Genomic DNA, 68,722 nt, shown 5'->3' with positions numbered 1-68,722 from the left:
TCTGGAGATATTTAAGAGTAGGTTAGATAAATGTCTATCAGGGATGGTCTAGACAGTATTTGGTCCTGCCATGCGGGCAGGGGACTGGACTCGATGACCTCTCGAGGTCCCTTCCAGTCCTAGAATCTATAAATCTATGAGGGATGGGGCCCCACTTCCCATATTTACTAATGAAATGGGGCCAGATGATGCCATAGGCCAATGATTGGCACAAATTTGTCCTGCTTTGTGCTCCTACACCCGGGCATCAACTGTTTGAGCATAGGGTTGACCGTTGCTTCCTGAACCTTAATCTAAGCTAAAGTTTTTAGAGGGTGAGCTGCTCCTAAACCAATTCCAGTACAAAAGAAGTCTTTGCCTATATGGGGTTGGGTCATTTATGTGATTGATCCAGTATATACAGCTAATTGTGCACTCTTCCTGTCAAGAACCTACTGGTCTTGCAAACTAAACTTGTTTTCTGGAAAATGGTGGGAAGGAAAGCTTTCAAGTAAGACTCTGGTAAAATCAGAAGGCAACTCCCTTGTGATCTGTTTGAGACTAGGGGATGTCTGTGTGGGTGTAATTGACTTCAGTGATGGGAGGTTTAAGTTTCTCAGGCCTCCCCAATCATAACTAATGTTATTTCAGGTTGTTTGCAAGCTGCAAGTCATCACTGTTGCAGTGAACTTGCTCCCCCCAAAAAGTCAATTGATCAACAAAGGCTTGATGCTGATCTTAGGGACTGTTGAAGGAGAATGTATAGAACTCCCACTCGTTACTAAAATGCAATAGCTGTTCAGACTCAATCGAGTTGTTGCTGCTCGTGGAAGAAAAAACTACCTCCCTTCCTGAAGAGAAGCAGATGCATGCCATTGTCATTCTAGGAATCAGTCTGACAGGAAAGAGATACGCAGTGGGAAGGGAGTCAGGTTCCCTGCTCTGGTATGGATTTCCTGTCTGACTTTGGCCAAGTCATTGAGGCAAAGAGCCTCAAAGGCATTTAGGGGCCTAACTCCCATCGACTACAGAAGCCAGCAAACCAACCTAGTTAGTTAAGAAATACTGAGGGAAAGAGAGGGACCTAAGCCTTGCCCCTCAAAGAGAGTTAGGCGCTGCTTTTGCACTGTTTTTTCTCAGTAGGTAGGCTAAATCAATTAGAAAGGGGATTTCAAACCTAGGTCCTCCATATCCCAGGTGCTTTCCCTAAGCAGTAGGCTATTGGGTGTTCTGGGGCAGACAGCCTCCCCAAATTCCCAACCTGCTTGGCCCAAGCTACCACCATTTAGGCATGTTCTCTGAATGCCTCCTGGTGCTCAGATGCCACTGCAGAGATAGGGGGCTGAATAGCTACCTTGAGGCTCCCATTTGGGTTGAGGTGTGAGTGAGGCCATTCGCTCTGGGAGAGCATCAGGATTGAGGTGGCTTCATCTGTACCCACAGCTGTGTGGGTGGGTGGGGGGAGCTGTGAAAGGCAGTTAAGTCTAAAGCGGGGAGTTAGGTGGCTAGCTCTGTTTGTGACTCTAGTCCCAAGGCTCTGCCTAGGCAGTAGTGCTTCATTCAAATTCCCTATGTAGGTTTGCAACAGGGAAGGGATGGCATTTATGCCCCCATTGGTGGTGTTTTTTTTTTTTTTTTTTTTTTTTTTTTCAAACCATCTCAGTGTATGTGCTTGTGGGATTAACACCCCCTGCGGTCAAGCAATAGCACTGCTTTGGGCAAGATGCTGGGAGAGGGGGCACTATTATGTTAAATAGTCCATTTTCTTGCCCTGCAAGCACCCACAGTCCTCTACTGTGACTGTGTTGAGGCCTGAGCCCCTTCCCATGAGACTGCTGCAGCTGGGAGTGAATCACCTAGACCAGGTAGACAGACTCATGGGTGCAGGGCTTGAGCTAGTATGCTACAACTAGCAGTGATGTCATTGCATGAGAATGCTTGAGAGCCCATGCTTCAATGTCCATACTGCTAGCTCAAGCCGGTTAGTACAAGTCTATCAAGCTGAGGTGGGAAGCTTGCTCCCAGCTGCAGTGTAGACAAACCCATGATTATGTTGGTATCTGATACCCACAGCTGATGCTGTTTGGGTGAAGCCTACTCAGCTCCTCTGCTGCACCCTTACTCCTCAGGTGAGCAGGGAGAGAGACTTGAGGTCCCAGGCTCATCTGGCCTTAAAATGCACACAGGTCATGTGCAGCCTCAGGGCTGAATCCTCCCCTGTGGGGTGGCAGATACACCCTGCTACTTTGGCTTCAGCACACCCTTCCGCCAAAGATGGGAATGGGAGTTTATCAGTACCACTCATGGAGTGAATCAGCCAACGCCTCTTTGCCCCCGTGATAGCACAGCACTGTTTCACAAGGCTCCAAAAGCTCTGGTGCAGATTCGGGTGTCTGTTATTATCTCTTCAACCAGCACCACTGTTATCTGCACCAGCTCTGAGTCCTGTACTGGTCCTGTCCTCCAGCACTGATAACTGCTCCACAGGACCCATCAGAGTACCCTCTGGAAAGAGAAAAAGGAAGGTCAGCTCCCCACAAGGGGCAATAAATAAAAGATCAATATAAGAGTGGTATGGTGCCTCTCAAATGGCAGTTGTCACTTCTTTGCCACACATCTCATACACTGGACATCTCAGCATGGATGAACCTGAACACTGCACCATTACAAATTCTGAGGACACCATCTGAGTACAGTGCCTGGTGAGTCGAGTGGCCGTTTTGCCAGCTGCCTTTTGATGATGCCCCCACACTTAGCTCTTCAGTGCTAATCTGATATAATCCTGAGCCCCTTCCACATCATCCGAGATGGTCTTGAAGGATCCAAGGACTTTATCTCAGAATACTATTTTCTCTCCTCAGCTCAGGCATCATAGAAAGACCATAATACAGCATCCACTCTAGCTTCTCCTGTGTCCTTAGCTTCAGTAAAAGCCTTCATAGATTAATCTATGAACAGACCAGTTCCTTCCCCAGGATATTCCATCTGCCCCAGCATAGACACCAATACCTCTGTCCACACATGCCTACCTTCAGCACCATTATCTTCACTGGCACCAATATGACAACCTGAGCCAACACCAATCCTTTAGATTCTTTCTCAGGACCATTGACAGGAATAGCTTGAAATGGATCTTTGGGCAGAATGCCTGGGCTTCTGGCTCAGTAGACTGTTGAATGGCCAATTATCAAGTTTGCCTGGCTCTTTATTACCAGCTTGTGGGGCACCATGAGGGCAGGTAAGTGAATAAAGGACAGTTACCTGTTCCGTAACTGGCGTTCTTCGAGATGTGTTGCTCCTGTCTATTCCACAGTAGGTGCGCGTGCTCGCCATGTGCACCGGTGCCGGAAGTTTTTCCCTTAGCAGCATCTGTAGTGGGGGAGCACCGCTGCGACCCCTGAAGTGGCACTGACATATTGCGCTATAAAGGGGGCTGCGTGCTCCCCCCACCCTCAGTTCCTTCTTGCCAGACAACTCCGACAGAGGGGTAGGAGGGTGGGATGTGGAATAGACAGGAGCAACACATCTCGAAGAACGCCAGTTACGGAACAGGTAACTGTCCTTTCTTCTTTGAGTGATTGCTCCTGGGTATTCCACAGTAGGTGACTCCAAGCTATACCTGACGGAGGTGGGTAGGAGTTCTAAATGATAAAGGTTAAGGGTTACCCGGGCAGAGCACCGCCCTGCCAAACCCGTCGTCGTCCCTTGCTTGGGAGACGATTGCATAGTGCGATGCAAAAGTATGGACAGAGGACCACGTAGCAGCCCTGCAGATGTCCTGAATAGGGACATGAGCAACATAGGCCGCTGTCGAGGCCTGGGCTCTAGTCGAATGCGCCTTAACAATAGGAGGTGGGGGAACCCCAGCCAGGTCATAACACATGCATATGCACTGGGAAATCCGCTGGGTGGAAACCAGTTGCCCTCTCATGCGCTCGGGCGTAGCAATGAAAAGCTGAGGGGATTTTCGGAATGGCCTTGTTTGATCTAAGTAAAAGGCCAGCGCCCTACGCACATCGAGCATGTGTAGGCATTGTTCCTCATTGGAGGAATAGGGCTTAGGACACAGGACAGGTAGGAAGATGTCCTGGTCCATATGAAACGCCGAGACCACCTTCGGTAGGAAGGCTGGGTGCAGGCGAAGCTGGACCTTCCCCTTATGGAAGACCGTGTACAGGGGTTCCGAGGTCAGTGCCCTAAGCTCCGAAACCCTGCGGGCTGAGGTGATAGCCACCAAAAACGCCACTTTCTCAGGTAAGTGGGACCAGGAACAAGTGGCCAAGGGCTCAAAGGGGGGTACCGTGACAGTACCAGGTTCAGGTCCCAAGGGGGAACCGGGGGTCTAGCATAAGGGAACGCTCTGTCCCAACCCTTTAGAAACCTGGAAGTCATGTGGTGGGAGAACACTGACTGTCCCGCCACCGGAGGGTGGAAGGCCGAAATGGCCGCCAGGTGCACCCTAATCAAGGAGGGAGCTAGCCCTTGGGTTCTAAGGGACAGGAGATAGTCAAGGACCAGCTGGAGCAGAGCGGAACCTCTCTCCCTCCCCCATGAGAACCGATACCACTTAGCCAGGCAGGCCCTCCGTGTGGACGGCTTCCTGCTTTCAAGCAGGACCCGTCTAACAGCCTCGGTACACCTCCGCATCTAGCCACGGAGCAGCCACGCAGTCAGGTGGAGCGGGGCCAGGTTAGGATGGAGGAGACGACCTCCCTCCTTGGAGAAGAGGTCCCGGCGAAGCGGCAGCCTGTGAGGGGGGGCCGCCAGGAGTTGCAGTAAGGTCCCATACCAATGTTGACAGGCCCAATCCGGGGCTATCAGGATAATTCTCGCCCCATCTGACTTCACCTTCTGTAGGACCCTGCCTATGAGGGGGAAGGGCGGGAAGGCGTACATCAGGGGCCCCGACCAATCGAACAGGAACGCGTCCGTCGTGGCCCCATCGCCTTCTATCACCCTGGAGCAGAACCTGGGACACAGGCAGTTCTGGGCGGTGGCGAATAGGTCTACCTGGGGAGTGACCCACTGAAGGAAAATCCATTCTGCCACCTCCCTGTGCAGGGACCACTCGTGTTGTTGTGAGAACACCCTGCTCAGGTGATCTGCAAGCATGTTGCTCTTGCCGGGTAGATGGAACGCTCGGCGGAGGATGTTGTGGGCTATACAGAACTCCCACAGGAGTTGGGCTTCCTGGCATAAGGCCTTGGAGTGCGCGCCCCCTTGCCTGTTGATGTAATACATTGCGGTGGTGTTGTCCATGAGGACCCTGACCACCCTCCCTTGTAAGCGCTGGCGAAAGGCCAGGCACACCAGGCGCACTGCCCTGAGTTCCCTGACATTTATGTGTAGGGTCAGTTCCTCGGGTGACCACATACCCTGGGTCCTGATGTCCCCGACGTGGGCTCCCCAGCCCAGGTCCGAGGCATCCGAAACTAGATCTAGTGAGGGAGAGGGGTCTCGGAAGGGGATACCCCATCAGAGGTCTGCAACCACCGTTGGCGGCATTGTGACAACCTTGTTCAGGCTATCCCTGGCCTGCAAATAGCGGGAGGCCAACCAGAGTTGGAGGGGCCTCATCCAGAGCCTGGCGTGTTGCACCACCGTGGTGCATGCCGCCATGTGGCCGAGGATTTGAAGGCATATCTGAGCCGTGGTTAGGGGGAAGGCCGTGACCGAGGCGATGAGGCCTTTGAGCGCCTCGAAACTGTCCCGTGGAAGGGAGGCCGTGGCCGCCTGGGAATCCAGCAGCGCTCCTATAAATTCTATGCGCTGAACAGGAACTAACGTGGATTTCTCCTCATTTACCACTAGGCCCAAAGCTACCGTGAACTGGTAGTGGTCCTGACCCACCAGGAAACAGAGGAAGCGCCTGTGACCCTCGAAAATGTGGATGTGGAAGTAGGCATCCTGGAGGTCCAGCACTGCAAACCAATCCCCCGCGGTCTAGGGAGGGAATAATAGAGGCTAGGGACACCATGCGGAATTTGCAGCGTACCAAGAACTGGTTGAGCTTCCGCAGATCGAGGATTGGCCGAAGCCCGCCCTTCGCCTTCAGGAGGAGGAAATACCTAGAATAAAACCCCTTGCCCCGGAATTCCCAAGGTACTCTCTCCACGGCTCCCAGGGAGAGGAAGCGCTGTACCTCCTGACGTAGGAGGAGCGCATGTTCCGGGTCCTCCGCTGACTCCCTGGCCGGAGGGCAATTGGGAGGGGGCGAAACAAACTGCAACCTGTACCCCAGGGATATAGTGTTGAGGACTCAGCGGTCCGTAGTGATACGGAACCATTGCAAACGGAAGGCAGGTAAACGATTTGCAAACCTGAACTTTATTAACTGCGGGGGAGGGGCGGTTAACCCAGCAACAGGCCCGGTGACCCCCTGCAAGCAGTCAAAAACGCCGCTTCCCTGGCCTCCTGGCCTTAGAGGGCCCCAGACGAGGGGCCGAACAGGATTGGCGTTGTGACCGGCGCCTCTGCTTCCGCTGTTTCTTAGGCGGGGGCTCATATCCGCTCCACAGGCTCGGGGCAGAGGTGTGAGGCCTGGGCTTGTCCTTGGCCGGCAGGACGTACAGGCCCAGCGTCTGCAGGGTAGTATGGGAGTCTTTCATCCCATGCAAATGCGTGTCTGTTTGATCTGCAAACAGGGCCCGACCATCGAACGGCAGGTCCTGCATGATCGACTGGGACTCAGCCGATAGAGCAAAAGCCAGGGCGCCCTTCTCATGGAAATTGCCGCGGCCATCGAACGAGCAGCCGTGTCCGCCACATCGGAGGCCGCCTAGAGCGCCGCTTTAGCCGCCACCGCACCCTCATCAACCAGAGCCCAGAACTCCTTCCTGTCCTTCTCGTGGAGGGAGGGCTCAAACTTGGGAAGGGACCCCCACAGGTTAAAATCATATCTGCTCAAGAGTGCCTGATGGTTGGTTACTCTGAGCTGAAAGTTCACAGACGAAGAAACCTTTCTCCCAAAGGAATCCAGCCTGCGAGTGTCTTTGTCCTTAGGGGTAGGAGCGGGTTGGCTGCGTCTCTCTCGGTGGTTCACAGATTCCACCACTAGAGAGTTCGCAGTTGGGTGGGAGAATAAGTACTCATGTCCCTTCGTGGGCACAAAGTACTTCCGCTCGGCCTTCTTGGAGATTGGACAAAGAGATCCAGGGGTTTGCCAGAGGCCAGTAGTGATATTGGCCACCCCCTGATGGAGTGGGAGGGCCACGCGCCCCGGCGTCGAGGAGGTCAGGACATTAAACAATGTGTCCAATGGCTCCTCCATCTCCTCGGGCTGGAGCTGGAGGTTTGATGCCACCCTCCTGAGTAGCTCCTGGTGGGCCTTGAAATCCTCCTGAGAGATCGGAGGGGGTGGCGCCACGGAGTCATCTGGTGCCAAGGAGGTCGGTGCCGCGGTGTCGTCTGCACCCGGCTGTACCGAAAGCTCGACGTCCTGACCCGGAGCTCGAGTCGGTGCCGGAGGGTCGGTGCCCACTGCCTCATCGCGGTGCCGAGGTGGTGATGTCGGCTGGGCGTAGGACGCTCCCGCCACGGAGCGGGGTCCCAGCGGTGCCGGTGCCTGGTGCCACGGTGCCCACTGGCACCTCTGTGCCTGCCAGGGAACGGCCTGGCCCTGGGACGCGAGGTGGCCCGGAAGGGCCGGCTGGTCTTGCGGCACCGAGCGGCTTGACGAGGGGCGGCTGCGTGCTGAAGCGAAGTTCGGGACGAGTGGACGGTGCCGTACGAACAGCTGGAGCGGTCCCGTACATGACGTCTCCGGCCCCTGGAGGAGGACAGGTAGGAGTCGGGAGTGCTGTCCCCGTAGTGCCTCCGGCGCCCAAGACTACGACGCCTCGGTGCCTGGGACTCCTGTGACGAGCTCCAGGCGTAGAGCCTTCCATGGCGGGTGCCGGAGCGTGAACGGTGGTGCCTATGACGACGAGACCTGTCCCTGTGGTCAAGGCTCGAAGAGGAGCAGCGCCGTCTCTTAGTGCCTCCCCTACCGTCTCCCAGAGTGGAGGTGGAAAGCTCGCTCGTAGACTATTCTGCTCGCGGCGTGGAGGTGCACCGAGGTCCGCGGCTCAGCCCTTCAACTCGGGACGGTACCTTGACCTCAGAGACATCCGGAGAGGGTCGATGGGCACCGAGCGATGGCTTCCCACGGGATCGGGGGTCCGACTGAAGCGGCGGCTCCCGGTACCGGAAGTGTCATGATGTTGCACGCAGCCTGAGCTACCTCCGGCGTCGAAGGCATTCTCACCTCTGGCGAGGCGCGCGTGGACGGCACCGGACTACTCCGCTCTACCCGAGTTAGAGGTCTCGGTCCCGATGGGGATCGTGGGCTGCCCAACGTGGGTCTAGCCTCACCCCGATCTTTCTCCCGGTGCCGCTGAGTCTTCCCTTGCTTCTTAGAAGGGGAGCGGTGCCGGCTCGTCGACGGGGCCTCGCTGCGCACCGATGACGCGGTACTGGGCGCGGAATCAGGACGGCACGCCTGGGGCGCATCGCTGCGCACCGAGGATGAGGTGCCCAGCGCGGGGTTGGCTTGACGCGCCGGTGCCGGGGTCAACGCCAACTCCATTAGGAGAGCTCCGAGTCGGATCTCACGCTCCTTCTTTGTTCGCGGCTTGAAGGAGCGGCAGATTTTACACTTCTCACTAATGTGAGCCTCGTCCAGACAGCGAAGACACTGAGTGTGTGGATTGCTTCTGGGCACAGAATTGCGACAAGAGTTGCACGTGTTGAAGCCTGGGCCACGGGCATGCCCCGAGCCCAGCACTAACAGAGAGAAGTTCAACAAGTAACTTCAGGGAAAGCTGGATACCACTAAGGCTAGAAATGCTGCAGCAAAGCTGGAGCACAAGTTCCGACTACCTTCACTGGCGGCAAGAAGGAACTGAGGGTGGGGGTAGCACGCAGCCCCCTTTATAGCACGATATGTCGGCGCCACTCCAGGGGTCGCAGCGGTGCTCCCCCACTACGGATGCTGCTAAGGGAAAACCTTCCAGCACCGGTGCACGTGGCGAGCACGCACACCTACTGTGGAATACACAGGAGCAATCACTCGAAGAAGAACCAACTTTTCAGTTTGCTGGCAATTCCAAGAAAAAAAACAAAATTAATTTTGGGTCAAACCAAAATTGAATTTAAAAAAATCAAATGTTTGTTTCACTTTTGAGCATTTAACATTAATTTTGCTTAAAAAAATGAAAATTTCCAAGTCATTTTGCATGGAAAAATCAAAATATTTCCAGTGTCAAAACACTTCAATTTCTTCTTTTTTTTTTTTTTTTTTTTTTTTTTTTTTTTAAAAAGTCCCTCCCATCCCCATCCTCCTCTCCCCCTCTCCCCAACCAAAAAACAATTTGGCAAAACTTTTAGTGTAACAATGTGTTTTTTTGCTGGAAGTTTTTTCCCCAGTTTTAATCATGGTGTCCCTTACTAGACTGCCAGTGGAACAGGACTCAATTGTGAGCTTGGTAACCCAGGGGTCAGCTCTAACTTGACCCTCCTTGGAAGGATACTAAGATGTATAGAGTGAGGTGACACTTTAGCTACAACCACAATGCTTCCGGGATTAAAATACATTCCTGCCAGAGCTGCTGCCGCATCTGGGGCTTTTTTCAGGCACATTCCTGTTCAAAGAGCAGCACCAGACATACAAGCAGCAAGCACTATTCATCAGACTTCACATTCATGCTCAGATGCCCAGTTGAGAGAGCAGTGCTAGTCCATATTCTTCTATGGACCTCCTTGTTCACTGTCCATCAAGGGGCACTGCTCACTAATCTCCCCCTGCTGAGGATACACAGGGGCCCCAAATAAGATGAGGTTACTATTCTCAGTCACTTCTGCAATCACACTACTTGCCCACCTTCCCCTCTGCATTGTTCTACAAAACATCAGAACTCTAGTTTGGGAGGATGAATGTAGGAGTAGGGTGCTGATATCACTTTCCCATTTGAATGCACATGTCCACCCCCATCCCCCCACAACACCTATGGTGGCTCTGCAGCTCAACCCCAGGAGGTACCAATTCCACCACTGTGAATATACAAAGGCAACTCGAAGAACAAGTTATTGGTAAGTAATCTCTTTCTCACAATCCCCAATTCTGCTCCCTTTGTGCAGGAGAAACATTTGTTCTGCTCCAAGTGGGACCTACTGTAGCTATCCTGTAGGTGATTGAAGTATGACAGCTGCCTCAGGTATAGACTCACTTTCTGTTCATGAGTAAGGATTCCTCCTTTACCCCCTGTTAAAACACAAGAAGTTGGCAGTTCTACTTACTAGGAAGAAGGTAGGTGTGATAGAGGGGAGAGACTCTTTAGAGTGGTAGGGCTAAGTGAAGATCATGGTGTTTCCTTCTAATAAATTTGTAAAGAGCACAGAGGTTGATGAAAGCGCTTTTGCTTAGAAGCCTCCAATTAAAAAAAAATGATGCACCAGATGGTACAAACGTGGTCCTTGCGGAAATGAGAGGCTTGCTTTATTAATTCAAACATACACTACCCTATTTGATGCAGTTCAAGTAGATCACACAGTGATTGCAAGTTAAAATCTCTTTAATTACAGAAAAATAAGTCTTTCATCTCAAATTAAGACAAGCATTTTCAAGTTGAGACAATATATGACAGCCATAATGAAATACAAACAAAAATATTACAGTATGGAAATTACAGTACAAGAGCTTTAAATGAAGTCACCATAAGCTAGAAAGTATTAGATAAACCAAGCTTTCTATTTGGTTGACCTTCCGCAGCCATCATTGCACATGGGTAAGTTCCTTTACGAAGTTTGGTTTAAAATACATTGAGTTCATTTAAATATCTGGAGGGAAAAGGCACTTAATATTGCAGTTTCCAGAACATGATTTGTTTATCTTCCCCTCCTGTGATGATACTGCTGCATTGCTCATTCATCCACATACAAGTTACAGCACCTGAGAAAAACAGATAATTGAATTGTGTGTTAGATACAAATACAGTGGGAATATTTGAGAAGTGTACTATTTTAAAAACAAGTTTGCAGGAAGTATTTGATGGGTAGTTTTGATCAAATTAATAGCACTGAACAGCACAGGCTTAAATGTCTCTTGCTTGAGCATGCTCAGTGAGGATCAGTGATCTCATTTACAGTACGTATACTTAACTCCAGCACACTGCATATCCTTAGCAGTCTTTTGAATTGAATGAATCAATTTAGCCACAGCCATTTCCACTCTAATCAACTGGTAGAAGGCTACAAGAATTTTCCTTTAGCCCAACTTTCAGAGGACCCTTCACAGCATTCTTAACCCCTGCCACTTGACCCATTTCTCACATGTTAAAATCAGAGTTGGCATCCTACACAATCCTACAATACACTTCAGTGGGAGCATATGGCCAGAACCCTTGTTTTCTGAGATTCTACCCCTCCACGTAGAGCTGAATTTCACACACAAGCTTTTATTACATTGCTGTTTCCAGCCCTCATAAGATCAAGGGAAACCTTAAAAGCAAACTGATGCTAGATGGTATTATCTTCAAGCCCTTAGTCGCTCTGAAACAGCTTTGTGTCAGACTAACGCACTGAAACAAAGTGTGGAGACTGTAAAATTGAATTTGATATCAAAATAAATATATGGACTTTGGACAGATTTTTTCAAAATTATGTTTTATTAAATGTGGAAAATACAAACTCTGACTTTTCCAAAATTTCACATCTGCTGCAGAAACCTGGGTATTTTGCCATAGCTGGAGTATACTAGACCTTGAATGCTATTAGAGCATCCTGTTTCCATCAGCACCACTGAAACACCCAAATCAGTAGAATTCAACATTTCTCCTGTTAATCTTTTCTCTTCCTCCCTCATGCCACCCAAGGGGCAGATCATCTCCCTTTATAATGCTGCTGGCCCAGGAATAATGGCTTAAGGGTCCTCTGCATCTTCCACTAAAGCCAATGGGAGACTTTCTATGGTCTTAAATTTAGCACCTGATCCAATTGTCATTGGATTCTAAATTCCAGTTCACCTCAACTGGTGACTATGTCAGAAATTGTAACTGTTGTATGACGCATGTCAGAGTACAGTGCTCCTTTGGAAAAAGTAACCTTGCACAGAACTGGGACTCAGATTCACAAAGGCATGTAGGGTGTTGAAATGCTTAACTTTTAGGTGCATAGAAAAATCACTGGAACAATGGAGTCCACAAAGCCTGAATTAGATGCCTGGGCTCAATATACACAACATGGGGAGAGTCCGAACGGGATCCACAAAAGCCAACACGCTAGGTGAGGAGCTGCGTAAGCCAGCCCAGGGAAGATGCCAATAAGAGGGGTGTATCCTCAGTCCCGCCCTTCTCATGGAGTGAGTTGCCTTTCTCTGCCTATGACCCACAGCCAGGAACCTCTCTCCTGAAGTCAGGCAGCTTAGGTGCCTAAGCCCCTTTTTGCAGCAATAAGTTAGGTGCCTGCCTCATTCCACACAAAACAAGAGAAGGAGGAGGATCTCCCTTATAACCGTTAGCCCAATGGTTAGAGCACTCACCTGGGATGCAGAAGATCACAGACCAATTCCCCCTCTGCCTGATGAGGGAAAGGATTTGAACAGGGGGTTCTCCCCACTCAGTTGAGTGCTGAAGCCAATGGACTATATAGTCACTCTGAGACCTGGTCTACACTTAAAATTTAGATTCACCGAGCTACAGCACGCAAAGGTGTGAAAAATTCATACCCCGAGCACAATAGTGAAGCCAACCGAACCCCTGGCATAGCATTTTGCTGCATGGAGAGGTGGATAATCAATAATGAAGGAAAAACCCCTTCCACTGCAGTAGGAAATATCTACACTACAGAGCTACAACAGTATAGCTACAGCACGGTAGCGCCCATAGTGTAGACATGACCTCACTCCCTCTGGCCCAATTCATATTTAACTATTCAAACACTGAATTAAAGTGGAACAGATTCAATAGGAGAGACTCGCCTGGGTCTCCTACCGTCTTGGGGAATACCCTAGGCATTGTGCTGAAGGTTAAAAGAGAGAGACCTCCTCCCCACCACCCTCTGGTTGCTGTGTGTGTAGTTAGACTGCTCTAAGCATGTCTACCAGATCAGGCTCTGCAGACAAGATAGGCAGAGTAGCACCTATCGTCCCCCCATTTGTGGATGGTGCTAAGGTCTAGACAGGAGATAGTTGTCCAGATACCTAGAGGGAGGCAGCAGTCTGCACGTGCAGAGGCAGAAACATAGGTGCTGAGGGAACATTTACAGCAAAAATTTAGGGATTGAGTGAGTTTAGACACCACAGGAGTAGGCGGGATCACAGGGGAGCCTAAATCTGGGACTTAGACCCCTAAAACTGGGGTTTAGGCACCTAAGTCCCTTTGTGGATCTGGCCCTAGGAGATTACACAGTACTGCACACACACACACACACACACACACACACACACACACACACACACACCTGTATGTCCTTTGATTCTTTCAATAACTTTTCCTGCAAGAAGGTCCCAAACCAATAATTCACCAGACTGGCTTCCTGATAACACAGTATGTCCATCCCATTTGAAACATCTGCAAAATAATTCAGTAATCATTTAGCCCATTTGCATTAAGAAGTGGCATTATTTATTTAAGACTCTTCTACCTGTTAATTTAGTCCATCACCTATGCATAAAAGAAACTGTTCTACTTAGCACTGAGGCCAGTGCTGCTCTATGAATTAAGCAATGAGAGTTAGGTGCAAGGGTAAAGGGAAAGTTTTAAAAATGAAGAAAACTCTGTCGCTAGTGTAAATCGCATATCATATTGCTCTATATTCTGAAACATTAGATCAGTCTGAGTAGAGATAGGTGGGGAAGAGAGCCCTTCAAGTTAAAACTGATACTTTCTTTAGTGTAAGGTAACAAGGCTGACACTTCTATAGTTTTTGGTATAGTACAAACTAACAAGTTTTGAATCCAAGATCTTTTACAGCTGCTGAACTACACACAAAATTGCATCTATTAACTGTAATAATTTTCAGTGTTTGCTCTCACTAATTTCAGTGAAAACTGCAGCTGCATAGCACATCTGACAGGCAGGCCATTTATACAAGTGCCTAGCTTTAGCATCCAAGTTGAGAAACTTTGGCTGCAGCAGACAATGCACACAGAATCCCAGCCTTTGCACTTCCCTCTGTTGATACATGCCTCTCTTGTTAAGATGACCCCATTTCTCTTGTTAAGATGACATATACCTTAGACGTGTTTAATATTTGTGGCATTTCCACATTCCCTTTGGGCATTTGATGCAAACACAGATATCCACTTCCTGCCCCGACTATAATTCAGAGACATAACTCTAGCAATTACAGCCACTGTAGCTAGAAGGGATTGGGCTTCACACACAGCTTTCTCTCCACATTACCTTTGTGGCTGCTCTGAGGCCATAGAAGAGATGAGCATTCCAGTTTGCACATCTATTACTTTAAAACAGCCATCTTCTCCTGTGCTGAGCAGATGTCTGCTGTCTATACAAAAATTAAATGTATTAAACACATACAATAATGCATATCTAATACACCTCTTCCCCAATACAACGCTGTCCTCGGGAGCCAAAAAATCTTACCGCGTTATAGGTGAAACCGCGTTATATTGAACTTGCTTTGATCCGCCGGAGCGCGCAGCCCCGCCCCCCTGGAGCGCTGCTTTACCGTGTTATATCCGAATTCGTGTTATATCGGGTCGTGTTATATCGGGGTAGAGGTGTATTTCCAGTGGTCAAAGAAAGGAATCATGACTAATATTGCACATTAGTTAGGTATGTCAGAAAACATCATGTTTTAATTAAAAGCAGTTATTCCAGTTACATCTCAGCTAATGAGGAGTAAATAAATCTTCAAGCAAAAAAAACTGAAGCAATTTATCACTAGCCCAGAAAACAGTATTCTAACATCAAGTATGGTACTGCAAAACACTGATCAAACCTGGACACTGGAGATTTGTGTCTGACTATAGCTGAACATTTAAAATCTACAATTATGTTAAAAATCCAGATATCAATGTATAATAGAGCTATACAAAGACGGAGATTCCTCTAGCAATTCTCATCTCTCTCAACATCTGCATATTAGAAGAAACTTAAACACAACATACCAGGACTAAAAGCAGCATCATACACGGTCCCTGAATGACATGAAAGTTGGTGCAACATAGTGGCAGTAGTAACATCCCAAATACTAATGGTACCTTCTTTGGTTCCGGACACCAGCATTGCATTTGCAGCATTTAGGTTGATAGTATTTACCTAGACAATTAAGTACCACATTATTCCTTTACTCAGCTCTCACATGGGCATTCTTGATAGATCTTTAAGTGTTCACAAAGCAAGCCTGTCTTCCATAAGTATCCAATTTTATTACATCATTGATTACATATTTTTATATAAAATCCTGACTTTTTTAAAATATAAAATCCTTGCCAACTATATGTGAGCAGGAAATGGAGGAGAAGCGTGTCATAAATGGAGTCTTAAGCAGATTTATAAGCGTTCTTTTTCCTTGCAGAATCAGACATTTGAATTGATGTTTAAGATCTTATCCAAGAGAAGATGACTGATTACAGCCTACATTTCTAATTAGTTAATGAAATGTTTAACCATAGCAAGCAAGTCTAGAAAACCACTAGCCTGTGCTTTGCCCAACCCATCTGTTTTTGATATCCTTGGATGCTGTTGGTAAATTTTACCAGGCATTGTTGCCTCCTTGTGATCTATAAATAAATCCACTGAGATGTTTAAGAAATTTAAATGAAAGAGTTCTAAATATTCTGCAGGAATGATGTTAGAAGTTACTGAGATATAAATGTACACAAATCCTGTATCTGCCCATATTTATTTTTAATTGAATGTTTGAGCCAAACACCTACAATGTATTTAGATAGTCACAGTGGTCTTTATGATAACATAGATCATAGCAAAGTACAAAATATGGAAAACAAGTCAGACTTTTACCTAAAAACTCTAAACAGGTAAATTTGGTATTTGTACAGAAGGCATGAGGATGCAAATACTTCAGACAAATTTATTTTGATTTACTGAAAGAGCCCATGAACCCTTTGCACACACCACAAGCAGTGCCTGACCAATAATAAGAAAACCCATTTCTTTATACAAGCTTTCCACTCTCCAGAAGTGGACACTTGAACCAATTCTTGTAAGAAAAGAGAAAAATATTTGGAGTTACTTTCACTTTGCCCTTAGTCTATTCTATTCCCTCCTAGTCTTGGCATTCTTGCAATATCTAGCAACTGTCAGCCTTTGATGAATGGTAGTCTTAATTCAGAATTTTCGCTTTTGCTGGTTTATGCCACATCTTTTAAAAGCTTGATTGAGATATTGTCAAGTAACTCCAGACTATAGTCTTTGATTGATTAGAAGTTATATATGTACATTTCCATACTCACACTAACATCATGTTCTAACTCAGCAAGCAATTCAAAATGATGTCTTTTGGTGCCCAGGACCTCTGCAGGAACACAGTGCCACACCTAGAATACCAACATTGCAGTTTGTTTAAACAAGCATTAGGACAACTTGTCATGTTAACTATTTTTTATTACCTAGCTCTGTCATTGCAAGGTCAGTTGTTTGTGCTAACTAAAAGCTGTACAAAGGTCAGTTACAGAAACTTCCTCCTTGTCTCTAAGTTCAGTAAAAGGAAAAATAATTCTGGTTTTGGATTAAACATCAAACCTGCCTGTCAAAAGTTCTAAGCTCTCTTGACAAATCATGAAGAATTTAGTCTATAACAATTAAAAACAGTTAGTAGCAGCAGCATACTCCACTCTACCAAACAGAAGCATCCTCAACCCATTAAGAAAACATGACAAAACATTCCTGCCCCTCAATCCACCAAACAGGCAGGCTTTGCAGAATGCCCTTAAGGGCAGTGACGAATTTCAAAGTTGGGCGGGCACCCAAATGATGCCAGCAGCCTCCCCCACCTTAAAACAAATGTGTTGGGGGGAGGTCTCCGATTCTAACTATGGCAGTATTAGACCGGGAGAGGGGATATTTTAATTAGGCAGATCTTTTCCCATTTAATGGTCATAAGGCAAAGCCAACACCTTAATTTCCACTCAAAACCCAATAGGTAGTCAATAAAGATCATAGAGCACTGGCATCACTGCAAGATATTCCATTTAAGTAGTGCATTACCTTTAACTTTTGATTGGATTTAAGGTACAGTGGTTTTTACAGTGGTTTTCAACCTGTGGTCTGTGGACTCTGGGGGTTTGCAGACTATGTCTAAGGGGTCCGCAAAAAGTTGTCATTACCATAGAATAGTGATTTTCAACCTGTGGAATATGTCTAAGATTTCCAAAAACACCTCCAATCGAAATGTTTTAGGGGTCCACAAATGAAAAAAAGGTTGAAAACCACTGGGCTTTTATAAATAAGGCTACGTTTTAGTCACAGGTATTTTTAGTAAAAGTCACAGACAGTAAACAAAAATTCACGGCCTGTGACCTGTCCATGACTTGTACTATAGACCCCTAACTAAATCTCGGAGAGGGGGGTGGCCCGGGGGTGCTGCGGGTGCTCGGGGGAGGGAGGGCAGCCTGGGACCCCAGTTGGTGCGGGGGGCGGGAGGGGGGAGTGCGGCCACGCAGCTCTGCATGCTGACTCCTCCCCAAGCGCCAGCTCCGCAGCTCCCATTAGCTGGGAACCGCAGCCAATGGGAGCTGAGGAGGCAGTGCCTACAGCTGGAGGCAGAACCCAGAGCCCCCTGGCTGCACCTTCCCCTAGAAGCCGAGGGATGTTGCTGCTTCCGGGGAGCCCCCGAGGTAAGCGCCACCCAGAGCCCTCACCCCCTCCTGTTCCCCAACCCCGCACCCAAACTCCTGCTGCTGCTGGGGGGAGGAGACGGTGGCACAAGACTTCCCCAGCAGCGGCCAGTGCAGCTGGCCCAGGGGCCGCCTGAGCAGCTCGAGTGGCCCCTGGGCCAGCTGCACCGGCCACTGCAGAAGTCATGGAGGTCATGGAAAGTCATAGAATCCGTGACCTCCGTGACAAACTCGCAGCCTTAATTATAAAGGAGATAAAGACACAATTTCGGCAATCTTTGTTAATAACAGGACAGCTACTATCACAAACTCTGGAGTATTCCACTATCACCTTAATGAAAACCATGAGTACAAGTAGTAAAGTGGCTGACATACAAACCTTTACAGTGGAGTCCCAAGATGCAGAATACAAGCGATTATCATGCCAGCAGATCTTGCTGACGGCATCATCGTGTCCCATTAGGGTATCCTGCCGTCTTCCAAATGCAACTGAATAAAAATAGCTATCAGGAAAAAAGTATTCGTTATGAAAGTATAGCTTCAGAGAGCAAACTTTTATAGATTTTAAATATGTTAAAATAATTTGGCTTCTATAATTTCTAAATAACAGATAGAAATCTGTCAAAAAATGTAGAAAAAGAGTAAATGCTTCCTGATAGCGACTTACTTCCATGTTCTCAAAAGAAGTTTCATAAATCATAGTTACCCAAAAACAGTATAATTAAATATAATCCACAAATAAATACACACATATGATTGTCCCACGAAGAGCTTATGACAGTGGTATCTCCTGGTAAGATTAAACAAGATGACAAAGCCTATAACGAAAAGGAAAATAAAGCAGTGTTCAATTTAGTGCCAGATAGCATAGAAGTCAATTAAACTGCATTAGCACATATTGGGAAAAAACACAAACAGTATCTACATCTTATGCATTTCATGTTCTCCAAAAAAAAAAAAAAAAATTGTGACTGGTGTCAGAGATTAACTCTTACTGCCTTAAAGGATGGTGGATTCTCTATGGCCAACATAAAAGAGTTACCAGCTTTGCATGAGAGCTGCAACTGCAGTATTTATGGAGGATACAGTAAATCTTAGCTCATGCTTCAAGAATACAGTGCGTTGCTGCATCCTGGTTCCTCCTATTTGCATGAGCAAGCTTTCCAATTTTGCAGCTACCTATCAACTTGAGGCACAGCAAATACTGAACAAACTTGAAACCACCAAAGTAAATGGAAGCTTTTGTTCTATATTTACGCTGCCAAAGAACCATCTCGTGATAACTACTAGTCAGAGAATGGTATTTTCATGGAAAGGGTTGCATGAAGATTATATTTTTCTGATTGTGAAAGGGTATTCTCTCCGCAGTGCATAAGTAAAAAAGCAGCCCTGTTAACTCTGAACAAGTGAAGAATAGCTATCAATTTAAGGAAGGACAGTGCTGTTACTGCTAAGGCCTTTGTCTACACTAGCTTGTCTATTGAAATTTGCTGTAGTTACATTACCAGCAACACTACCAGCAACAGTGGGAGAATTTGTGCAGTTCTGTTGCTGGTGTTTTTATTGCCTTGCGTGCTACACCTGCTCTAAGCAGGGTTAGGTGTAACAGTGGCAGAAAGGCAGCTGCAAGTCTCTACTAGGTCTTTCACCATTTCTGCAATGTAGCTGCACTGCACCTATAGGAGACTAAGAGAAATGTCAGTGTAGACAAGGCCCATTAATGAGAGAAACTGGCTCCCTGGCCAAGGATTAGGAAAAAAGTACTAATGAAAAGAAAACAGCGGTCACAGTCAGAAGTAGCAGCAGCCTAGTCAATGCCACAGGTGAGATTCTCACCCTGTCTCCAGACCCTTTATGCTAACTAAAATGGCAGGAGCTATGTAAAGAGGCTCTAAAAGCCTCAGCTCCCTCTGGTGGATAACTCCCCTGGCACAGAGGAAGATAGACAAGAGATGTTCTTCCAAGGATCCCCTTACAAGTCTTAGTACAGGGGACATGTCAGGGGCATGAGAGAGCATGTAGTGCTGCAGATTCTGGGCAGCATGGCTGGCCTTAGGCAGCCAGTGATGAATTTATGTAATGTAGGCAGACCCCCTGGAGGTGTCAGTTACATCACAAGGTTTACACTGGGCCTCAGAGCAGCCCAAACTTGGGAAGGCGCAAGCTGTGCTATGCTTCTTCGGAGGCACAGTGCTGAACCTCACCCCACGTCGGTAAATTACTCGTGCAAGAGAGACTGCAGAAGGAAGGAAACAAAGGCAAACCTGGCATTTCACTGATATACTGCTGATAAGGGACATCTTTCTGTGGGTAGCTTTCAGGACGACTTCCCTTAATGCCAATAACTACTCACCATGTTTGAAAAGGACACACTTCTTTGGAGCATTTTTGATTCTTTAGAAAACATCTTCAAGGTTGAATCTAATGCAAACATTAGGGAAGTAATTACGAAGACAGAACAGGACTGTACTGCAATACTCTAATCTAAACGAATAATTTTTGCTCCTGTGTGAATATTCAAATATTTAGGTCTAACAGCAGGCAAGGGATGCATACATCACTTCTAAAAAGCCACTGTAAGAGCCACATTGTAGGCTACTGTTAAATACAGAAACTACAGAGCATTTTTCTTTCTTAATTCTGAAGAACTGAATGAGGGAGGAGAACAGGGAAAGGCAGTCCTGGTGTTTTATATTCAAATGTAACCCAAGATAACTCAGGTATGTTGCAGGTGTAACCGTTAAACATTCTGAGTTGTTGTTCATCACTGATATTTTAATGTGCAAGATAGTCAGGAAGTTTAAGAGGTATAGCTCCCACAGGACTCTCACTTCTGCATGCTTGTAACACAGATCTAGTATCCAAAAGAAGTTGCAGAGCCCTGCAATTTAACTTAATCCAGCATGCATCCTTTTCCCACTTAATTTGCACTCTACCCACTAATACATCAGTTGACACTTACTCCTTGGAATAGATTTTTTTTAAAATAATCCCCTACACCAAATTTTACACTGATCTGAGGTTCAGGAGTAGCAATAATCTACTTTGCATCATTGACAGGTTTAGATGTCAGATATCTTGTGAGCCAATAAGCTAGCAAATGGGATCTTTGTAACATTAGAAAAGAGAAGTTTACAAGCATTATCAGTTTCTCAGTTACTTGGCACCTAGAAATTTTCAATATGCAACTTCAACAGCATGACAATTATGTATATGAAAAGTGACCTAAAATTGGTTTTATAGGTGTTTTAAGTGTGTTAAATATATGGCAGAATACACGTTGTAATGCAGTATACAGTTTTATTAACATTTGTTTGGCATGAGCTGGATAACCTGACTAGCCCAAACTCATTCAGATAAGAAGCCTTCACATCACATTAGACTATTGTTGAAGATTTTTAAGACTGTATCTATGCACATGTTTTTTTGAGAGAAACAGACACATAATGGAAATGCTGATGGTGGCTCCATAGTACAGGCTGACACAGATTTTGCATTCGACAGGTCATGAAAGCCTGTCTAGAGGTCAAACAGTGGATTACTTTATTGAAAAAAGTCCAAGAAACAACCTAAGGGTGGGATTTTCAAAATCACTGCATTGGCCTAACTCTGTTCTCAGTGAAGTTACTCCCATGAATTCAAGAACAGCAGAGCTAGGCCAATGCTAAGTACTTTTGCAAATCCCATCCAAAAAGCAAAAAGTACACTTTGAGTGGTCTGAATTTTTGATGGTTCATGCAACTTCATTAAGCCAAGACATTATAATAGATAGATAAGGATAGACAGCATACGGTAAGATGTTTATACACCAATGCAAGAAGCCTAGGTAACAAAATGGAGGAATTGGAGCTCCTGGTCCAAGAAATGAAACCTGATATCGTAGGAATAACCGAAACGTGGTGGAATGGTAGTCATGACTGGAGTACAGGTATGGAAGGGTATGTGCTGTTTAGGAATGACCGGAAAAAAGGTAAAGGTGGGGGTGTGGCATTGTATGTCAATAATGAGCTAAAATGTAAAGAAATAATAAGTGATGGAATGGATAAGACGGAGTCTGTCTGGGCAACAATTACACTGGGTAAAAGAACTACTAGAGCCTCCCCTGAGATACTGCTTGGGGTGTGCTATAGACCGCCGGGATCTAGCCTGGATGCGGACAGAGAACTATTTAATGTTTTTAAGGAAGTAAAAACTAATAAGAGCTGTGTGATCATGGGGGACTTTAACTTCCCAGACATAGATTGGGGAACAAATGCTAGTAACAATAATAGGGCTCAGATGTTTCTAGACGTGCTAGCAGATGAATTCCTTCATCAAGTAGTAGCTGAACCGACGAGGGGGGATGCCATTTTAGATTTGGTGCTGGTGAGTAGTGAGGACCTCGTTGAGGAAATGGTTGTAGGGGACAACCTTGGCTCGAGTGACCATGAGCTAATTTGGTTTAAACTAAATGGAAGGGTTAACAGAAATAAAACTATGACTGTGACTAAGGTTTACGATTTCAAAAAGGCCAACTTTAATAAATTAAGGCAACTACTTAGGGAAGTGGATTGGGCTAACATACTTAGAGAGCTAAAGGCAGATGAGGCCTGGGATTATTTCAAGCTGAAGTTGCACGAGCTGTCCGAGGCCTGTATCCCGAGAAAGGGGAAACGGTCAGTAGGCAGGGGAATTAGACCCAGCTGGATGAGCGGGCGTCTCAAAGGGGCGATTAAGAAAAAACAGAAAGCATACAAAGAATGGAAGAGAGGAGAGATCGGCAAAGAAACCTACCTTATGGAGGTCAGAGCATGTAGGGATGCGGTGAGAAAGGCCAAAAGCCGTGTAGAGTTGGACCTCGCGAGGGGAATTAAATCCAATAGTAAGAGGTTTTATAGCCATATAAATAGGAAGAAAACAAAGAAAGAGGAAGTGGGGCCACTGAAGCTTGCAGATGGAGTGGAGATTAAGGACAATCTAAGCATGGCACAATATCTAAATGAATATTTTGCATCGGTGTTTAATAAGGCTAATGAAGGGCTTAGGAATAGAGGGAGCGGGACAGAGGGGAATAAAGGAGGGGCAATTGACATTAAAGTATCAGAGGTGGAAGCCAAACTTGACCAGCTAAATGGGACTAAATCGGGTGGACCGGATGATCTTCATCCTAGAATATTGAAGGAGCTGGCGCGAGAAATTGCAAGCCCCTTGGCAATAATTTTTAATAAATCTGTAAACTCGGGGGAGGTACCGATGGACTGGAAAATAGCTAATGTGGTCCCTATTTTCAAGAAGGGGATAAAAAGTGACCCGGGTAACTACAGGCCTGTTAGTTTAACTTCTGTAGTATGCAAGGTCTTGGAAAAAATTTTGAAGGAAAAAGTAGTTAAGGACCTTGAGGTGAATGGCAATTGGGACAAATTACAACATGGGTTTACGAAAGGAAGATCGTGCCAAACCAACTTGATCTCCTTTTTTGAGAAAGTAACAGACCTTCTAGATAAAGGAAATGCGGTGGATCTAATTTACCTAGATTTTAGTAAAGCGTTCGATACTGTGCCGCACGAGGAATTACTGGTTAAATTAGAAAAGATGGGGATCGATATGAAAATCCAGAGGTGGATAAAGAACTGGTTAAAGGGGAGACTGCAGCGGGTAGTACTGAAAGGGGAACTGTCGGGTTGGAGGGAGGTCACCAGTGGGGTTCCTCAAGGTTCGGTTTTGGGTCCGATTTTATTTAATCTATTCGTTACTGACCTCGGAACCGAATGTAGGAGTGGGCTGATAAAGTTTGCGGATGACACAAAGTTGGGAGGTATTGCCAATTCGGAGAAGGATCGGGATATTTTGCAGGGAGACTTGGATGACCTTGTAAATTGGAGTAACAATAATAGGATGAGATTTAATAGTGGGAAGTGTAAGGTGATGCATTTAGGGATGACTAACAAGAATTTTAGTTATAAGTTAGGGACACATAGGTTGGAAGTGACGGAGGAGGAGAAGGACCTCGGAGTCCTGGTTGATCGCAGGATGACTATGAGTCGGCAATGTGACGTGGCTGTGAAAAAAGCTAATGCGATCTTGGGATGCGTTAGGCGAGGTATTTCTAGTAGGGACAGGGAGGTGCTGCTTCCGTTATACAAGGCGCTGGTGAGACCTCATTTGGAGTACTGTGTGCAGTTCTGGTCTCCTATGTTTAAAAAGGATGAACTCAAACTGGAACGGGTACAGAGAAGGGCCACTAGGATGATCCGAGGAATGGAAAACCTTTCCTATGAAAGGAGACTCGAGGAGCTCGGTTTGTTTAGCCTAACCAAAAGAAGGCTGAGGGGGGATATGATTGCTCTCTTTAAATATATCAGAGGGATTAATACCAAGGAGGGAGAGGAATTATTTCAGCTTAGTAGTAATGTGGATACGAGAACGAATGGATATAAACTGGCCGTGGGGAAGTTTAGGCTTGAAATTAGACGAAGGTTTCTAACCGTCAGAGGGGTAAAATTTTGGAACAGCCTTCCGAGGGAAACGGTGGGGGCGAAGGACCTCTCTGGCTTCAAGATTAGGCTTGATAAGTTTATGGAGGGAATGGTTTGATGGGATAATGTGATTTTAGTCAATTAGGCATTAACGGGCCATCACGGGTAAAATGAGGGTCCGGCTGTAGAAACTTGCCTGTATGCTCGGGGTTCTGCTGATCGCCATATTTGGGGTCGGGAAGGAATTTTCCTCCAGGGTAGATTGGCAGAGGCCCTGGAGGTTTTTCGCCTTCCTCCGCAGCATAGGGCAGGGGTCGCAGGCTGGAAGATTCTGTTGTGGGTGGGTCAGCTTTTGTGGCCTGCATCATGCGGGAGGTCAGACTAGATGACCATATTGGTCCCTTCTGACCTTAAAGTCTATGAGTCTATGAGTCTATAACACAGTGATGCTATGTTTGCATCACAGTGTCTTACAAGAAGATACTTGTACGAGAATACCCACCTTGAGATGTTGTGAAAACTGAAGATCCATTGCAAGAGACTGCTATTCCAGTAATTTCCCTATTCAAGGCAAATAAGTTTGGAAGTGAATTCAAAGGGTATTTAATTCTAACAATCATACCATACAGTGACTTTTTTACAGCAGCAATTCAGTATTTGATCTTCACAAGGGTTAATTTAGACACTCAAGCAAATTACTACTACAAAAATTGTAGAGTGCAACACAATTTTACAGACAAAAATATTCCTTGCCAAAGAACTGGAAGGAGCAGTGCACATTGTTCTGCCAGCATGCTTCAATCCTAACAAAAAGGACCTGCTTAAGGTGGTGAAAGCCTAAATTAGCCCACACCCACTTAAATCATTTAGCTTCTATTGGGACAGCCAATAATAAGATGACTGTTAAAATATCAGGCCAATTCATAGTATACAACTCATTTTTCACTACCAAACCACCAGATAATCTCATGAAGGAATGCACCTTCTAGAACAGGGGTGGGCAAACTACGGCCCACAAGCCGTTTTAAGCTGGGGCACTGGGTCGGGGGCCGCACCACGCAGCTCCCGGAAGCCACGGCATGGCCCCTCTCCGGCTCCTATGCACTCCAATGGGAGCTGCAGGGGCGGTGCCTGCAGATGGGGCAGCGCACAGAGCCTCCTGGCCGCGCCTCCGTGTAGGAGAAGGGACATGCCACTGCTTCCGGGAGCCGCTTGAAGTAAGCCTGCATCTCGAGCCTCTCCCCACGCCCCAACCCCCTCCCGCTCTCCAAACCCCTCGATCCCAGCCTGGAGCACCCTCCTGCACCCAAACCTCTCATCCTCAGCCCCACCCCAGATCCCGCACCCCAACCCCAATTTTGTGAGCATTCATGGCCTGCTATACAATTTCTATTCCCTGATGTGGCCTTCGGGCCAAAAAATTTGCCCACCCCTGTTCTAGAAGCTTTCCTTCACATGATGCATCCAGATAAACACGTAATCCAATAACTAGCAGGATGACTACAGGAGATTATTGGATTTTGAGATAATTATACCACAGACAAGGACATTACAAAGACTTACTCTTTATGAATTTTATGTTGCTCATCTAACTTTAGTTTGGCAATGTTGTTCCATGCAAGCGTTATACTTTCTTCTGTCAAATCTTCAAAAGATTCTTCACTTGGAGAAACTAAAATATAATACCACCATAAAATGAGAAGTCACAAATTGAAAATTAAAAAAAGATAGACTTCAGATAAAAACTGAGTTGAAGTTATACCAAATATGACTATATTAAATGATACAAAAAGGCATATGCAGCATCTCTATTATTTCCAGTTCTATTATAGAGAGGAGAGAATTTATGAGAGAATGTTTAACTACCCCACAATATTTATTGACAGAAGTTCAAGAACATAAATAGCCAGAAATCTTCAGGTTAATTCCTAAATGGATCAGAAGTTTTTAGACAGTATATGTTCTTCTGTTATGACTGGCTGCCACTTTTATGTTCATGTATTTAAGAGTCAGATTCTGTAAAGCTGTAGGTTTAAAATTATGGCTTATGTTTTTCAAAGGTTATGGGGGTTTAAAGAAATTAAATGAGCTTACTATGTGGCAACTGCTACCAAGAATACCACCAACTCAATAAGAATTGCCAAGCTGTGAGAATACATAGCATGATTTAGAGATGTTTAAAATTTCTGGAATTTTTTTTAATAGAATCCTATTTTGGCAAACCACCCAACATAATTTTAGAATTAATTCTACGTGAGTCATTTGGAAGAGACATTCTACTTAAAACAGCAACCTGTATTGTCACTCCTGTACTTCAAAGTTAAAGATCACCCAATAGGAGAATGAGGAAAATGATATAAATCTAAGGTGGGGGTCAAAAGCATATCATATTTGCTGATAACTGATAGGGTATAAGAACATAATGGTCATACTGGGCTAGACCAATTGTCCATCTAGCCCCAGTATCCTTTCTTCCGATAGCGGTCAATGCCAGTTGCTTCAGAGCAGGGGTTCCCAAACTTGGTTCACGGCCTGCGCCGCTTCCCGCAGCTCCCATTGACCGGGAACTGCAAACCATGGCCATTGGGATCTGCAAGTGGCCACACCTGAGGACGCTCAGGTAAACAAAGTGTCTCACGGCCTGCCAGGGACTTATCTTGAACAAGCCGCGAACCAAGTTTGGGAACCCCTGCTTCAGAGGGAATGAACAGAAGTTAATTTCGAGTGAACATCACTTGTCATCCAGCTCATTTCAGGCAGCTAGATGTTTAGGGAAACCCAGAACATGGGGCTGCATCCCTAAGCATCTTGGCTAATAGCCATTGACGGACCTATTCTCTATGAACTTGTCTAATTCTTTTTTTAACCCAGTATTACTCTTGGCCTTCACAACATCCCATGGCAATAAGTTCCATATGTTGACTGCATATTGTGTAAAGAAGCACTTCTTTTTATTTGTTTTAAACCTGCTGCCTATTATTTTCACTGGCTGATCCTTAGTTCTTGGGTTACGTGAGAGGTAAACAACACTTCCCTATTCACTTTCTCCACACTGTTCATGATTTTATAGACCTCTTTCATATCCACCCTTGTTTCTTTTCAAAGCTGAACAGTCCCAGTCTTTTGAATCTCTCCTCATGTACAATCTGTTCCATACCACTAATTATTTTTATTGCCCTTCTATAGGATAAATATGAAATTAAAGAATTAGGGTTATCTTAAGTTTGGTTAACAAAATATGTGTGTTGTAAAGAAAGGCCCTGGCTAGCAAGCAAAAGGAAAGCCTTGAAAATAATAAGTTATAAGTAAGGCTACGATTTAGTCATGGAGGTCACAGCAGTCATGGATTCCGTGACTTTACCGGACCTCCGTGACTTCTTCAGCTTCTGTCAGCAGTTGGAGCCGTGGCTGGGGCTATGTTCCCCACGTAGTCCCGCGGTGGGAGCCGCCACCGGGGTCGTGCACCCCTCCCCCATGGCTTGCGTTGGGGGCTGCCACCGGGGGCCACACGCCCCTGCCCTGCGGTTTCTGCTGTGGGCCGGCGCCGTGCGCCTCTGTCCCGCAGCTTCTGCTGGGGGTCATCGCTAGGGCCAGGCATCTCTGTCCCGCTGCTTGCACGGGGGCCTCCGCCGTGACCGTGCGCCTCTGCCCCGTGGTGGGGGCTGCAGCTGGAGCTGTGCGCCTCTGCCGCAGCTTGTACGGTTATTTTTAGTAAAAGTCACGGGCTGCGTGAATTTTTGTTTGTTGCCCCCGACCTGTCTAACTTTTACTAAAAATAACTGCGACAAAATCTTAGCCTTAGTTATAAGGCCAGAAGGAATGAAGTAGTGAAGATGTCTGGTTCAAAGAATAACTAATGAAATAAGGAAAAGTTCTAAAAAGAAGGTCTCATGATGGATGGGGTGACTGCAGATGGTTTTAAACAAGACAAACAGAATCTGTTTTAAATGAGCCAACATGGCCCTTCCCACCCCACACACCAGTGTTATTTCAAAAATTAGGGCCTGTGTGAACCAGATGCAAAAGAAAAACTGTTGGCCAGCAAGGAGGCGAAGTGATAGGGAGGAAAGGCCTTGAGGAGAAAGGAGGTGGTAAATTTTATCTGGATTAAGACTGCAAATAAGGGTGATTTATCCCAAATTGGTTTTTAGCTGAAGTCAGTAATTGTCAATGACATCATTTGTTTGTTAAAGGGTATAGAAAGGAAACTCTTAAAAGCTTCATTGCTAATACCTGCCTGACCACTTTGGAACTGACCAATATGGATGCATTTAGCCCGTTTGTAAGTATATGGAGCAAATGCTTATAAATGTTTTGTTACTGTATTTGGTATAGTAAATTGCTTATTAGTTAGACTTTATAGGCATGTTCAGAGCAATTGCATAAATACCATGTGGCCTTTGAATTTAATAAAGGAATTTACGGTTAAATTAGTGTCGAGCTAATACCCTTCATAAACATTAATAATTCCAACATCTTCTCTGCACCTCTTCTAATTCTAATATCGCTTTTTTGAGATGGGATGACCAGAACTGCATGTGGTATTCAAGGTGTGGGTGTGTTATGACAAACTGGAATTGATGTAACCGCAGCCATTTTGTTATTCAGTCACCTTTATTTGGACACGAGAACACCACATAGTCAGGAATAATTTGACCTTTGCCAAAGCAGACAAAACAGCCGTACAGCTTCACTGTTGCTGACAAGGAGAGATAAAGTGACAGATTCATGAGACGGGGAGGGAGTGTGGATAGCTGACCTTGGATCTGGGTGTGGGAGTTGCTTTGCTAATAAGTAGATTTTTATTTATTTTTTTTTGCTGTTGCTAGGGAAATTATTAGCCCATTAGGGGTTACTGTGAGTTATGTGCTTTGTTTTGATGAGCCTATAAAAGAGATTAGTTAGAGTGTGCAATTTGGAGAAGTTTTGGAGAGGATTTTGATGAGCTAAGAGACTGCCATCCAACTCCACCGCAGCTAGAAGAAAGGCTGGCCACTGGAAATGTACTGCTGACCACTTGACACCATCTCAGACTTTGGGTAACTATATCTGGGGTGCTCAAGACTATTGTTATTTTAGTTGTGTGCTTTGGACTCAATAAAAACAAGGATTTTTGAGTGAAAGCGCTCTTGTGTGTACCAATCATTTATCAGATAGATGAGCTGTGTCCCTAGTGATTTATGTCCTGAAACTGCCTAGAAAAAACAGACTGGTTACTATTTTTTCAGGTTCTGATAAAAACAGGCATACCATGGGTTTATATAGTGGCATTATCATTATCATATCTTTTGTTTTATTATCTAACTAACCCTTTCCTAATGGTTCTTTCCTAATATAATGGTTCTTAACATTGTTAGCTTTTTTGACTGTTGCTGCACATTGAATGGATGTTTTCAGAAAACTATCCACGACTCCAAGATCTCTTGGACTTCATAATTTAGACTTCATCATTTGTATGTATAGTTGGGAATATTTTTTCCAATGTGCATTACATTGAATTTTGTCAGTCATTTTGTGGCCAGTCACAGAGTTCTGTGAGATTCTCCACGTAACTTTGTGCAGTCAGCTTTGGACTTAACTATTGTGATTAATTTTGTATCGTCAGCAAATTTTGCCACCTCACTGTTCACCCCCCATTTATGTTGAGCAGCACTGGTCCTGGTACAGATCCCTGGAGGACCCCACTATTTACCTCTCTCCGTTGTTAAAACTGACAATTAATTCCTACCCTTTGTTTCCTATCTTTTAAGCAGTTACTCATTCATGAGTGGAGCTTTTCTCTTAACCCATGAGTGTTTACTTTGTTTAAGAGCCTTTGGAGTGGGACCTTGTCAAAGACTTTCTGAAAGTCCAAGTATACTGTAATAACTTGCCCACATGCTTGTTGACCCCCTCAAAGAATTCTAATAGATTGCTGAGGTGTTATTTCCCTTTACAAAAGCTACGTTGACTCTTCCCCAACATACCGCGTTTATCTACATGTCTGAAACTCTAGTAACAAGCAGAATTATCAACCAGTTGGCCTGGTACTGAAGTTAGGCTTGCCAGCCTGTAATTGCCAGGATCCCCTTTGGAGCCTTTTTTAAAAATCAGCGCTACATTAGCTACCCTACAGTCATCTGGTACAGAGACTGATTTAAGCACATACATGCTCTGATGTTTCAGTCCAATTCTAAGTAGACCACTGTCCACATCACAAGAGCCACCAACTTGACTGGCACCCTTGCTGGCCATTTCAGTGGTGGGTAAATTATTAAGTGGACATAGGAACTGAATTACCCTCTCACCCTAGAGGTGATCCTTCCAGGACAGGGTTAAAAGTACATTAGTGGGACACTGTGTGGAACTTGCACTGCCAGTGCGCATCCTGTACGTATGCTGTGGACAGACTAATCTGATTGCCGCTGCTGTCAATCGGGTACTTCACAGGTCACAGAATTCACATTTTTTTTTTTTTGGTAAAGTCAACACCACATAGAATAGAAAAACTGAGTGCTGTAATTTGCATATTAACTGCAGGAGTTATTGACTTGTTGTATATTTATAGGCCTGTATATCGATGATAGAAATGATATCTGATGTTCATTTAAACCCTTGAAACAATTTTAAGAGGCAAACTGAATAATCAGAGCTCAACAAGACAATGCTTCCATTTTTGGTTGTTTAAAACAAAATAAAGAGAGAGTTGCCAGGCAAAAGTCTGTTTTCTGTCAGAGCCTTCGGTTCCTGTAGTTATTTCTCCATGATTTACAAGGGAAGCAGCCAACCAAGTTATATAACATATGATCCTCTGAAACAAAAGATACAGCCCTCCCAGAAATAAGTTCAAGTCAGCTATGTTATCAGATAGCAATACAAACAATAACTACGATTCTTTTATACGTTTACCTGGAGATTCAGCTATGGAAACATTGTGACTGGATGTTCGAGACAAACTTTTGAACTTCGGTATTATCCTCCGGGGATGAGGAGTTGTAAACAACTGTTTCGGTGTCTGTCCAAACTCCAAGATTTGTGTCAACAGAGCTACTTTCTCATTGGGGTCCATAATACTTAAGAAAAGCAAAGTGTTCAGTGAAATATTTTAAGACAGAAAGATTGTTTCTGAAAATGTAGGCACATGTGTGCAGTTATTGCTGTAAAATATAGTCACAGTAAAGGCATACACAACTGACCTATTACACAGTTGACTGGACAATTGCATGCAAGCACATAACCATGATTGTGTGTACAACAGCAATAATTGCATGCATGCTACCCTGCAAATATAGCAATTTGTATCAGTGTAACTGAAATCTCAGACTGCACAGACATTTGAGAGCATAATCCTTCAATTCAATCTTTGTTACAATGGTAAGATTGGTGGACACTGTCTTTTGGAATCCAAAACAGAATGGTTCTCTCAATTGTTGGGAGCACTTAGATAGTTAACAGGGAACTTTATGGGATAAAGAGAAATTTATTATGTGCCTCTACCAAACATTGCTTATAAGCATTTAATTACCTGTTCAAATCCACTCCACCTTCGTAAGTTAATGGATGAAACACTGAAAGAAGAGGGAAAGAGAGCCATTTGCACAATGTAGATAAACATGGCTTATTTTTTTTCAACTCACACACCAACTGTAAACTACATGAATATTTAACTGTGCTACACATCTATGCAATTCCACCCACCTCACACCTACTGCAAGTTATAGTTTGTTTCAAGCCATTTGATGCATAGGCAAACAACACAGGAATGCAGGGGCAAAATTAGAAAGGCAAAGGCACAAAATGAGCTCAAACTAGCTACGGGAATAAAGGGAAACAAGAAGACTTTTTATCAATACATTAGAAGCAAGAGGAAGACCAAAGACAGGGTAGGCCCACTGCTTAGTGAAGAGGGAGAAACAGTAACAGGAAACTTGGAAATGGCAGAGATGCTTAATGACTTCTTTGTTTCGGTCTTCACCGAGAAGTCTGAAGGAATGCCTAACATAGTGAATGCTAATGGGAAGGGGGTAGGTTTAGCAGATACAATAAAAAAAGAACAAGTTAAAAATCACTTAGAAAAATTAGATGCCTGCAAGTCACCAGGGCCTGATGAAATGCATCCTAGAATACTCAAGGAGCTAATAGAGGAGGTATCTGAGCCTCTAGCTATTATCTTTGGAAAATCATGGGAGACGGGAGAGATTCCAGAAGACTGGAAAAGGGCAAATATAGTGCCCATCTATAAAAAGGGAAATAAAAACAACCCAGGAAACTACAGACCAGTTAGTTTAACTTCTGTGCCAGGGAAGATAATGGAGCAAGTAATTAAGGAAATCATCTGCAAACACTTGGAAGGTGGTAAGGTGATAGGGAACAGCCAGCATGGATTTGTAAAGAACAAATCATGTCAAACCAGCTTTCTGATAGCTTTCTTCGATAGGATAACGAGTCTTGTGGATAAGGGAGAAGCTGTGGATGTGGTATACCTAGACTTTAGTAAGGCATTTGATACGGTCTCGCATGATATTCTTATCGATAAACTAGGCAAATACAATTTAGATGGGGCTACTATAAGGTGGGTGCATAACTGGCTGGATAACCGTACTCATAGAGTTGTTATTAATGGTTCCCAATCCTGCTGGAAAGGCATAACGAGTGGGGTTCCGCAGGGGTCTGTTTTGGGACCGGCTCTGTTCAATATCTTCATTAATGACTTAGATATTGGCATAGAAAGTACGCTTATTAAGTTTGCGGATGATACCAAACTGGGAGGGATTGCAACTGCTTTGGAGGACAGAGTCATAATTCAAAATGATCTGGACAAATTGGAGAAATGGTCTGAGTTAAACAGGATGAAGTTTAACAAAGACAAATGCAAAGTGCTCCACTTAGGAAGAAAAAATCAGTTTCACACATACAGAATGGGAAGAGACTGTCTAGGAAGGAGTACGGCAGAAAGGGATCTAGGGGTTATAGTGGACCACAAGCTAAATATTAGTCAACAGTGTGATGCTGTTGCAAAAAAAGCAAACATGATTCTGGGATGTATTAACAGGTGTGTTGTGAGCAAGACACGAGAAGTCATTCTTCCGCTCTACTCTGCTCTGGTTAGGCCTCAGCTGGAGTATTGTGTCCAGTTTTGGGCACCGCATTTCAAGAAAGATATGGAGAAATTGGAAAGGGTCCAGAGAAGAGCAACAAGAATGATTAAAGGTCTTGAGAACATGACCTATGAAGGAAGGCTGAAAGAACTGGGTTTGTTTAGTTTGGAAAAGAGAAGACTGAGAGGGGACATGATAGCAGTTTTCAGGTATCTAAAAGGGTGTCATAAGGAGGAGGGAGAAAACTTGTTCACCTTAGCCTCTAAGGATAGAACAAGAAGCAATGGGCTTAAACTGCAGCAAGGGAGGTCTAGGTTGGACATTAGGAAAAAGTTCCTAACTGTCAGGGTGGTTAAACACTGGAATAAATTGCCTAGGGAGGTTGTGGAATCTCCATCTCTGGAGATATTTAAGAGTAGGTTAGATAAATGTCTATCAGGGATGATCTAGACAGTATTTGGTCCTGCCATGCAGGCAGGGGACTGGACTCGATGACCTCTCGAGGTCCCTTCCAGTCCTAGAATCTATGAATCTATGCATAGAAAAGTATGAGCTAGGCCAAAGAGGAAAAAACAGTTTCAGATACCACTTTTCCTGACTCTATGCATTTCCCTAGCACGTTTTCTGTGATTTCAAAGACTCTCAGTAACTGGATACACAACAGTGATCTTATTACAACATTATAAGAGCCCATCATCACAGTGGACTAATCCCCTATTTGTAAGAAAGTGAGAATTTTGTAAACTGTGATTAACCCCCCCAAATATTACTTCATTAGATCTCTGCAGTACTAACTTGCTAATAGGTCTAGGATGGATTTCAGATCTCAATCTCTTGCTCCCCAGGAAGATAAACATTGAATGTAATTCAGAGACATAAAACTTAGCTTAGTACAACTAAGCTACATGTGCCTCACATTCAGCTACATCTAAATTAAAGCTATGTAACAAGACTAACAAGAACTGACTACATGGTTGTTTGGCTTAGAGGTGGTTATAAAGGAAACTCAAGAATGTGTGTCTGGGGGAAGATGCTTAGAACAGATAAAGGTGTTTTATCCACTCCCCCCCCCCCTTCTGAAACCCACTTGGTTTGGCAAAATGTTGTGTTTCCTCACTGAGAAGTTAGTTAATGCATTAAAAAAACAACTAAACTAGATATCAGATTTCTGATGTAGCAGACTTTCAGTAGTTTAATGCAGAGAACTTCATCATGAACGAACTGCTTTTGATGCTGCAAACAGTTTTCAGTCACTCAGAAAATAATGTATTACTTTTCTTTAATGATTTACAATGTCTTAATATTCCGGGCTAATTATAGCAAAGACAGAGCAATAAGACTCTCAAAATAAAGATCACAAAAAAATTAAAAGAAGGAAACATAAGTGAGTCAAAGAGTTACTGTCGCTAGAGTGGCACACAGGGAGAAGCCCAGCGACCTATTTATCCTTTCCCTTCCCTCTCACTTTCTTCTTGGAAAAGAATGTTACCCACATGAACCTGAAGTTTCATGCTGCAATTTCTGGGCAGAAATGTGAAATACACAAGAGACTATTTCAGCACCAAATTGCCATTATCATTGACTTGAGTAAATATCAGACAAAAATATTGTCGGTCTCCCTTGACTGTCATTTTAAGTGCAACAAGGGTGACCAGATGTCCCGATTTTATAGGGACAGTCCCGATATTTGGGGTTTTGTCTTATATAGGCCTCTATTACCCCCACCCCCGTCCCGATTTTTCACACTTGCTGTCTGGTAACCCTAAGTGCAACATCTACACACAATACATAATCAAACATTTCTCATTTATATACTGTATTCCGGGAAGACAGACATTACAAGAAAGGGAATACGTTTTAGAAGATGAGTCACTATTTCCAGTGGAAAAGGACTGGCAATTTTCTCAAGTACTGAAGGATCAAACACAGGCTTGATGCATGTTCAAAAGAATGCAGGGCAGCATGGAAACCTTGCTAGTCACATTTTCCATCCGAGTTTAGTTAGAATGTCAAAAAAGTGATTCTTTAGAGGATTTTACAATTTACCATTGTGGGCTGCAATGGCTTCACTTCCCTTCTGCTTGTAGCCAAATATTAAGTCAATCCACTCATGGAGATGTTCTGACACGTACTGGCTTTCTAAGGCATTTTGGCTCTTCTGAAGAAAGTCATCAGGATCTAACAAGAGAAAGTTTAATCAGTGCAGAAATCTACTACTGTTAAATGTGGATGAACTCTCCTCTCTCTCACCCCTCACAGACATTCCACGGAGAAACCTTCCAGATTTATTAAAATAACACTACTTCAGCTATTTAGTAACATTTTGAAAAAAGTATTTGATTTATACATTCATATAAGAATATGATATTCATTCATTAATAGCCACTTTAGATTATTCCTCCCCAATACCTGTACTTATTTTTATTTAAGTTTTTGTAACACAAAATAGAACAGAAGAGAAAAATAAAATTTGGAGGTGGGAGACACAAAGGATTCCAAGAGTCTGAAAGCAATGAAGGTAAACTGTGTGCAGTATTGAGTTTAGGAAATGCATTCAGAATGTCATTACCTGATGCCCAAGGAGGAAGTTCTACATGTTCAACCATCTTTCCTCCCTGTCTTTTCCCCAGGTCCAGCTTCAGACTATTTACTAGAAAACTGGAATCATTTTCATAGAATTCTGGAATCAGCTAGTGCGAGGATGGAAGAGGGAGGGAAGAAAAAAATTTCAGGATTTCCTTTATTTTTTATCATTTTAAATGAAATGCATCAATACATATACTGAAACAACACTGCTAAAAACACATGGCATATTATAACATTACAGTATTACAAACTTGTCAACATTCTGGAAAGTCCCCAAAGCATTTTAAAGGTAGATAAAAAGCTAAGTCTTGTATAGATTCAATTTTAAAGTTCTGAAAATAGCAAATAGAACTCTGACAAACATATCAGGCCAAGGTTCTAAAGCATTTCATCAGGTAAGCCAGTTGTCTAAGATCAGATATAATTAACCACTCCTAATTCTGCAGTGGAAAACTGGACTGCAATGTTAAGAAAAGCCTCCTTTCCCAATTCAAGCTTCTCTGATGCCAGTGAAGCATAATTTACCAGCTCCAAACATCTACCTGACAGATCTCCTTTAGTTTTTTAAAAGACATTAAGAACAATGAGAAGGCTTTTAAGATGCCTCAAATGCAATATTTCTGTGATGCTTAAAAACAGAAGATAGAAAAAAAAAGAAAAAAAAAAAGATGTACTATAATTCTAAACCCTCAAAATGGGTTGCACTATAAAAGCCAAGTCCCAATTATATTTAGCGAAGGAAGGAACTTGGTAGAATAATCTCATGATCTTCGCTTAAAATCTCCAACTAAAGATCAGATCAAAATAGAACTGTTTAAAAAAAAAAAAAAAAAAGGAAAAGCAGCCCACCAGAAGCCATGTGACCATTCAGAGAAGGAATTTAAACCTATCTCCAGTGCCAAGCTCAAACCAAGCGTAGCAAGGCAGTCTTCACCTCCATAAGGAAGCAACCAACAGAAATTTAAAATTTTTGAAATGGAAAAAAGGAGGACAGAGCAGTCAGGTAATGTGACCTCAAGTAGCTTCTGGCTACTTACCTCTTTGAAGTCTGTTGCACCATCCAGACAGTTTTTCCAGGTTTCTGCAATACTAGACATAATACAAGTCAAAGGTATATTGGTCAGGAAAGTACTTTAAGCCCCATATACGCATGCAATTTAAAGGAAACCATTATATAGTGAAAAATAAATCTGTTAAATTCAAATTAAACCAACCTGTTGAACGTTCTGTCAGCATGATCAAACTTTCCATTTTGTAAACAAAGCATGTACTCTGGTGCTGGGGAGATAAGAATGGAAGTCAGATCTGTCCAAATTCTGCTTATTTTCAAACCCACCAGATATTCAAAAGACTTGCAATGAAAGCAATCTTACCAACTCTAACAAGATAGAACAGAACATAACCTGGAGACGAGTAGTGGCTGCCATACATAAACTTAGGCTCTGGCATTTCCCGATAACGTGTCTGCAACATATTGAAAAAAAAAGACAAACTGTTTAAAATTAGAGTAGAATTTTTTTCCCCTGTATTAAACACACACGTGTTTATCAAAAAACGTAAGCTAGGATTAAACACTTCTTCTCATTCAGATAAAAACACAATACAAAGCTTTTAAATTGTATAGTTACAGATACTTAATCTCAGTAAAGAATTCCTGTATTCCATTATACACACACTATCTGAAATGCATTCCTCGTAAGCTGAAAAGAGCAGAACAGGCTAAAAGTGGAAAAAAACAAGGTACATTGGCAGTTTGCATTTTTGTAAGTTTATAGCATGTCTGTAAATTCAGTGTTATAACTCTTCTTCACATCTTAGGATAAGTTAAAGGTTACACTTCTTTAAATCATCCATAACAATCATAGACCAAGAATCTATGTAAGTTTCCAAACATGTATCACTACAGTGGTTTTTAAGTGTTGCATATGGAAAGGCAGCATGTCCAAATAAAACTCCAACTCAATGGTATCTATTAGCAGAGACTAATATATTCAAGATACCTCTTGAAATTAGAATGTATTCCAATACAAATAAAGCAATCAACTGATTCAGAGCACAGAATCAAAGAAATGTAGGGGTGGAAATCAGAATTTGCATTAAGAATCTTTATTTCTTTAAAGTCCTTCTCTCTTTTTCACCAGTAAAGATGCTACTGATTTGGCAAGAATTTCCTGTCCCAGTGCTTCTTAAAGAGATAAGCAGTTCAGCAGCATGGGGATAATTATTAAAGGATATTTATATTCTTCATATGATTGTTCCTTTATGATAACTTAATGCTGCCAATTTGCCAATAAGACAGGTCCTAAAAAGAATATACTAGGATTCTCTAAAGTGTTTTTGCAGCTTTATGTCTAAGAATTACAATCATGAAGTCTAATGCCAGTGAAGAGATGGGGATCTTTCAAACACTGCATTTATATGTTAGATTGCTCATGAAAAAAAAATTCCTGCCTGATGTGGAATGGGAAGGAATTTCTTACGTGGTATTGTCTATAACTGCATATGAAGTACGGTGGCAGTACTCCATTTCAGGTATTAATCATTCACTTTTTACCCTGGTCTTTTGCCATATGTGTGGATTTTTTAATTTTTTTTTTTTTTTTTTTTTTTTTTTAAATATTCCCCCACTTTCCCCTCCCCATTAAACCCCTTTTCTTAGAGACTTAGGCCATGTCTATACTAGGAAGCTTACGGTGGCACAGCTGTATTAATACAGCTGTGCAACTGTAAGATCGCTCATGTAGCCACTCTATGCTGACAGGAGAGAGCCCTCCCGTTGACATAATAAAACTATCTAAACGAGCGGCAGTAGCTATGTTGGCAGGAGACACAGCGCTGTGCACCAAGCGCTTACGCCAGCAAAACTTATGTCGCTCGAGGGGGTGCTTTTTCACCTCCCCGAACAACATATGTTTTGCCGACATAAATATAGACATGGCTTTAGAAGCATGTGCCTACGTTCTACCTTAATTTGTAACTATATTGTTCGTTAAAACAGATTCTTATGTTCTTCTTAAAAATAATTTCACTGATTCACACACACTTATTTTACATTATGCTTCGTAATCTATCCATCTATCATAGGGTTTTATATAGCTAATCGTCGTAGTATCCATGGAAAAGCAATCACAACAGTTAACTACCCAGTGGACTTCATTTTAAAGAGGCAGAAAGCCTCATATTTATGATGAGATTTAACAAGTTTGTTCTCCATATTTTACATGCAGTGCTTCTTAGATATTTAAGTTTGCACTATTAGTTATGGATATATTGAATTCCACACCACACTAACTTAATACAGGTAGAGTTTGCTTCTGATGTTTGTAGTCTAAGTTTCAATAACAGTTTTAAGAATTGCAGAACATAGGAAATACAGTGAAAAATCCTAGAAATATCTGAATACAAGTCATACAAGCATATTTATTTTATTTTTGTACTGTGTGAATTTCATCCTCTCAAGAGATGCTAGATGGAAAACGGAGTCCTCTTAGTAATAAGATTTGTAGGTCACAAATTATAAAACAAAAAAAACCCTGAACTCCACATACCAGTAGTCTTTCCAGCCTTTCTTTATTCAGAGCACCAACTGGTTTACTAAGATCCCGGAATGTTTCAGGCTTTGTCAAATCTAAAAGAGAAAAGAAATTAATCTGTATGGATTGCTACCACTGATAGGAATCACTTGTAAACCAATATTTTAAAACAACATTTTCCTCCTCTTCCTACAGGCACAAGAAGCTCTCACACTAAGGCCTGGCCTACACTATAGAGTTAGGTCAACGTAAGGCAGCTTACACTAAAACGTAGCTCCCACCGATGTAACTCACTGACTTAACTCCACCTTCACGAGAGGCGTAGCGCTTAGTTTGATGTAGTTAGGGCGCCAGTGCCAGTGCATTGCTTACATCAATTGCTGATGCCTTTCAGAAGTAGTACCACAATGTCCCACACTGACAGTTAAATCGGTGCAAGTGCTCCTGATGAGGACATGCACCACCAACACAAGGTGTGTAGTGTGTATATGCAAAATTATTCAATTACTGCAGTGGCTGCATGTAGACATAACTTAGGTTGACTTAATTTTGTGCTGTAGACTTGCCCTAAGTGACTATACCCTGTTCCCAACATTAGTTTTTCAGCTTATTTAAAAGTTGCACACAAAGGCTAGCTCTGGAGTAGGATTTTGCTAACATTATATGTTCCAAAGCACTACGATTGGGCAAACTTCTCCCATCTGTTAATATGGACCCCAGTGGCCTTGAGGCACAGATAAATGACATATCTTCCCCCTACCATCCCTTAAGTAACTTGACACCTTCATTGTGTCACAACAACATTGTCTGAATAGGAGGTGTCTGAGTGGGAGCTGAGAAGCACAAGCGAAGTCACACTGGGCCCATTAACGGCAAAGGCATTCACAACTTTGAAGAGGGCAAGCTACCAGCAACACAAAATGTTACAATTAGAACCTTACTCAGGAAGCCAGTTTAGGCACTAACCTTGACAGTTAGCACCCTGCCTTGAACCTCCCTTTTTTAGGAAGCGTTTATCAGAAAATGGTGATGGCCTCAGTCTAGCAACACCTGGTCCATACATTTCTTCTGTACCTTATCAGTCTGTTTCATACCAGACTATCATATGATTGCTCCATATAGATTATAAGAAAATGCAAAACGCTGTTGAGATTATTGACCACCAGATATTGTTGACTCATTCATAAAAAATATTGTGGAAGAAGACAATGTGGCCCTTTTAGCAAGCACCTCAAAAGCTTTTACAAACATTAGTTAAGCTTCACACCTCATCAAGTATTAGCCCCATTTTACAGATGGGGAAATCAGACACAGTCACTTGCTTGACACAATAGAGCTGGGATTAGCATACTGATTAACATCCTGTTCCTTACCCTCCAACCTCAGGTTGATGTGGCATGATTTTTATGCAGTGTAAAAGCAGCAGTTTCAGATTTGTACATCATGTGCAGACTATGATTTTTCCTCCTATATATGTTGTTTACCTAATTCTGAACTAGAATAATCTGCTATGATCCAAGGAAATACAGGATACTGGGAGAGATCATTGCAGCTCCGATCAGCCAGATTGTTGAGATGAAGAAGGTACTGGTAGTTTGAAATATGACCTCGCTGCCATTGCAACATGTAACTCTCAGCCGTCTGCTCTGTAATATGATTTTCTTAAAAAATAAAAATAAAAAAAAAATATTAAACTTCTTTCTCTATTCTAAAAGATACTTAACTTTAAAGCACCTTGAATTATTTCACTGCATTATACACTGTAAATGTGTATAATGTTTAAACAATCTAATTAAAACATACCTATCCATAGCTTTAAAATGCATAAAAATCATTAAGGAGTCCAATGGACTGGACAGGGGAAAAAGACTAAACATTTGTGAAAGTAAAGAGAAACGTGACGTCTACAGTATTTGAAGAATTTTCTTCTTAGCAGCGAGAAGACCCTTAAGATTCTGGATCATGGTTTACTAAGGGATGAGACTACATGAAGGGAATTTGTTTTGCTATGGAGTAACTAATGGTGCCTGCTTAACATCGGTTAGTGAAACGTGGTCCCACCTTTCTGTGAATGAGGTCCTGTTTAACAAACAGATTGGATGAAGGTGCAATACCAACACCACACAGAAAAAAGGAAATTATTACAGGAGGATCTCTTTGCCTGCGGAATACGGAGTGGAGTGTCTGTCAGAGATCCTCCCCTCCATTAGCTCCAAAACCAAATAATACGGTTCCAATGGAAGTATGGATATGCAAGCCATACTCTTAAAGGAAAAGATGGCCTGTGCTGACAGACCATTTCCATAGCCATTACCACAGAATATGGTACTGTTGCCACGTTGGCTGCTTCTTTGATTATATTTGAGCATATCTAAGTAGATTCTGCTATCTCTCACCTCTGTGACATACACTGGGTTTATCACAGACTAAGGGGGTTGGGATTTGTATGCCAGCCTCTTATTAAATTATTCACAGAACATTAATTATGTTATTCATTAACACAATTCTGTTGTTAACACCTTCATTGAGTCCGTAAGCTAAAGAGATAGTAGGATGCACTGTTGAGAGCTATTTCACAAATACATGTTGTCACAAAGTGAACTCCCCCTAACAACACTGGCCCAGTCTGGTAACGAACATGCTGTAGTTTTAATCCTACTGATGAATGACTGGCATTCATCTCTTATTTAAAAAAACAAAGAAGCCAACAATCAAGGTGGAAGATACAATCTTCTGCAACTAGAAAGCACAGTTACAAAGGCTGATACAGGCAACTTGGGGATGGTGGCGTAGCAGACGACAGGTCCTTTAACACTATCAAAGATTAGATGCAAGTCTGTGGGTGGCTCCTAGAAACCAACCCCCCTGCCAACCTCCACCAAAAATTAAAAAAATCTTTAGCTAGTTACAGTGCAAGCATGATAACCTGTAGCGAGGGGAAGAGGGGGACCTATATATGCTCCTATAGCATGGATATGTAGAAACCGGATATTCTTCATACCCTCTCATTCTCCTTCCCCTGCAGCTACCCAGTAACTTTTATAGAACATGGGTCGGCAACCTTCGGCAAGCAGCCCATCAGGGTAATCTGCCGGCAGGCCACAAGGTATTTTGTTTATGTTGACCGTCCACAGGCACGGCCCCCGGCATCTCCCAGTGGCCTCGGTTCACCGTTCCTGGACAATGGGAACTGCGGGAAGCAGCATGGGTGGCCACCGCTTTCCGCAGCTCCCATTGGCCGGGAACGGCAAACCGTGGCCACTGGGAGCTGTGGGGGGGCTGTGCCTGCGGACGATCAATGTAAACAAAATGTCTCGTGGTCCGCCGGCAGATTACCCTGATGGGACGCATGCCAAAGGTTGCCGACCCCTATTATAGGGGGTACAGGTGGCCTCTAAATAGACTGCCATATGCCCAAAAGTCTACGGAGGAATGGAGCTTTCCACCTATTAAAAAGATGCATAATTGTTGTGACGGTACCTCCCATAAGGCTTTATGGAAATATGCTTAGAATGTGTTTTAATGCTACATATAGCATGTAACATATCTCCGTAAAGGTTATGATCTACTGAATGTATTAATCCTATTTGTATGCATGTAACATTTTTGTATTCACAGTTATTAATGTTATGAATGTTGGCTGTGTACTGGCTTGATTTCTAAATAACCTTAGTAGAGCATTTGGTCAATTCCTGGAGAAAGGAATGTAGAAATTAAGTACCTAATCAAGAAACACTTAAAGGACAATGGATCTTGGAATGTTCCAATCCACATAAGAAGTCTACTTGAGGACGTTCAAGGTAGCATGTAAACAATGGAGGCTACCTGTAAAAATTGTGAGTCATGCATGGACATGTGACTTGCCCAGGTGACTCCTAAACTCCATCTTGGAGCTGGACTTTGCATAGGAGTGAGGAGGGGGTCTCCACCCACAAGAGAAAGTCTATTTAAGCCTGTGGGAAACCCCTCCATTTTGTCTTCAGCTGGCTAAAGAGAGAGCCTCTTCACCCCACAGGATACTTGAAAGAAACTGGAACAAAAGATAGTGTACAAGGTGTGTGAGTGATTGCTGGACCCAGGCTAAAAGGAGATTAGTCTGTAAAAGGGAGCATTCTGGAACTGGTGAGGATCTCATCTGTATTCAGTTTGATTGGACATAGATTTGCGCATTTTATTTTATTTTGCTTGGTGACTTACTTTGTTCTGTCTAGTACTACTCGGAACCACTTAAATCCTACTGTCTGTATTTAATAAAATCACTTTTTACTTATTAATTAACTCGGAGTATGTATTAATACCTGGGGAGGCAAACAGCTGTGCATCTCTCTATATCAGTGTTAGAGAGGGCGAACAATTTATGAGTTTACCCTGCATAAGCTTTATACAGGGTAAAATGGATTTATTTGGGTTTAGACCCAATTGGGAGTTGGGCATCTGAGTGTTAGAGACAAGCACACTTCTGTAAGATGTTTTCAGTTAAGTCTGCAGCTTTTGGGCACTTGGTTCAGACCCTGGGTCTGTGTTGGAGCAGATGGGAGTATCTGGCTCAGCAAGACGGGGTGCTGGGGTCCCGAGCTGGCAGAGGGAAGGCAAGGGCAGAAGTAGTCTTGGCACATCAGGTGGCAGCTCCCAAGGGGGGGTTCTGTGATCCCACCCGTCACAATTGTGACCTACCTCTTCCCACACATCAAGACAACAGAACCCAGCATATTCCCCACAAGGGAACGAAGTAGGACATTTAATAAATAAATGGTTTCAAACCTAGATATGTTGCAATATAGAAATAGAGCTCATCTCGATCTTGAGAGTTGTAGAATTTTAAGTAGATGTCAGAACACAGGTCATTTTCTGTGCAAAATACTTCTAGACCCTTTGAAATTAAAGGAGAAAAATTAAGTCTAGAAATTCAGCGACAAGCCCTACTGCCCATGTTACTAACAGACAAATTCAGTTAGCGACATCCAAAACTTAAGACTGTTCCCATACAAGAAGTTCGTCAGCAGTTTTGCCTAACTATTGGCTAATACGCTGCCTGTTGTAAAGATTCCTCCCCTCCTCAACCATATACACATGCACTTTCTTGTAATCAGAGAAAGGAAATTTATGGCTGTACACAACTGATCCAAACGAGACAATCTAACAATTTCATATACAATACACAGTACACATTTTAACTTTATAAAATATATAGTAATTGACTGAAACAAGGCCAAAGTGAGCCCCTTTGGGTCCCTCCCCTCAAATGGTGTTACACCTAGAGTTTACATTTACATTATGTTAAAAACAAACAAAAACACTGAAAGTGTACAACCAAGATCTCAGTGCAGAATTGTTGTGCTGCCCCTTTGCCACTCTCTCACATCAGTCATGTAACCTAACACAATTTCCTTCTTGTACTTCAAGATTATATATAATCTTTAGAACTCACATTTACCAACCTGGCCATTTTGCAAAAGAATATGGAATTTAAAAAAAAAATCATTAGGGATGTCAACATACCCCAAATCTGGGCACTGTAAAGCCACGGAAGTCAATGTATAAACCAAATTACTTTACGGCAAACAAAAGAAAGTAGGTCTGTTATTTCACTGTGAAAGAACTGTAATACAGGTCAGTAGAACCGGAGAGTGTACTAAAATTTCCATCTCATTCACACATCGGAATAATCAGCAAATTAAGTAAAATCCTTTAAATAGCTTTTTAGCATAAGATCTGGACTAGTCTCCACTAATACCAAACTGAAATATTAATTTTTAAAAGTACCTATGGAAGAGGCCCTCACCCCTCATACAGACAGTTCACTGTTCCTTTCAGTCTATAACTTCTATCTTGCTAACAAAACGTAAATGGTGGGTGAAAACTGCAGTCCTATTCTTAATCTCAGAAAGCAAGAGGAGTTACTTTTTCTCCCACTGGATAAATTCAGAGAAAGTGTGAAAGGTATTAGCAATATATGTAGCTACAGGTAAACAACCCCAGCTCACCAATGGCATTAGACCATGTCTTCTTTTGTAGATGCGACGGACATTGTGCATCATTATGTGAACCACAGGTTTCTGTAAAATAAAAATAAAAACATACCCCAAAAGCATTAATACTCCACAGATTCTTATATATGATATCAGTAACATTCAAGGAAATTAAACAAGGGGTTTTTTTGTTTGTAGGCATGTAATGCCCTGGAGGCAAGATTTATCCACCACATTAGAGAAGAAACTACCCCTGTTCTCCTACAGAAATAGTTATTTTGTAGGAGAAATAATTATTTTGCTATTGGCAGCTTCCCAGATTGAGAGACAACTTTAGTGGCAACTCCACTGTTTATAGGTCATTCTAAAATTTTCTCAAACAACCCTAGTCACACAACAGTAGAAGGCAAAAATGAGGAAGTTGTCAGAATATGGAAAGGGTCCTTGAAGAGTAAGCATGCTGGGAAAAATATTTGCTAGCTATGGATACCACCTTATGGACAAACATAAAATAGCATTTCTTTCACCTAACACAACACAAGGTGGCAGCGGATCTGACTTTAGGACATTACAAACGCATAGTGAGTGGTAATCTATAGTAGGTTCGGGAACAGATTTTTAAACAATTGTTTTAGAATAATTTTAACCCTTTGACAGCACAAACAAAAAACAGTCCCATGAATGAAGCAGCAATGATCAACCAGTTTAACCTACAACACCCTCCACCTTCCCCCCGTGGAAAAAAAAGTTTAGTAGGTCAGGAACTGGAGAGCCCCCTACATGTAGTTAACCTTGTTCAGTTTTAACTAGACACAGAATGTACTCAAATCTCCAGTATGCAGGGACAGTACTTCAGAATAAAGGTCCTATACATTGTAAATTACATGGAATATTCAGACAAGGAAAGTCTACCATGCAATTGAATAACTGCTATTAGGCCAGTAATCCAATGAAAATAATCTCTCTCTGACAAATCAAAAAGTAAGAACTATGTTTTCATTTCAATGAAATAGTCAAGATCAAGAAACAGTCCCAGTAATTTAAGTGATATGTATAATATTACATATGAACAGTCAACACAGGAAAACTGTGGAAAATTAAATGGTTATTACTTTAATCAGCACAACAAATTACATCTACGTAGGTGCTTATTGCATGTGTTCCAAGAGGAGGCATTTTCTTATGAGGAGTCATCTAGAAAAAAGAAGTTATATATGGTACACAGATGTGCAGGGTGGGAAAAAAAAAAAAAAAATCACACTTGAAATTTTGCTTACTTACAGGATATCCATTAAGAGGCTGGAAATACAGGTTTGCATCAGTGATGCATACATGCCCCGGATTAGTCACCAGTGGTGTCACCATTTCTGCTTCACATTCCATATGCAAGGTTTCAGAAACATTTTGAAATCTGAGAAAAGTTAAAAAAAAAAAAAAAAAAAAAAAAACACACACACCCCAAAAAACAAAAAACACAGAAGTCAATATATCTCTCACTGGTTCCTGCTTAACTGAAATGGTCACACACTGCTCTAGAAATGTTTCTATGTGCATCTTATTGCATGCCTAAAACAGGTTATCTGAAAAATGTACCACAGTCCTCTCCCTATCTTCCCTGCTACTCCAAAGTAGAAGTTGTTACACAGTCCCCATCACATTCTGCAGCAGCCATCATTTTAAAGCATTGACAGCTTCACACGCACTGCTGCATTTTTCACAGTCCGTTCAGAAATGCCATATTTCCACCAGAAACTCATGTATAAGGACTCAGAACAGTATGAAGATGTATAAAAAGGTAACAAATTTAACTTTATAGCAGAGAATTTTCCACCCTCTATGCTAAATGTAAGGTGCTACAATACTGAGTCATAATGCAAAGAGAAGTAAGATCCTCTAAATTAAAATGCACATGCTGTGGTAAACAAGGTTTTCCTAAACACTTTAAACAAGCTAATTAGCTTTTGTTAATCTCTAAACAAGCATGAATTTTGTAGTAAAAAATAATTAGAAACATACCTGTTTTTATCAAATGATGTTCTAGCCAAACGTGACTGCAATATAGCAGTTATCTAAGAAAAAAGATTAAAATGTTTTATGTTCCTAATTGCAGTCGGATCATCATCATCATCATCATCAACAACATGCCCTTAAAATACGTCATTGGATTTACCATGGCAGCCTGATCTCCCAGCTTGTCCAGGTGAGAGGCCCGGTTGAGCTATTAAAAAAAGGAGTTAAAATTAAATACCATATAGATTCATACTACAGTCAATAGAAGTTGAGGGCACTCAGCAGACTTGCACACTGTTAACAGAGAAATGACGTGCAATAATTGTAAAAGAAATTATTACTCAGATCTACTGTTCAAATTTGAAGTCATTTTAATATCTGGTCTATACAGACAAGCACCATCAAGAAATAAAAGTTTTCGAAGAGAGACGTATAAGGCAGATTTCAAAATGAGCACTATGTTTGATTAGTGTACGTTATCACAGGTGCTCCAAGCAAATTGGTAGTATTCTTAGGCAAGTGTCCTTTCCATTTGCCTTCAGAAGGTGAAGCTATTCAAGCTATTCAGGTTTCTAAAAGGGTGTCATAAGGAGGAGGAAGAACACTTGTTCATCTTAGCCTCTAAGGATAGAACAAGAAGCAATGGGCTTAAACTGCAGCAAGGGAGGTTTATGGTTGGACATTAGAAAAAAGTTCCTAACTGTCAGGTGGTTAAACACTGGAATAAATTGCCTAGGGAGGTTGTGGAATCTCCATCTCTGGAGATATTTAAGAGTAGGTTAGATAAATGTCTATCAGGGATGGTCTAGACAGTATTTGGTCCTGCCATGAGGGCAGGGGACTGGACTCGATGACCTCTTAAGGTCCCTTCCAGTCCTAGAGTCTATGAATCTATAAAACTATTTGCTTAGAGAGATTCTACCTGTATCACATATTCCAAAATTAGATGATGTGGTGATGAAGTTTGCAAAGCTGTCAAACACTTGTACCTGAAGTAGAGTTTGTATAACGTCATCCACCTTCCCAGCAACATCCAATTGAAAGAGGTATTCAGTTTTACCCTACCAAAGACAAAAAGTACGTTTAATACGGATGAGAGATTATAATTAAGCACAGTACCAAAAGACCACACACACTCTAGCCAAAATGTATTTTAAAAGAAGGTGGCATTCTTGAACTATTTTGGATTTCATACCCATGACAAATATACAATAAATTACAAAATGCAGCTTCATTGGAGTAAATTTGCTTTTTAAGTGGTATTTGGCAAGCTATTCAGTATTTAATAAACATTTTGAGACAAGTTTTCAGATTATTATAGTGTTAGAAGTAGGGCTGTCAAACGATTAAAAAGTTAATCGCGATTATAAAAATAATCGTGATTAATCACACAATTAATTGCACTGTTAAACAATAGAATACAATTTATTTAAATATTTTTGGATGTTTTCTACATTTTCAAATATATTGATTTGAATTACAACACAGAATACAAAATGTACAGTGCTCACTTTATATTTTTGATTACAAATATGTGCATTGTAAAAAACAAAAGAAATAGTATTCAATTCACCTCATACAAGTACTGTAGTGCAATCTCTATCAGGAAAGTTGAACTTACAAATGTAAAATTATGTACAAAAAAAACTGCATTCAAAAATAAAACAATGCAAAACTTTAGAGCCTACAAGTCCACTCAGTCCTACTTCTTGTGCAGCCAATCACTCAGAAAAACAAGGTTTTTTTACATTTGCAGGAGATAATGCTGCACGCTTCTTGTTTACAATGTCACCTGAAAGTGAGAACAGTTGTTTGCATGGCACCATTGTAGCCGGCGTCTCAAGATATTTACATGGTAGATGCACCAAAGATTTATATGTCCCTTTATACTTCAACCACCATTCCAGAGGACATGCGTCCATGCTGATGATGGGTTCTGCTCGATAACAATCCAAAGCAATGTGGACCAACACATGTTCATTTTCATCATCTGAGTCAGATGCGACCAGCAGAAGGTTGATTTTCTTTTTTGGTGGTTCGGGTTCTGTAGTTTCCGCATCGGACTGTTGCTCTTTTAAGACTTCTGAAAGCATGCGCCACACCTCGTGCCTCTCAGATTCTTAAACCCTGGGTCAAGTGCTGTAGCTACCTTTAGAAATCTCACATTGGTACCTTCTTTGTGTTTTGTGAAATCTGTAGTGAAAGTGTTCTTAAGATGAACAACACGTGCTGGGTCATCAACTGAGACTGCTATAACATGAAATATATGGCAGAATGTGGGTAAAACAGAGCAGGAGACATACAGTTCTCCCCCAAGGAGTTCAGTCACAAATTTAATTAACGCATTGTTTTTTTGAATGAGTGTTATCACCATGGAAGCATGTCCTCTGGAATGGTGGCTGAAGCATGAAGGGGTATATGAATGTTTAGCATATCTGGCACGTCAATACCTTGCAATGCTGGCAGCATTATCTCCCGTAAATATAAACAAACTTGTTTGTGTGAGCGATTGGCTGAACAAGAAGTAGGACTGAGTGGACTTGTAGGCTCTAAAGTTTTACATTGTTTTCTTTTTGAGTGCAGTTATGCAACAAAAAAAAAAATTCTACATTTGTTAAAGTTGCACTTTCATGATAAAGAGATTGCACTACAGTATTTGTATGAGGTGAATTGAAAAATACTATTTCTTTTGTTTATCATTTTTGCAGTGTAAATATTTGTAATAAAAATATAAAGTGAGCACTGTACACTTTGTATTCTGTGTTGTAATTGAAATCAATATATTTGAAAATGTAGAAAAACATTAAAAAAAATTAAATGAAATTTCAATTGGTATTCTACTGTTTAGCAATGCAATTAACACTGCGATTAATCATGATTAATTTTTGAGTTAACTACGATTAATCGACAGCCCTAGTTAGAAGCAAAAGTTTTTAAATGCTTGTACACCCAAAACAGAGGGTCAACATATTTATTTGTAACTTTAGAACCAGTACATGCTTATCTAGCGATTGAAGTTTTTATTGCAGGATATGTTTAATGCTACTGTATACCTTTTAGACAAAAGTTTCTAATCTACAACATCTTAGCAGATCAGGCTATACAGGTTAATTGCAGTACAGGTCTCTGAATGAGGAAGGAGAATATGTACAATGGAAAAACACTGAACATTAAAAACAAGGTTCAATTTTATCTATCTACATTTTAGGTCTGCACTCTATTGTATCACGGCAAGGAGATCACAGAATCTTCTGACAACCCTGACATGGTATAAAAGTATATCAAATAAACTCCTGTGATTTTTTAAATATATTACCTAATGAGGCAAGATGAATACTAAGAGGTATTTGGTGACACTGGGATATAGGTAGACGCAATGAAAGATTTATTTTGCAGAAGAGCCGCTTTTCAGTGTCGTGGGTTATTTAGAGCCAACATAGGCAAAAGGGATCTTAGAAAAAGTCCATCTCCCCAGTCACATGGAAAGATAACAAAAACTACTCAGGATATTCTGATTTGCTGGAGAGTGTAACTACATAGGTGCTAAATGGAGAGGATCAGTGGAGTTTCAAAACACATATACCTAAACTTAGCATCAGAGCAAAGTACTCAGATGAGCATCTGGAATTAGTAATCATTCAGGGGGAAGATCGGTTTGGCAACAGCCGAACAAGTGAGCCCTTGAAGCTATGGAAGAAACACTAGGTTTCTTGTTTTAACATGCAGCAATACAGATGCATCCCTTTATGGTGTTAGTTATGATTCCCTACCACTCACATAAATAAGGATTAGTTAGGAACAGAAATGACAAGGAAAAAAAAAGAAAAAAAAAATCCACTCCAGTACCTAAAGATAATTGACACGAACTGGACCAAAAAAGTTCCTCCCAACTAGTTAGCCTCCAGTAAGTTTGAATTCTGGAGCAAGAACTCAAATCTTTTCCCGTCAAGCTCAATCCAGCTGGGTTTGTTGTTGTCCAGGACTGTAACAGGGCATAGCAGGGCCCCCTTTGAGAGTGGCCCCCCACTCAGACACCTTCTGGCTCAGCAATCACCGGTGCAGTTTATTTACAGTGTGTAATCCCACCGCCTTCTCACCATCTAAAGCTTGGAGGTTTCAGCCTTAAGGGCTTCTCAATCTCTGCAACCAGGGGGGAACTACCCCTCTCCTGCCACTCTCTGGCTTCCCCCTTTCTGTCTGCCCCACCTTGGCTTCCTTCCGCTGCAGCCCCAGGCTAACTGAGCTGGCAGATGTTTCCCCTTTGTCAATCAGGCACAGGTTTCTCTAGGCAGCTCCAATCTACCTCCCTTAATCGGCATGACAGAGAGCTGGCTCAGCAGTCCCAGCCCAGCACCCTGTCACAGGGACCTTTTCCTGTCAATAAGGTTTTATTGTCTGTACTGCCAACATACTGCTGGTGAATAAGGGGAAAAGCTGTGCAACAAGGTTTTCACTGTTTCCCCCTAACTTTCAAGAGTGCTTATGCTTTATGAATAGAGATCTAGTTAATAAAGAGTACACAGAAAACATAAAAAAGTTGTGAAGGGAGCAAGAGAGCATTCCCAAGACATGTTGCTGTTCATTATAGAAATAGGAGTTTGTGGGCTGTGTTATCCTTGAAATCTTGCTCTTATTTAAGGAAGATAGAGTAACTTGAGCAATTTAAACAATTCTTGTGCCTGTTCACTCTTTTCCAGTAACTTCTGGGTAAGAACGAAGTTTGTTGGTATTTGAGCGCTTATGTTCTTTCACAGCAAATTTATAAAAACTGGTTTCTTTGCACTGCATTTTCTTTCTTCATTTGCCTTTCCTTGATCTAGTTTAACCTAGCAATTGAAAAGCTTTTATATGCATACAAAGTTTGTTTCAATATCAAGTCATGGCAGCCTTAGACCTTTGACAACACATCATGCATACATTAAGGCAAATACCCAGACAACGTTTATTATACAATACACAGAAGTACTTATTATGAGTACTTTGCATTTCTTCCCATAAAACTCAGATGGCAATTAAATAATCAATCTTGCTCTTTCAGGAACAAGAGCATAGTTCATATAAAATCCTTAGATTGTTAAACATAATGAAAAATGTCTACTTACTCTTTCAGTTTTATAGGGTGCAATAATGTTTTGTTCTTTAATGAGAAAAGCCTGAAAAAGGATAAAAGATCATTTAGCCAGAATACACTTGGACAATAAATTCTCTATGAAATATATTGTTTGGTGACAATATGTGGATAAAGTGTGTGCGCTCATGATGTATGTGGAGGTCTGCACAGGGAGGAGAGATCTTCTATTAACTTGGGGTGGAAGCAAGAGGGGAGTGACAGTGACAAAGGGGTCAGAACATAGAAATTGCCAGGAATGGCCCATCTGGTATCCTGTTGCCAAAAGTGGCCAGTACCAGATGCTTCAGAATAAGGTGCAAGAAACCGAGAAGTGGGCAATTATGGAACTACCTTTTTGTAAGGAAAATTTCTTCATTTAGAAATTCATAAAACATCATTCATAAAACTCTTCATTTAGAAGTTGGTTATGCCCTAAAGCATGAGGACTTGTATCCATTCTTAAACTTGGCAGCTTTTGCTTGGTTTTCTAATCCTATATAATTAGGCTTAGCAGAATGCAATTTTTGTATATATAATTTTGATGGATAATATCAATGTTTATTTTTAAGCTTTTTATTAGTTAAATTTTTACAGTTGCAGGAAATTATGTGGGGATCAGACAATAATTATTTAGTGACAGTAGATGTTGAGATTCAAAAAGTTAAAGATTTATGACTGTTAAAACAACTTGTCAACATCACTGTTTTACTAAGCTATGTAAAAAGACCAAAGATAGAAACAAATATTAATAATAAAGTCAGTTATATTAAATGTTTTTAACTAAATTATGTTATGATGCCTTTCACTCAATTAGCTGTATCCAGAATTTAAGTTGTCATTAGCGCGGCATGTTCACTGGTGATACTGCTGAAGAAAGGCATTCATTATATATATAGGACTAAAACTGATGTAAGAACAGGTTTAACAAGTTGTAAGCACTTTCTGGTTTTAAAGACAGTAAACTACTATTAAGCAAGATAGAAGCAGGATTGCACTCTTTTAGTTTGAGTAACTTCTGCTAGTGAGAGCTATCGCTTTTCAGCAATATGACCACCACCTACAAAAGGCACAAGTGTTCAACTCAACCAAGAAGCTTAATTTCTTAAACATCTTTTTTGATTTAGTGCATTTTTATTCTATTCGCTAAAAGAGTCCACAATATTTAGAGGATTAAATGCAATGTAAGGAAAGAGCACTGAGGTCTAACTATACTTATTGGAAGGCTGTTTGATATACAGCCCTTTCCTAGAATTTTTTTTGCACTTAACATTTATAATGTTCTTCTTTGAATTAGTTTTAATATTTAAATCAAACTACTATTCCAAACCGTCTTCACTTTCAAGGCCCTTCATGGCCTCTCTCTCATTTACTCTCAAGATTCATAGATTCCAAGGCCAGAACGGTCCATTGAAAAGATGTCACCTCCAACTGGCCACCTGTTAAATTTTCAAAAAAGTACTTTTATGCTTTCTCTCATGCTGCCCTTCACGCTTGGGAGTAGTTCCCTGTAAACATCCAGAAAGCTACCTCACTATTCTCCTTTTCAGCGATGCCTACAAAAAACTTGACAATGGGCACTGGTGTGCTGAGAGCACTGCTGACTGTGCTGACCAATATTGATTCATTGTTTCCTTGTACTTCCCCATCTACCTGTCTGTAGACATCTATTATCTCTTTGGGACAGGGACTGTCTTTTTCTTCTGTCTTTGTACAACCAACATCTAACACAATGGGGTACTGGTCCATGACTAGAGCTCATAGGTGCTCTGGTAATAATCAAACAAACTATGGCTATGAAAGCCCTGATCTAGCAACAAGCTCTGTGCAGGCTCAGAGGTTTGCCCACATTTCAGGATCGGGGCCTAATATCTAAGATTTGCTTACATTGCAGTTAGCTTGTATTACTGCACGTTAAATGAATATTTTACAGTTTGGCGAACTCTCAAATAGATATCCCAAATTTAAATTAGCAAATAGAACATGAAGGTTGAAAGCATCTGCATTATCAAACAAGCATAACAGAAGAGACACTTTCAGGTTTTAACATATATTATTAATGCATCTTGTTATTCCTCAGAGATAACGAAAGCGGAAGTTAAAGTATTTTTATACTGTTTTGATAATCTCCAATGATCTTCACATTACAGGTTTTATTTCGCAACTATTATGGCATTAAATAGCTTTTCAGTTGCCCATTACTCGCAGTCAAAACAAAAGGCTTCTTATTCAGTCATGCACTGGCAATGAGCTTTGAGTTTACAGAGAAAGTAATCCTGTCTGTGAATATATTGTACACCTGTTCCATTATAATTCACGGTAACTACAACTTATTACAAAATGGATGTAATGATGTCTAAGTCTTATATGCTAATAAAGGTTTCTCTGCACAGAGTTTGACAGACATCAGAAAGTGTCAATTATACACATTTTATACACTTTAAATTCCCTCCCTTTTATATAAAATGCTTTTTATATCACAGCTTTCATCCAAGGATTTCCATACATTACCAGTATTATAGGCAATGGTGCTGGAACGAAGAGTGCTCCTGCATCCTCTGGCTTGAAGTAGTAATAACAAACACCAAAGACCTGGTTTCCATCAGCAGCACCCCCTCATGAAAATTGTTCCAGCACCCCTGATTATAGGAAGGAGATGGTAGCACCTAACTACCCCATATTTAGTTTGCCGAACACTTTCCATTATCAAAGATGTTTTTGAGATACTGTAAGAGGAATCCTCCTTGGACTACAGATTGGGCTAACGTGTTTTGTTCTTCACAACTTTAACAGGAGAGTGTGGGGATGAAAAGGAAAAGAACATAGCTCCACTCTTAGGGACCTGACTGAGTTTGCAGGACTGGTTGTTAGAAAGGCATCTTTATATTTGTAAACAGAGGACATTTTATATAGAAGTTGTTGCCATGGACCCATAATGCCATTTTCAAAGAAGCTCTACACTGAAAAGAGAATAACTAACTGTACTGAGTATAACTACATCAGCATAACTAGTACAACTTTCCCATGTAGACAGTCTAGTGACCTGCCCAAATTAATTTTCGACTGTAGCAATTTGTTCTTTATTAGGGCAAAAACAAGATTACAAGTGTGAAATCTACCAGTGGACCAAAATGAAAATGGGTTGAATTTTTTTCTCAAAAGATTTCATGAAAAGTGTGTCCATTTTTTGCTGAAGTCTTTCTAATTTTGAAATCTTTAGATCCGCTCCATTTTTTTAAATGAAGCTTAGAGTGTTGAACATTATTTGCAAATTTGAATTAACCATATCCAAGACATTCCATGCTCTAACATTACTTCCATAATTCATGACCAGTTACTGAAAATTTTAATGCACACGCAGTACAGAGTCCAATCTTTGAACTGAGTTTTCCACTTGAATCTTTGAAAAGACAAATGTAAGCAAGCCGTGATGGTAGTGGAGAGTCAGAAAAACTGCATGAGATGTAGAAAGACCAAAACAAGAAGTATCAAAGTAGAAATACAACTCCCTTGGTTTTTAATGATAAAAGTGATCCTCCTGTATCCATTCATTTCTGAAAATATTATCTTTACTAGGCAATTTGCAATTGAGCTTGGAGGTAAATTTATCGTATCTGACTTGCCATCTATTCAAGAGATACCCTCAACATGTCAACCTCACCCTCAACATGTCAACCTCAACTCAGTTTGAGTTGAACATTTTTTTCCCCCTGTATTTACTTAGGGTATGTCTACACCCAGCCGCTAGTTCGGCGGCTGGGAATCGAAGTTCTGGGTTCGACTTATCGCGTCTTGTCTGGACGCGATAAGTCGAACCAGGAAGTGATCACCGTCGACTGCGGTACTCCAGCTAGACGAGAGGAGTACCGCGGCGTCGACGGGGGAACCGCGGCGTCGACGGGGGAGCCTGCCTGCCGCGTGTGGACCGAGGTAAGTTCGAACTAAGGTACTTCGAACTTCAGCTACGTTATTCACGTAGCTGAAGTTGCGTACCTTAGTTCGAATTGGGGGGTAAGTGTAGACCAAGCCTTAGTTATGAAAGATGTTAAGAACGGTAATGTGGCATATTATTTTCTAGTTCATTGTGTCCAATATTGTTTTTTGAAAATGCTTAAAGAAATCCTAGAAAAAACTTTTCTTAGTTATGAACCATGAATTTGTTATATGTTTTTCTTACCTGATTGGATACAACAGAAATCACTCCAGGTGTATACCTATAATGCAGATAAGGTACTTGAAATACAAGTATTCCACTTATTAAAAACAAAAACAGAAGTATCTAAACATCTTAAATTCACATACCAGGTGAAAGGGTTATTTGCTTCATTATCTTCTGGTGCTTCTATACTAATACAGTCTCGCAATGGGATCTGCAGCAAGTTATAGAAATATGTATTTCTTTAAACATACGTTTTAAAAAGAAACTAAGTTACTACCAAATGATCAGACTGGACAATTTACCTTAATAATGGGCTGGATTTTCTCATCTGGTTCAAAAATAATTGATTTTGAGCAGATTTTTAGTGAACCTCTGATTTTCCTAAAAAGAAAAGGAAAAAGAAAAAAAAGATTTACATAACCAAATTGAGATCCAATAGCTGGATGAGTCCAGTATAATTTTCAAAACACAAATGGTTTTCTACCTTTCATCTCTGCAGTCTTTGTCTATAATATGATTAGCCGTATGCTGTTCAAAATAATATTCCTCCAGATTAAGAAGGAGCAGCGAAAACCTACAAATAAAAAAAAACGAGAGGGAAATGTTTTCATTTTTTTAAGAAACTTTTTTTCTTCATGCAGGGATCAGACTCTGCATTGTTCTTATTAAAATATACTGTCAAATGGGTAGGAGTAACACAATTAAAAACATGTTGGAGACTGGTTTTCCTAAAAAATACAATTGTGTTTTAGGCATTTCTGAAGTGTTAAACACCATAAAAGAGATCTTTTATGCTCTGTTACTATGCTGGTCAAAAAAGCAATCCTGATTACCTGGATGAACCCAGCAGGACCACAAAGGCCAGTATGGCTCAACCTGATCAAGGTAAACCATGGAACAAGTATCACCTAGCACAGTTCACAGAAGCTGAACTCACACCAGTTTAAAAGGAAACAGGAAGCAATCAATTATTTCAAAATAAGTAAGGCTTCTCTCTACCATATAGCCTTGAATCATTTGATATTATCTATGCCACCATCACTTAGATTTACATGTTATTGAAAATATAAGGAAAACATTATGTATATGCATCATCTTTTAAGTTATTATAATAATAAACATTTTTTAAAACTGCACTGCCAAGATTGTTTGGGCAATCTGTGAATAACCACAACAATGAATCCTTCTGAAAGACCTTGCTTTCTGTATTAGAAATAAAAGGGTGATGTTTCTCCCCACTTTCAGTCAAAATTTGTTTCAGCCCTTCTCAGTTCCATTATTTGGTATGAGTGAAAACTAGTGTCTGGCCCTTACCTTTAGGGTCTTTGTGAAATTAGAGACTAACAAATTTATTTTGGCATATGCCCAAATAAATTTGTTAGTCTCTAAAGTGCCACAAGGACTCCTCGTTGTTTTTGCTGATACAGATTAACATGGCTACCCCTCTGAAACCTGTGAAGTTAGAGAGAACCGTTAGATGACTAAGAATTCTCTTAACACCAAAAAGTGGTCAGCTTTCTGGAAGTATGTAAATCGTCAGTTGCTATCAGAAATTTGTCATGTGTAAGACACTTACCTAATTAACACTAATTGTTGACAATATTAAATAGCTCAACACTATAACCAGCTGATTCAAAGCCCATTGAAGCCAATGGAAATTTGACTTCAACATTGTTGGGCTCAAGCCCTAAGTGACCCACACCTAAAACTTCACTTTAAGTGCATCACAGGAAGCACTTGTGTAATATACTCCTGAGGGAATTCTGCGCCAAAAAATTCAAAATTCTGCGCACAATATTTTAAAATTCTGCAAATTGTATTTGTTAAAATAAAACTATATAATATACCAGTTTCAATTATTTTGGTAATTGATTCCAAAATACCTGTCAGCAAATGTGTCTGTAATAATACAGACACAGACAAAAATTCTCCCAGGAGTAGAGAGTTAAAGAAACCCCTATGACAGCCCATTTCCTGTTTCTCTGCCCCCTCCCACTCAGAGCCCAGCCGGAGGCCAGACACTCTCAGCCCCTCCCCACCAGAGCCCAGCCATGCCCACCCCCACCCAGACACTCACATCCCCTACTACCCAGAGGCCAGCTGTGGCTCCTCCCCCTGGCCTAGACACTCACACTTCCTCTCCCCCAGAGCCCAACTGCGGGCACCCCAGCCCTGATGCTCACACCCTCTACTCCCCAGAGCCCAGGGATCCAGAGGGAGAAACAACTGATGCTGGGTCCCACGCTTGCACAGTTTCTCCTGTGTGGCGCCACCCCCTCCTGCCTTGAGCTCATGCTGGGAACTGCAGTGGCTGGGAACCCTCAAGTTCCCTCCTCTTCCCCCTCCTCCTGGCCTTATCTATTTGTGAGCTGGGCTCTGCTGGGTCCAGCGGCCCCTAGTGGTGACCAACGTCTCTGCATCACATTTCTGTGGAGGGAAAAGGGAAATTCTGCATGCACACAAATTTCTGCAAAATTCTGCATTGCGCAATGTCGCAGAATTCCCCCAGGGGTATGTAATATAATCAAATTATGTTGCCTCTCTGTAAGTCAAGACAACACACTTGTCATAGATATGGCCACAAGTTGTAGAACCACTATGCAGTTTAATTGCTCAGAAATACATTGATAGCAACACATCATACAATGAGTATCTGATAAATTATTACTTCTTTGAGGATCATTCAATATTTTATCTTAAGTGTGGGATTGGAATGAAAAATAGTAGACTGCTTTTAAAGGCAAAAATACCCTTAAAACAGAAGACAAAGGAAAAGGACATCTTCGTTGGTTAAACAAGAGGGGCCAGCTTTCAAAAGAGCACAAAGGGTATCTCTACACAATGTTTTGGAGCTACTAGCAGGAGTGAGCCTCCCAGAGCGGGTCAAGAGACTTGGGTTATCAGGGCTCACACTAGCACTCTAAACACAGCTGTAGAGACATTGCTTTGAAGTTGAGGCTCAAGCTGGAGCTCAGGCTATGAAGCCTAGGAAAGGGGAAGGGCTTCATATATTGGACTTGAGCATTTAAAATCTAGTCAGCTAAAAGGAGCTTCTGGTACTATATCTGCCTGAGCCACCCTGCTGACTTTTGGGGCCTTGGGGCTGTATTTTAAGAGAGAGCAGGACAGCTAGGATACATAGGATTACCATCTACTGTTTCTGAAACCAATGTGAAAATATTAATTATTAAGATTATATTTATTATTTGTATTACAGCAGAAGAAGACCAGAGCAAAGAGAAATTCATTTTAAAATGGAAACCACAAGAGAATACCACAAGAGTACAGTTTCCCCTTTTTGACACTATCAACACAATGTGCCAACTCAAACCCTGCTGTTCAATATAATTTTTTTTCTGGAAGCAGCTATCCTACCAGTTCCAACATAATGACACCAGCAAGCAGCCAGTGTAAGGGAACTCAATTGAATATACACCATGTCTGCAAGCAGACTGCCTGCAAAGGGGCTACATCCACAAAACATTCTCCAGAAAGTGTTCCTGGCAATCAGAAGGCGTCAATGAAACTCTGGAGACTACCTAAGATCACAAGCTGGTCTCACTTCTTTAAGTAGGGTGACCAGATGTCCCGATTTATAGGGACAGTCCCGATTTTTGGGTCTTTTTCTTATATAGGCTCCTATTACCCCCCACCCCCGTCCCGATTTTTCACATTTGCTGTCTGGTCACCCTATCTTTAAGTAAAAATATTTATTGAGAGCCGGGGGGAAACCTTTAGGGTGCACATCAGCATCGATGTGTACATTAAAAGAGGAGATGATGAGAGTTTAAGAAAAGGAATTCAGCTGATATTCAATTAACCAAGTCAGACTGATTGTGAAACAGGAAGCATTGTAATATTGTGTATTGGCTCACACTGATATTTCCCTGAAATGGCATGATGAGATTGTTAAAGTCTATCTCAAAAAAGGGCTATTTATACATGTTTGTTTTAGCTTTTTAAAAAACATACTGGACATGGGGGAGTTCCAGACTGCCTGTTAGTTACTTTCATGAGATGTGCTGAAACCTGAAATACAGCTTGGTAATGGAGGGGTATGAACCTAGTACCTGGAGGCTTGAAAAGCATTTGCTATTATATAAGAGATTACATATTCACAAAAGATCATCCATATTTAGGGACTAGAACCTGCAAAGTACTGAGTGACTTCAACTCCCATTGATGTCAGTGGGTGTTGAAAGTGCTTAGCACTTTTTTAATACTGTACATATCACAGTGCCAGCTGAATTTAAAATGCCTACAGTAACCAAGCACAGCCTATATAGTTTTGCTTGAACAGCTTTCATTTCATAGCTCTGTTTTCTACACTGTGCCAATTAAATTAATGGATTAATTTACTAAGATACATGAAAAATCAATGTGGTGACTAAGTGGAATATAATTTCTGAAGAAGAAATTAAAAAAAAAAAAAAAAAAAAAGATCTCACCTGAGGAGATACTAAGACACATGAATAGAAAACTGCTTGAGTACTTGACCCTGGGCAACAGATTACACTGCTCTACAGCCAAAATGCTTCTGAAATAAATGTAGTCAAACTTTACTAATTCTGGGTCACTGAGAACGAAAATGATGCTTAAAATTGTTGATTGGCTCTAGTTTTCAAGATATGCTATTGGGTCAGTATATACGACCCTTGACTTGGGAATGGCGGAGGATAAGTGAGTTATAAAGGGAAGGGATCTCAATTTAAACCAGAAATGACTAAAATACATCTTTGACTGGATCTATGAATAAATCGATGACTGGGTTTGGACAGTACTTGCTTTTTAGGCAAAACAATGAATGATGCAATCTGAAGCTGGTATTGCGTCATACATGATAGGAATTGCATCATGTTATTCCTAGAAGTCATGGATGATGCAATCATAACGAAGCTTACATCACTCTGCTGAACAAATTGCCCTATATCAGCTCTAGAAATCATACAGTGTCGTGCTCTCTTATTTGTCAGTGTTTGATTTTGCAAAGGGACACATTTCTGTTTGGCCAAAGTGAGCAGAGATGCCTTGTAGTTGTGTGAACAGTGCAGATAACTTCTGCTATGTTTGTGGTGAAGTGACTTTTGCATCACAAAAGCGCAGTATAACCACTATGGTTAAGAAAGCCTATCACCTTTATTTTGGCTGCAAAATTGGAGATCAGGACAAGAGGTGGGCCCCACACATATGCCGCAACACTTGTGCAACAAATCTTTGCCAGTGGTTGAACAGGAAAAGGAAATCTATGCCTTTTGCAGTGCCAATGATTTGGAGAGAGCCAACAGATCATACCAGCAATTGTTACTTCTGCATCGTGCCTCCAGTTGGGAAAGGTGTGTCAAAGAAGAAAAAGTGGACTGTGCATTATCCAAACATTCCATCAGCTATATGCCCAGTTCCCCATGGAGAAGGACTGCCGGTTCCTGATGCACCAGAATCATTCTCACTTGAGTCAGACGAGGAAGAGGAAGAGGATGAAACTTCTGGTCCTGAACCATCAATGTCACAGGACCCACATTTTCTCCCATCCTCCTCCTCTGAACCACACCTCATAACACAAGGTGAACTGAATGACCTTGTCAGGGATTTGGAACTACCCAAGAGTAAGGCAGAGCTGTTGGGCTCCAGACTACAGCAGTGGAATCTCCTGGCAGGTGATGTTAGGGTTTCCATGTTCCGTGACCGTCAAAAGGATCTTGTCCCATTCTTCTTCATGGAAGGTGATCTTGTAGCCTGCAACAAGATCGATGGTGTGATGGCAGCCCTCAACATCGTTCACGATCCAGATGAGTGGAGACTGTTCATTGATTCATTGAAGATGAGTCTTAAAGCTGTTTTACTGCATAATGGCAATGTTTTGCCAACAATTCTAGTTGGTCATGCAGTCCATATGAAGGAAACCTATGACAACATGAAACAACTTTTGAGGTGCATAAACTATGACCAACATCAGTGGCAGCTTTGTGGCGATTTGAAGGTTGTTGCTCTCTTGCTTGGTCTGCACACTGGATACACAAAGTACTGCTGTTTTCTCTGCGAATGGGATAGTCGTGCAAGAGATTCCCACTACATCAAGAAAGATTGGCCACTCCGACAGTCATTGGAGCCTGGGAGGAAAAGTGTTCAGCATCCACCACTTGTGGAATCAAGGAAGATTTTGTTACCACCCTTACACATCAAGCTGGGTCTGATGAAGAACTTTGTCAAGGCCATTGACAAAACACAAGCAGCTTTCAAGTACCTCCGTGGAAAATTTCCAAGGTTAAGTGAAGCTAAGATAAAGGAAGGTGTCTTTGTTGGTCCTCAGATTCGTGAGCTTCTTTGAGATGATGCATTTGACCATGCACTGTGTGGCAAGGAAAAGACGGCATGGAAAGCCTTCCAGTTAGTGGCAATAAATTTTCTCGGAAACAACAAGGCAGACAACTACAGGTTGTTGGTGGAAAACCTCCTCAAGGCATACAAAAGCCTTGGTTGCAACATGTCACTAAAGATACATTTTTTTGCACTCTCATCTAGATTTTTTTCCACCGAACTGCGGAGCAGTGAGTGACAAGCACGGCGAGCGATTTCACCAGGACATTGCAACAATGGAGAAACGCTATCAGGGCAAATGGAGCCCATCAATGCTTGCAGACTATTGCTGGACAGTGACAAGAGATGCTCCATTTAATGAATACAAGAGACAAGCCAAGAAGCGCCGAGTAGACACTGAATAGGACTAAACTATGTACATAAAAGTTTTTTGCCTTTTGTTTCATAATAAATTTTATTTATATAACCCTTTGGCTGATTTTTAAAGTGTTCCTTAAAAGGACAGGTGAAATATTATCATGTAAAGCAACCATAAACACATGAAAAGACCTAGGTTTAGAGTTTTAATCATAAATTGTACTATCTACACAATATACATAGACATAAATGTAAAAACTTAAATATCTTAGAAACAGTAGCCAATCAGTTGTTTTAATTGTCATATTTGAATTCAGCACATCAAAATACATAATAGCACATTTTATCTCTGAAGCAGACGACTTCTCAAAAATTGTAGACCAGTGTTATTATTTACACCTGAACATTGCCAAAAAAAAAAAAAAAAAGTGTTGGCACACACCACTGTACCTGTGGAGGAAAACGGCCAAACATCCTAACACTAAAAGCTTGTCTACACTACAAAGTTAAGTTGACTCAAATTATGGCAACATACAGCTGCCGCTGTAATTAAACCACTGTCGGGCTGCCAACTCTCCAGGATTGTCCTGGAGTCTCCAGGAATTAACGATTAATCTTTAATTAAAGATTATATCATATAATGAACTCTCCAGAAATACATCCAACCAAAATTGGCAACCCTATTGCATGTCCACACTACGCTCCTTGTATCAGCGGAGTGCATCCACAGTAATAGCTCTTGCATCGACAGAGAGCAGTGCACCCTGGGTAGCTATCCCACTTTGCAACTCGCTACCATCTACTGCAGAGTGTTTTAGAAAAGGAATGCAATACCTCATGGGAGCAGGTTCAGCATCCCACGATTCAGTTTTCTCCATCCCATCATTCCATGTAGGTTTCGCGACACTTTTCAGCAGCCCCAGTAACCTGCACACCCGCCATCTCTGTCAAAAAGCATGGATCTTGCACTGCTTTTCAGTATTGTGGTGAGCATTATGAACACATCTGATCCTTCAGCGTTCCCTGAGCTCGGAGTCTGAAACAGATGCCTTGGTGTTTGCCTTGCTGTGTGCCATGGAAAGAAACAATTCAAATTGCTGTTGGGATTCACGGAGCAGTTGCACACGATGGACCGTCAGTTCTGGGCCCAAGAAACAAGCACTGAGTGATGGGATCACATCATTATACAGGTATGGGATGATGAGCAGTGGCTGCAGAACTTTTGGATGGGCAAAAACCCTTTCCTGGAACGGTGGGCAGAGCTCACCCCAGCCCTCCGGCACAGCGACACCAAAATGAGAGCTGCATTCACAGTGGAGAAGTGGTGATCACTATGAGGAAGCCGGCAATGCCAGATTGCTATCAATCGGTCGGGAATCAGTTTGGAGTCAGTCCACCGTGGGGGTTGCTGCTAGTGTGCAGGGTCATTAATTGCATACTGCTAAGAAGGACTGTGACTCTGGGCACTGTGCGGGAAATAGTGGATGGTTTTGCAACAATGGGATTCCCTAACTGCAGTGGGGCAATAGATGGCCCACATATGCCTATTTTGGCACCACACCGCTTTGCGACAAAGTACATCAACAGAAAGGCCTACTTTTCTATGATATTGCAAGCGCTGGTGGGTCACTGGGGTTGTTTCACCAACATCAACACGAGCTGGTCAGGGAAGGTGCATGATGCATACAGCTTTAGGATCACAGGCCTGTACAGAAAGTTGAAAGCAGGGACTTTCTTTCCAGACCGCAGAATTACCACTGGGGATGTGGAAATGCCAATAGTGAACCTGGGAGACCCAGCCTATCCCTTACTCCCATGGCTCATGAAGCTGTACACTGGTCACCTCGACAATAGCAAGGAGCGCTTCAACAACAATCTCAGCAGATGCAGAATGACTGCTGAATGGGCCTTTGGCCATTTGAAGGGTCATTGGCACTGTCTACTCAGGAGGTTAGACCTCAGCGAGGACAATATTCCCATTGTCATAGGTGCCTGCTGTGTGCTTCCTAATATGTGAAGCAAAGGAGGAGAAGTTTCCGCAGAGGTGGAACGTGGAGGTGGATCAGCTGTCTGCTGATTTTGAGCAGCCAGATAGCACGGCTATAAGAAGAGCTCAACGGGGAGCTATCTGGCTCAGGGAGGTTTTGAAGGAGCATTTTAACAATGAGCCACAGTAATGTGTGTTGCTGTAGTGAGCTACGCCTGGCACTGGTTTTTTTTTTTTTGCACCATACTATGAACCTTGTAACGATTGCTGTGCGCACACTGCTATAACAATGCAAATGCACCCACTGCTATTCTCTGTGAACGTTAAGCAACCAACCTTATATTGGAGAATAATAAATTCAGTTTCCATAAGTAAATTTTTATTCCACACCCATGCAAACATACCTATGTAATGCTGAGGTAAACTTCATACATACAGGGAAAAGGGGAAGGAACAAGGAATTCACAAGCACATACAGCAACGAGGCTCTCACAGGGTGTACGTGTGGCTGTCATTTTGTGTAAATCTCCTGCAAGGTGGAGTGCCCGGTGTACTCTAAGATATGTGGAATGTAGCAGGGGAGTGTAGGGAGGTCCTGAAATGCAGTTCTCTATTGCCTTTGGAGGGAGGTAAGAACAGATGTGTTCAGCCTGAAGTTCATTCAGAGATCACAGCATGTCTCTTTGCTCCTTGAGCAGCACTATCATCTCTTGCTGCCCGTTTCTCCTGTCCTTGCTATCCCTCTGCATTTTGTCATTGATCGCCACCCGCCAAGCCCTCTGCTCGCAATCCAAAGCACCAGAGGCTTGCAGGACCTCCTGGAATATGTCTTCCCTTGTCCTCTTCTTTTTCCTCCTTATCTGGCTGAGCCACTCCACTGGTGTGGATGAAGAGAACCTCAAGGCCACATTTGCAGCTGCTAAAGAAACAATGGGCAGAGGTACTACTGTCAGTGCATTTACTCCTCTTGATCCACACAAGTTACAAGCGCAACATTCTCACTTCCCCTTGGACTCAGAGCATGGTGGCAGCCCTAGCCATGCTGAGTATAGCCTGGGGAAGAAAGGGGTGAGTTGGAACAATCCGGGGGCATAGCACTGGGCCATCAGTACAAGCGGATAGGGCTATTGCGCTTAAAACTAGCTCCGTCTTCCACAGCTGGTGGTGATTGTACCTGATATCTCACTCCTGAGAGTAACTGAAGCTCCTGCATGTGTCTGGCTGCAGACCAGGTCCATATGCTGCTAGCCTGTGTGCCGCAATGGTGCCTCCTGAAGTCATTGCCCAGTGGCATGGCAAAGTGTCTGACCATGGGGGAAGAAACAAGGCAGCCCCCTTCCAAGAAGCCTTGGGCAGAGGATTGCAGACTACCTCCAGGATCTCTATTCCCCAAGAATTCTTCCGTCTCCTGCCAGCATAGCTACTGCCTGTCGGGGAGGTGGATTACCTACACCAACAGAAGAACCCCTCCCATTGATGTAGGTAGTATTTACCCTGAAGCGCTATCTGTGCTGCTATAGTGTTTTAAGTGTAGCTACACCCTCAAAAGAGTCAGCCTTTAAGCAAGAATCCCAACCATAGCTACGGCTGACCTGACGCTTCATTATGAAATTAGAGGGAGACTGGAGTGGAGCAGCATAGCAGGCTCAGAGAGGTGTTAAGTGCCCATTCATCTCGATGAATTGGGCCATGTCCACACTGCAGAGCTTACAGCAGCACCGCTGTACTGATGCAGCAGTGCTGCTGCAAGATCGCTTGTGTAGCCACTCTATGCCAACAGGAGAGAGCTCTCCCATCGACATAATAAAACTACCACCACAAGCGACGGTACCTAGGTTAGCAGGAGAAGCTCTCCTGCTGACATAGCGCTGTCCACACTACCATTTATGCAGGTAAAACTTAAGTCGCTCGGGAGGGTGTTTTTTTCACACCCTTGAGCGACATAAGTTTTGCTGACATAAAGTGGTAGTATAGACATGGCCTTGTTCTCAGCTGAAACAGAACACCCAATGGAGATTAATACAGCCTGAAACAATAGCTCTGTGATGCACAAACTGCTCCATTCATGTCGGTGGGCGTTCCCTTGCCCCACCCCAGGACTGGAGAGTTTCTGAGATGTATCAAACATACCCATCCTCAGCTCCTCACCCCAGTGTAACAGTGTGTTGTCCATGCAAATTCTGAGCACACCTGTCGTAAATTCCCCACCCACTGGGGCAGGGCTTCCCCAGATCCTAATTTACATGGGAGGAGGTGGTAGGGAGATGGGCTCAGGCCTCCTTAGAGACACAAGGAAATCTAGATCCCAGTTCACATGAGAGGGTAAGGAGAAGATTCCAGACACTCCAAGAGAGGCAAGTTCCCCTCCCCCCCAAAAATCTAGCTCACGGGGGGGAATCAGACCCCTACAGATGGGCAGGAGCACCCAGATTCTGGATCCCAGGGCAGCACTGACCTGCATATCACATAAGGGGGTTAGGGAGTGGGTGGCACCACCACAGAAAGGCAAACACACCAGAAACCAGGTTAGGGAAGGAGAGGTCACATCCCCATATATGGGCAGGGTCCCCCCAGATCCTGGCACACCACCAGGGCATGGCTCAGGGCTCAGACACTCCCAAAGGACAGGAACCCCCCCAGATTGCAGTTCACATGAAAGCACAGTGAAAGGGACTCAGACCTCCTCACTCAGATAGGCAAGCTCCCTCCAGAACCTGGTTCAAATGGGAGGGAGGCATGGTAGGAGGGTCACAGCCCTGTAGATGGGCTGGGGGCCTCCTGATCATGGCACACATATGGGAGGGGAATGTGGGGCCGACAGGAACTTGCCCCTATTCTTCCCCAATCCCCTGTCACTCATCTCTATGTCGTCCTTCCCACTCCCCACTCCCATCCACCAACTCCTCTCCCCTATTCCCACCTGCTCTTCCACCCCAATCATCTCCCCTACCAGCAAGCATTTCCTTATGTAGGTTTATTTTCTTTTCAAAAAATGTTTTCAGCACCTTTTGAATATTCTGCTGTATTCACATTACTTTTCCTCAAAATAAGAACCGCCCTTTGACAGAGGCAGATTGGAGCACTGTGTCTGCTTTTTTCACTTCAGATTCTGACCTGGTCTGGATTCAAACCTACAATGCCTGAGGTGGTGCACAGATTCAGTGACCATAACTAAGGCAAAGATTTAGTCATGGGTATTTTTAGAAAAAAATCATTGACAGGTCATGGGCAACAAACAAAAATTCACAGCTGTAACCGGTCCATGACTTTTACTATAAACACCCCCAACTAAATCTTAACTGTCATGGGGCCTGCTACTCTGGGGGGCCCCCGGGACCAGCGGCACCGGCCGCAGCTTGGGCAGTCCCTGGGGCCAGCTGCCCGGGGCCAC

At 42.5% G+C, this 68,722-nt stretch overlaps 1 protein-coding gene across 1 annotated transcript; it reads right to left on the bottom strand.

The window, feature by feature from the left end:
• Positions 1 to 10,517: 10,517 nt before the first annotated feature.
• Positions 10,518 to 47,610, bottom strand: NSMAF (neutral sphingomyelinase activation associated factor). The gene is made up of 24 exons (XM_065397786.1): positions 47,567 to 47,610; positions 47,413 to 47,465; positions 46,678 to 46,807; positions 45,412 to 45,483; positions 44,189 to 44,297; positions 40,912 to 41,088; positions 39,443 to 39,522; positions 37,268 to 37,358; positions 37,109 to 37,172; positions 36,932 to 36,983; positions 35,878 to 35,998; positions 35,355 to 35,486; positions 31,736 to 31,778; positions 31,114 to 31,283; positions 25,795 to 25,888; positions 24,734 to 24,792; positions 20,130 to 20,197; positions 18,527 to 18,594; positions 18,156 to 18,279; positions 16,394 to 16,477; positions 15,086 to 15,236; positions 14,358 to 14,460; positions 13,414 to 13,523; positions 10,518 to 10,906 (listed from the first exon to the last, which is right to left on the bottom strand). The coding sequence occupies exons 1-24, from the start codon at positions 47,567 to 47,569 to the stop codon at positions 10,812 to 10,814; spliced, it is 2,253 nt and encodes a 750-aa protein (XP_065253858.1). The 5' UTR covers positions 47,570 to 47,610; the 3' UTR covers positions 10,518 to 10,811.
• Positions 47,611 to 68,722: the final 21,112 nt, after the last annotated feature.

Source organism: Emys orbicularis, chromosome 2 (genome assembly GCF_028017835.1).
Source record: "Emys orbicularis isolate rEmyOrb1 chromosome 2, rEmyOrb1.hap1, whole genome shotgun sequence".
Lineage (NCBI taxonomy): Eukaryota > Metazoa > Chordata > Testudines > Emydidae > Emys > Emys orbicularis.
This window is presented reverse-complemented; position numbering and strand designations above follow the sequence as displayed.

Coding starts and splice junctions, on each gene's coding strand:
- NSMAF (XM_065397786.1), bottom strand. Junction 44,298..45,411: donor GACATGGTCTAATGCCATTG/GTGAGCTGGGGT, acceptor TTAATTTCAAAG/GGTCTAGAAGTATTTTGCAC. Junction 18,280..18,526: donor TCTTCGTGGGACAATCATAT/GTGTGTATTTAT, acceptor TTTTCCTGATAG/CTATTTTTATTCAGTTGCAT.